This window comes from Microcaecilia unicolor, chromosome 2 (genome assembly GCF_901765095.1).
Source record: "Microcaecilia unicolor chromosome 2, aMicUni1.1, whole genome shotgun sequence".
Classification (NCBI taxonomy): Eukaryota; Metazoa; Chordata; class Amphibia; order Gymnophiona; family Siphonopidae; genus Microcaecilia; species Microcaecilia unicolor.
In genome coordinates this window covers 215757294-215829382 of record NC_044032.1, presented here as the reverse complement: position 1 = coordinate 215829382, position 72089 = coordinate 215757294, and positions in this window count along the sequence as shown.

Below are 72089 nucleotides of genomic sequence, written 5' to 3'. Positions count from 1 at the left end.
CAAAAACCTAGTACTCTCAACAATTTTAGCAATAGGGACAATGCACTGATTGCTTGTTAGCAGCATCAGCAACAAACTGCTTTCCTGTTGACTAGCCTCTCCTCCCAGAAGTCAAAAACACTACCAACACTATTTATTTATTTATTAGGATTTATTTACCGCCTTTTTGAAGGAATTCTTTCAAGGCGGTATACAGTAAGAATAGTAATAATTATAAGAATGGAATGTTCTTGCACCAACCCCTGCTAGTCTAACTTGAAGACCAAGGTTGTGTACACCACACACCTTGGAAACAATGCCAAAATTCTGCTCCCCCACCCCCCAGGAGCATCTGTAAACAATCCAAGATCCCAATTCAAAACAGCAGGTGCTTTACCATGCAGAAATTATATATGGAGCAGCTGAAGACATGTAAGAAGTCTGTTGATGATTGTAGAGGAAAATATTTTCAATATAAGCAGTAATCTAGTACAAATTATTCCTGGTGAAACATTTCACTTATAAGGATCAGGTTTCCCTTTCTAGAGTTGGTCTGTCAAGTAATTATTTTACTCATGTTTTTGTAGAGGCATAATTTCAGCAATATTAATGTGTTTTAGTGCTTTGCCACCTATCTCTGATCTTTCCCAGCAGGATAGTGGTGCTAATTGGGAATGTTTCCGATTAATCTATGTGAAAATAGTTATTCTCTATTTTGTTTGCTCCAGTGATTGTTTTATTTTTGAAGCAGGAGATTGCCCTACTTTTGCTTTACGTAGTGAATTCTTCACTGTCTTTGAAATGTGTCACTATTTCTTTAAATCATATATGTATTCAGCCATTGCTCAACAAGGCAACTTTGGGTCTGGCATTGGTTTCGAGCTAAAGACTTGTATCCTTTTTGCTTTTCTGTTGTTGTTTTTTTTTTTTTAGCTAAGATCATTGAAAATATGGTTCTGAGGCAGTTTGAATGATTTCATATAGCAACGTGATTTTTTGGACCCTTAGTAGTTTGGACTCTGTTTGCACTTAACATGGAACTATTATTATTATTATTATTATTATCCAGTTTTGATATAATTTGCCAGGACTGATCATGGTTTGATATGTTCTAGAGTTATTAGATATTTCCTCAGCATTTGGCACTGAATCATCAGATCACTCTTCAAACCTGAGGATGGGTGGATGATCATCAATTGGTTTTCTTCATTTGTTTCTGATAGGAGGCAGCAGGTGATTGTAGACAACAGTTTTCTATCTCTATGTCCGTTGGCTGCCGGAGTACCGCAAAGTTCTATATTGTTGGTTCTCCTGTTCAATTTGTATGTTGCTCCAATTTGTAGATTGCTGGATGGACTTAGAGTTCTCTACCATATATAGGACCATGATTTCCAATGCTTCCCTACAACTTTCACATTAACTTAAACACTTGGGTTGGCTGTTAAGCATATGGTTTGAGGATCCGTCTAGTTCTACCCTGTCATAATGATAATTAGCAGTACACGCAGAATTTAACCAAGGGAAAGTGTTTTTAGCTTTGTCTAGAATTTTCCCTCTTCTCTCTGTTTTTAATAGAGATTTCTTGACAATGATCTTCCCCTGATATTCTGGACTGTAGTGATGTAATGCTATGTTTATTTCTTGTTAATTTTCTTGATTGCTTTGGTCAGCTTTCCATATTGTACACTTTTCTCCACTAGCACTGTTTTGCTTGGATATATTATTGTTTAAACTTAAAATAAAAATAAAAAGTTGGTGCTAGGGAGTCTGAATGTTATAGATTACCTGGACAGGATTCAATAGGTATTATGATTGTGATTGCTTCTCAAGTGTGATGCCTGGGGGTAGTTTCCATGATAGGTGAGATTGGTCATGCTGCATTCTTTAAAGATGTGCTTCTTTTGGCAATTAAGTCCTTGGGTTTGGATGATGATTTTAGGTCAGTGCTTCAAGCGCTGGTTGTGCCATGCCACCAAATAATTAAAAGCTCTTCATCTAGCTGAGAATGCAGCACTTTACATATTAACAGGTGTTTTAAGATTCAGTGTGTGCACATTGCACCTTGTCTAACAGCCTTGCACCAGCTTCTGATTCTGTAGAGGATAAAGTTTTAAATTCTCACTTTGATTCTTAGGGCATTAGCTGGAGATATGCTCGAGTGTGTTAGCACTATGTTAAACTTTTACGTGCTCTGAGGTTTGGGAATGCGAGATTGCTGCATATTTCATCTATCAGACAATTTTATCTGGCCAAATCAAGAAGAGAAATTTCTCTGTGGCTGGCTGTGCTGAATAGAACAAACCACCTCTAGATTTGCTATATACCATATTCAAAAAGAAGCTGAGAACTCTGTTTTTCAAGCAAGCTTTTTATCTGTATGAATAATGGGTTTATTGCACTTAAGTGGATAGTGGCATGTTGCAATATTATGAGGATGGAAGACTCTGGTATCTGCAGGTGCCTGTTTTCTTTTTATGTTTGTGTATTTTATTTTTTATCTGCTACATTATTCTGGAGTTTGTCAATTGGAATATGCATGTGAATTGTTATTCACTTATTACCATGGATGTGCAGAATAAAAGTATTTGTTAAGACATGTTGTTGCCTGCTCTTCCTACTCTCTCCTCCCTGTGACTGAAGTTAATCACCCAGGACCCTGTTAACATTGGTTCCTCTGTCGCTGTCAATCATTAACACTATCTGGCTGCTTAGCTTTATAAGTGCCAGCAATCTGGCTCTTACCAACAGTTATAAGCATGCCTGAGGCTATCTGAAGAAAGAAAGACAGAGAGAAAAAGGAACAGCAAGCTTCTCACAGCGTAGGAAGCCCTGAGAGGAGCTGCATTAACAATCAAATTCTACTATAATAACTCTGCTTTATAACAAAACAAATTAACTGAGAAGTTTGAGCAGCCCACGTTTTTGAAAATGTACATGGGTACCTTGAAGCAAATGTTCAGTTGGAAATGGCCAATATAGTTTCTCTTTGAAAAATGCCTAGAACAGTCTGGCGTATTAACATCTGCTTCCCCTCCCCACCCCCGTGGACTGTTTCTTGTTTTTAAAATCATAACAACAAGCATTATTTTCTCATTTGATGTAAACATGCTCCACTGGTGCCTCCTTATGACCAGCTGAAAGCCCACACATTCATTTAGCCAAGCAGAGAAGGGCAATTTCCACACAGACCAACTTTCTTGGGTAAATGCCTGCTCCCCCACCCACATGTAAATGGATTTGGAAAGGATTCTCCACCTGTCTTAGATTAAAATCATTGCATAACGTGATGTTTGATATTCAATCTCTTAACCCATTCACTACTATTGCAGATCTCAAATTCCATTATCTTCCCCAGTCTGCCTCTGATTTCATTTTCTTTCCCTACTCCCAATGTACATTTATTCCAGCAGTAGAAGGGGTATCAAGTAACAGTTCTTCAACCATGCAAGTCTCATTGGTGAGTTGGCAGTAGTGCTTAGGCCTTTGGCTCCAGCAGAAAACAGTGAATGATCAGCAGCAGTGGCTCTTCAGGCTCATGATCTGCACTGAAGATCTAGTGGCAGTGTTCACATCTTTGGCTCCCATGAGCAACAATTGCTCTTTAGTCCCATGGACTATATCAGAAAAGAAATAAGTAGCAGTAGAACTTTTTTTTACTAGGAAGCCATAAGACACAGAGGCTTTTCTACGTTCTCAAGAGGAGAGGAGATTGAACAGGGCTGAAAGTGAAGTCTGGTGTATTTGTGCTTCCATTGTTTGTCAATGTGTTAATTCATACCTGTGGTATAATCTCAGAGATGTTTAATAAGTCTCACTTCACTTTTAGTAAAACAGCATCTAGAACAAAGAACCCTCACTAATTAAATGAAAGTATGACAAAATAATAGCTCTTTCTGAAGCTTTAGTAAAAGAGAATTAGTTTATTTTTCTTCTTTTAGGGTGCTTATTTGCTTGCTTGCTCTATAGATTAAAAAAAAATTTTTTTACCTACACTTCAAAGGAGGAGGCAAGCTAATTATAGTCTATGAAATCCCAATACTTATGAGGTAAGTGTTAGTCAGATGGCCTGGAAGTCAGTATTTTAGAGGCCAATGCTCATAAGTAAACATGAGCGCTAGAGACCATTAGCGTCGGACTAGTGCCTGCATTTTCTACTGTAGAATGTTCAGAGTTTCAGAGGACAGGAACTAATGAGCGTGCAGAAGAACAGTGCAATGAGCATGCTAATGTAGTTAGAAGGATGCTGATGAGCTCATTTCCTATTCTTCTCCTATGCTCAAAGAACAGCATACTGAAAAAGGGTGCCCTTACATCTAGTCTCCCTACCCTTTTCCCCGTAGTTTTTTTTTAAAACTTGAACCATAGCATACAACATTAACCTCTACTTCAATCTTTATTCCAACTCATTCTTCTCAACTTCTGCCCACCTCTAGCATATCTCTTCACTTATAGTCTTTAACAGTTAATTATGTTAATTAGGATAACAAGAGGAGGTTTCATGAGAGTTTTAATTACATTTAATTACTTTCTAAGATGCAAACACTAAATAAATCACATAATATATCATATAACCTTAAGGTTCTTTATATTAATCTAATATCCTTAGTACCTTATGAAGTTTAAGCAATACAATAATACTAAGATACAGACAGCAGTACAGTAACAAGAGAACAAGAGGAGTGCTCTCCAGTCTTTTGCATTGAGTGTCACATGTATAATTATCTCACAGTTGGTGATAGGTTATATGTGTGTGATTGATGCAAAGAGCTCCTAGCTCTCAGAGAATGAGTCCATTCTCTTGAGGGTAGAGTAGCAGACCTGGAAGAGCTGAGGGAGACAGAGAGGTACATAAAGGAAGTCTACAGGGACATTGTAGAGAAGTCTTACTTCCAGTCTGGCAGCCCCTGTGCTGCCTTGGAAGAGGAAAGTCTCCTAAAAGGAGAGCATCACCCTGGTGAAGTAGGAAGTAATCCTGTAGCCAATGCTGAATGCTAATGATATGTAAATATAAGCGCACTGTTAGCAATGAGCATTAAGGAATTAAGGGAGGAAGATTGTGCCTGGAGCAAGCACAGAAGAGCTCTCTGAAACCAAGCATGCACAGATAAGCTCTCTGTTGCCAGAACCTAGCTGGTGGGATAACTCAGCCATCTCCATACGTTTCCCAGGCACTCAAGTACAGAACTGCTCCATAAATATTTGGTTCTACAGTCCAACTCCAAATCTCCATCAGAAATAGAGAGCCACAAGCACTTACGCACATAAGTACATAAGTGTTGCCATACTGGGACAGACCAAAGGGCCATCAATCCCAGCATCCTGTTTTCAATAGTGTTCAATCCAGGTTACAAGTACATGGCAAAATTCCAAAACAGTACAATACATTTTATGCTGCTTATCCTAGAATTAAGCAGTAGATTTTCTCCAAATCCATTTTAATAATGACTTTTGGACTTTTCTTTTAGGAAGCTATCCAAACCTTTTTTAAACCCTGCTAAGCTAACCTTTTACCACATTCTCCGGCAATTAATTCCAGAGTTTAATAACATGTTGAGTGAAGAAATATTTTCTCCAATTTGTTATAACTTTACTTCTTTTTAGCTTCATTGCATGCTCACTAGTCCTAGTATTTTTGGAAACAGTTAACAAGCAATTCACGTCTACTGGCTCCAATCCATTCATTATTTTATAGACCTTTATCATATCTTCAGCCATCTTTTCTCTAAGCTGAAGATCCGTACCCACTTTACCCTTTCCTCATAGGGAAGCCGTAGTACTTTCGCTTAGACAGTTGTGCCTTTAAATTCTAATTAATGCCAACTAGTGTCAATAATTGTTAATTGACAAATATCAGTACTGATTGGCTTGTTAGCTAATTAAATTGTATGTGCAGATTCAAAATGCAACCAGATTTTAGCACACAACTTAAGTCGCACTATATAGACTCCGAGGGCTAATGGGCACGTTTTTCAACTTTTTTTTATAGGTATCTTGTTTAATAGTTACAGCTGCTGCCTTTACTCACTGTTTCAAAAGGTGTTATCTATGGGCTTCTTTTAAAAAGTGGCACTACCAATTAGCATGCACTGAATGCGAAGAAATTGAATGGGCTTCTTCACATTCAGTGCATGCTAATCTGTAGCACCACTTTGTACAAGGATCCCTAACTGAGAAATAATGAGGAATTGCAAATATCTTTCAGCTTTGTGACAAACTTGATCCAAAATGTCTCCGTTGAGCTTGTATGGGTAGGTAAAATATCAAGTGAAGTGATCCGGTCAAGCAACATTCAATACAATCCCTCTGCTATTTAAACCATTTAAACAGCCAGGAATGGCTCCTGACTGGTTAAATGGCACTTAACCAGCTATACGGCAATATTCAGTGGGAGATAGTCAGTTGTCTCCCACTGAATATTGCTGGTTAACACTTAGCAGATAACCAGTTATATCAAACGATAAAACCGGCTATCTGCTAATATTTGGCACATGGTTGGCTAAGTTTGGTGGCCAAATTAGACCACCAAAATAGCAGGAATATATTTGACCAGTTTAAACTTAATGGCTAGCGCTGAATACCAACTTTGGCCAGTTAAATGTAAGTCAGCCAAAAAACAACTGGATATTCAATGGCAGTCACCAGAAATGGTCCAGCATTGAATATCCAGGCTGACCACTGACCATTGGAGTTAGTCAGGCTCCCTTCTGTGGTCTAAATATTAGGCCCCTTGACTTTTTTGGTCCAGTAGAAATCCATTGAAAGTATTGCACTTTGGCAGTTACTATGGGGCTCATTTTCAAAGCACTTAGACTTCCAAAGTTCCATGGGTTACTATTGGGCTTATTTTCAAAAGAGAAGGGCGCCCATCTTTCGACATAAATCGGGAGATGGGTGTCCTTCTCCCAGGGTCACCCAAATCGGCATAATCGAAAGCCGATTTTAGGCATCCTCAACTGCTTTCCGTTGCGGGAACAACCAAAGTTCATGGGGGCATGTCAGAAGCATAGCGAAAGCAGGGCTGGGGCATGCCTAACACATGGGCGTCATCGACCGTTAATGGAAAAAAGAAGGCTGTCCCTGACGAGCACTTGGGCAACTTTACTTGGTCCATTTTTTCTTGTGACCAAGCCTGAAAAAGGTGCCTGAACTGACCAGATGACCACCGGAGGGAATCAGGGATGACCTCCCCTTACTCCCTCCACCCTGAAAAAAAATTTAAAAAATATTTTTTGCCAGCCTCTATGCCAGCCTCAAATGTCATACCCAGCTCCATGACAGCAGTATGCAGGTCCTTGGAGCAGTTTTAGAGGGTACTGCAGTGCACTTCAGACAGGCGGACCCAGGCCCATCCCACCCCACCTGTTACACTTGTGGTGGTAAATGTAAGCCCTTCAAAACCCACCCAAAACTCACTGTACCCACATCTAGGTGCCCCCTTCATCCCTAAGGGCTATGGTAGTGGTGTACAGTTGTGGGTAGTGGGGTTTGTGGGGCTCAGCACACAAGGTAAGGGAGCCATGCACCTGGGAGCTTTTTCTGAAGTCCACTGCAGTGCCCCCTAGGGTGCCCGGTTGGTGTCCTGGCATGTCAGGGGGACCAGTGCACTATGAATGCTGGCTCCTCCCATGACCAAATGGCTTGGATTTGGTTGTTTCTGAGATGTGCGTCCTCGGTTTCCATTATGGCCGAAAATCGGGGATGACCATCTCTAAGGCCTACCATCTGTAAGGTCAACCTAAATGTTGAGATTTGGGCGTCCCTGACCGTATTATCAAAACAAAAGATGGACACCCATCTTGTTTCGCTAATACTGGTTTCCCCACCCTTTCGCCGGGACGTCCTGCGAGGATGTCCTCAGGAAAACTTGGGCATTTGATTATGTCCCTCCACGTAACTTTTTAAGTCTAAACACTTTGAAAATACGCCTTCATACCTTCTTGGAATTTTAAGCTTGTCTAGCAGACACAAATGGGTTTCATCTGCTTAAAATTTGTGGCAAACTTAATTTCCTACTAAAGCATACCTAAAAAGCACACACAAACACACATACTGACATTGTTTTGAGTGTAAGCAGAAGGGGAAGGAGAGAAAGGCAGTAATTGTGCCCAGATAATGTTGTCATACTTTGTAAAGCCTTTAATGCTGGAATTTATTTATTAATGATGCATGGGTTATTACCCACCATCTGTCTTGTGTTAGCAGTGGGCTGTTTCAGATTATGGTAATGTGTTTCTGATTTGAGTTGTGTTGAAAGCCAGAACACGGCATCTCATGTGCAATCCTCTTTGAGGCCTGCTGTTTTCAATTCCTCTTCACAGAATGGACTTTTATTTGATTTGTTATGGGTTTTTTTTTTCTTCTGTTGCCAAACAGCTGCAAGCCTGGAAGGGAGAGAGACAGAGGACCACATCAAACTTGTTAGCTTGTAAAAGAAAAAAAATGTGAATGTTCCATGAACAAGAAAAAGTAGAGAGAAAAATAAATACAGAAATATAATAAGGAAAAAAAAACATGGGAAGTAAGAGAATTTTTACATGGGATTTGCTTGACTTTAAAAATACGTGATGTTTAGATAAAAGTGGTATTTTGTAATCTATTTTGATGGATAGACTTGTTTTTCCAGCTAATTGCTTTATATTGGAGCATAAGACTAGGAATGGACTGTTGTTTGCAATGACAAAGGAAATGACAGCAACATATCCTATATTGCTGCTTGTCTTTACCAAATGAAAAGAAGCAGAAAAAACACATTTGGGGCCCTGTCTACTAAGCCGCGCTGTAGGCTCGCTAGCAATTTTAGTGCATGGTAACGCTAGAGACACCCATATATTCCTATGGGTGTCTCTAGCATTAGCACGTGCTAATTTTTAGCGTGTGCTAAAACCGCTAGTGCACCTAGTAAACAGGGTCCTTGGTGTTTTGCTGTTCACCAATAACAGTTCACACTCTTCAGATATAGTGCACATTATGAGTTTGATTCTATATAAGGCGTCTAAAATATAGATGCATCAGAATAACGCACACAGCGCTATTCTATAAGCCTCATCTACAGTAAGATGTGGTTTATAGAATAGTGCATAGACAGGGGAATATGCTACATTTATGCATGGCCATTTATGCCACTGAAAATCTGGTGTAAATACCCGCGCCTAAATGTACTCATTTTCACCAAAATTCTATAATAATGCATTTAAACTTGATTGATTCCCGCGACGTGCCTACACTCCTCCCATGGCCATGCCCCTTTTCCAGCTATGCACATTGGAATTTATGAGGGCCTTTTTTTAGAATATGCCTGAAAAAGAGTGTGTAAATTCTAAAAATTGCCAATTAGTGATGATAATTGGTTATCAGCCAGTTATCATCATTAATTGGCTCATTATTCATCTGAGTAGAGCAGGGAAATTGGCCGTGCATATAATTTAACACTCGCTACTCACCGTGCCTTATATAGAATCTGGCCCTATGTGGAAATAGGAAGCACTATTTGGAAATAAGGCACACTATATCCTAATAGTAGAACCACCATGCATGTGCGAAATATTGAAAATACACAAATTAGTGTGCGTGCACAAACCTGTGCGAGCATGTGAACTCTATCAGGAAAAGAGTGCACCCTCTTTCTGAACTAGTGTATCTTCTTTCCACGTGGTGTGCACTATTATCAGCAATTGACAAAATTACAAAATGACCAACCGAAAGAAATAAAATGACACAGGAAATGACAAAAACAAAGATATTCTGGCTTCCCATTCCTACAAGAGACCAGATCAACACATCATATATGTCTGTTTTTCTAATATGGATTCTGATAAACTGGATTCTGTTGCATGTATATTTAAAAGTTAGATGTTATGCGGAATTACATGTGTGGTAGTAATTTCATAATAAGGCAATTAAAACACTTATTTAAAAAAGCTTGTATACTTTGTCTATTTTATAAAGGTTTCAAGGATTGTGGAACAATACCCAAGGCTACAAAACACTTTACAACTGCACTTGAAATTAGGTCTCAGATTTATCTGTGCATTACACATATAAATATTAAGAATACCGTGTTTACATGCATATGTGCTCATCTACATAGGTAAATGCTAGCACGTTGCCTAACTACTGTTCTGCAGATGCCCACTTAGCTTACATAGTGCATACTTACATTGGGATATATACAGGGGCAGAGCATGGACAGGATATAGGCAGGGTTCTCATTCTTGTAACTTACAGACACTCAGGCACTTGCACTTACAGCAGGTTTGTGGTGTTATAGAGGAAGTTTTTTTTATGCAGATGACTAAATCTATGAAGCATCTTTAAAAGATGATGGTGCTATCATATGAGTCTTTTTTCCTTATGTGAAGACTATGGTGCTTATTTTAGAGCCCTATGAATGCTTTAGATGTATATAACATGGTAGTTAGATGGGATATAGATATGGTATTTAGATGGGATATAGATGTGTATGTAATGTCAGGTTATACATGTCTAAAATTCAAAAACATGCATTTGGCAAGGAGGCATGGTCTCAGAATGTTTGGGGTGGGTCTAGGGTGGGGCCAAAAACATGTATTTCCCATTTCAGCTTACTTATATACCCTTTCCTGGCTGTATCTGTGAAGGCCCATGCTCAACCCTTGCTCATATGGCCCATGCTCAACTCTTGCTCACACTATTGCATATGGTTCTGGTGGTGTGATCTGGACTTCTCCATTTAAAAGAAGTGAAATTCACTAACCTCCAGAATTCTGAGCCTTCCTAGAATCTGGGCTAAAGGGATTAACTATGCCCTAGAGAGGATCCAGAAGAAGTGTAGTCAGAACCAAATGGGCAGATTTTTTATTTATTTATTTTTCCTTTAGTTAGTGTGCCTTAATATGTACTAACAAGGAAAGTATTATAGGCCAGAATAAAACAGCTACTTCAGGCCCTAGTGGAGAGGCAACAACAGCTAGAGCAAAAAATCTTTAGAATTACAGCAGCGCGTGCTGGCTCAGGTGTCCCAAGAGCTGCCTATGTCCCAGTAAAACTTACCAATCCTGGTGATACAGAAGATAACTTCTGAGCATGCTTAATATTATTTTTGATACATTTGGAAAGGACTGCTTGAATGGCCCGGTGGCTAGACACATCATGGACCACTTACTTAAGTGATATTAGCCAAGCTGCTTTCCAGAATGCTAACCTGGATGGGAGAACCATAAACATAAAAAATATAACAAAAAATATAAAGAAATGAAGACAAAGACCATATAGCTATTATCACAAGCAGCTGTAGAGGAATTTCAAGCCTTCTATAGTCCAATGCAGTTGAGCTCGTGCCACCAGGTCAAAAAGGGAAGGAATTCTATTCCAGGTACTTTCTTGTGCCCAAGAAGATGGGGAGAGGTTGTCCAATCTTAGACCTAAGGGCCCTGAACAAATTCTAGGTCAAAGAGAAGTTCAGGATGATTGCCCTAGGCACTCTTCAACCCATGATTCAAGAAAATGATTGGCTATGGACTTGAAGGATGTCTATACCCACATTTTGATATTTCCCAATCAGAGGAGGTATCATATAGGGAACCATCATGGTCTGTCATTTGTCCTCTCATCAGCTCTCAGGGTATTCACCAAGTGTCTAGCAGTAGTAGCAGCATATTTATGCAGACTATGTATTTCCCTATCTGGATGATTGGCTGGTCAAGAACACATCACAGGAAGTGGCATTAGATTCAATTGTCTAACTATTTGGGTGTTGGAGTTTCTAGGGTTTGTCATAAACTACCCCAATACCCACCTTCTTCTGGTCCAGTGACTGGAGTACATAAAAGCCCTGATCAATACATTGCAGGCTCAGGCTTTTCTCCCAGAAGTGAGGGCAGACACCTTGACAGCACTAGCCTCACAGGTCTGCAGCAGCAAGCAGGTCACAGCTCAGCAAATTGTGAGATCAATGGGCCACATGGCCTCAACAGTGCATGTCACTCAAATGGCATGGCCCTATTTGAGAGTGGCCCAGTGGACCCTAGCTTTCCCGTGGTCTCAGACTGCTGGAAATTTAGCGAATGTAATTCAAACTCAGACTGTGGGACTATCATTTCAAATTCCACCCCTTCAGAAGATGTTAAGAAAGGATGCATCCAACCTGGGATGAGAGCTCATGTAAATGGGCTTCACACCCAGGTAACTTGGTCTGCTCAGTAAATGGATCTTCATATCAACCTTCTCAAGCTGAAGTCAATTTGGAATGCTCTAAAGGCTTTCAGAGATCAGCTACAGAGCCAAATCATTCTCAATACAAATGGACAACCATGTTTCAATGCTCTATGTAAACTAACAGGTGGGTATGGGCAGTGGCGTTCCTAGGGGGGGGGGCGGTGGGTGCGGTCCGCCCCGGGTGCACGCCGCTGGGGGGGGGGGGTGCCACGCGCGTCTGCCCTTCGTTTGTTCCATGCTCCCTCCGCCCCGGAACAGGTTACTTCCTGTTCCGGGGCAGAGGGAGCATGGAATGAACGAAGGACAGGCGCGTGCGGCACCCCCCCCAGCAGCATGCACCCGGGGGGGGTTCTTTCGCGGGGGGTGTCCTTTCGCTGGGGGGGGGGCGCGCTGCACCCGGGGGGCGGGGCGCATCGGCGATCCGCCCTGGGTGTCAGCCCCCCTAGGAACGCCACTGGGTACGGGTTCCTACCCCATGTTTCAGGAACCAGTGGCAATTTGGCAGTGGCAATAATTTCATGGAATGGTACTTTGAACCATATACCTACCAGGAAAGGACAACTGCCTGGCAGACAGACTGAGCAGGGTTTTGCAACCACATGAATGGTCTCTCGACATTGGCAAAGCCCACAAGATCTTCCGAGTGTGGGGCACCACTCCACTAAGAGGTGTTAGTTAAGTGGAGAATATTTGCCATCTGATGTGAGGACACCTGCCCAACACAAAAACTGCTTGAATACCTCCTGCACATTTCTGAATCTGGTTCCTTTAAGAGCAATCAGTGCTTACCATGTGGGAGGTAAGTCCATCTCTGTACAGCCTCTAGTTTGCTTCATGAGAGCTTTGTTACTGACAAAGCTGCCTGTCAAATCTCCAGTAGTGTCATGGGCCTCAAAGGTGACCTCATCCTACTGATGAAAGCTCCTTTTAAGCCACTTGGCTCCTGTTATCTGAAATATTTGACCTGGAAAGTTGTGCTTTTGGTGGCAGTCACTTCAGCTCACAGAATCAGTGAGCTTCAGGCCCTAGTAGTTGATCCACCTTACACTAAGTTTCACCACAATAGAGCAGCTCTCCGCACACACCCTATGTTTCTTCCAAAGGTAGTGTTGGAGTTCCATCTTAATCAATCATCCTGACAACAATTTTCCCAAAAAACACATACCTATCCTGGCAAGAATGTACTATATACCTTACACTGGAAGCGAGTCTTAGCCTTCTCTCTGGAGCATACTAAAGTCCATAGACAGTCCATCCAGCCTTTTGTTTCTTTTGACCCAAACAGGATGGGGCTAGCCATCAGCAAATGCACAATTTCCAATTGGCTAGCAGTTTGCATCTCCTTTACTTATGTCCAGACTGGGATGACTCTGGAGGATCATGTCACAGTTCATAATGTCAGAGCCATGACTACATCAGGAGTTTATTTAAGGATAGCCTTCATATAGGAGATTTATAAACCTTCAACATGGTCATCTGTACACACATTCAAATCTCATTATTGCCTTGAGCAGCATACCCGACATGAATGTGTTCAGTATCAAGAACCCAACTCCACCCCCCTAGGCCCAGTTTTGCTTAGTTCCAGGCTGCACCTTCACAGCTAGTATGTACATATTTTCAGGTTAATTGAATTCCAGGCCTCAACATTTTGAATCCTTTTTCTCCTAGCATTGTTGTTTTCTGTTAGCTTGATAGCTAGGGATTCCCAGCTGTAAGAATACAAAGGACTACTTGTACTGTACTTGGAGAATGCAAAGTTACTCACCTGTAGCAGGTGTTTTCTGAGGACAGCATAGCCTCCCATTTTCCCTTGCAGTTGAATCCTTTAGCTATCGTATATTACTGTCGGACCTGAGCACCAGAGCATGCACAGTGGGACGTTACTAGAAAGTTCTTAGTCTCGCTAGTCAGTGTCCGTCGGATGATGTCACCCAGCTGTAAGCATACTTGACCTGCTGTCCTTGGAGAACATCTGCCACAGACGAGTAACTTTGCTTTTGCAAATATTGTCCTTCTTTTTACTATTTCTATAGAAGTATTTAATGTTTTACTTACTTGAGGACTTCTACTTACCTGGAGGCTTTGTTCAATCATCTCCAATGATTCTAGTTTAAAGTCTTCTCTAGTAGGTTAATTAGTCTGTTGTGGAAGACACTTCATCCCTTCTTTGATAGGTGCACACCATCTTTGCTCAGTAGCCCTTGGACTATTATCCCATGGTCCAGAAAACGAAACGCTTTCAATGACATGATTCACACATCCACATATTCATATCCAAGATGCAAACTTCTCTGCTTCTCCTGCCCATTTAAACCATGATGAATATTGCTCCCTTTATTTCTCTTATTGCAATCCACCCTGAGCTTTTGGCTAACTGTGCAATTTAGATTGATAGATATCTAGTGAGGTTGGAAGGGCAAGGGCTCCAAAATATACAATAAAAATAAATGATGGATCTTGTATCTTGAGCAGCGTGCAAACCTTCAACCGCACCGTCATCCAAAACAGTTGTACATTCGGACAATGATAAATCATATGAGCCAATGTACCAATGTTTAAACCCTTTTGAAAATTAAATACAGTTACAGTAGATTTTTTTGTGGCTTCACTCCAGGTATTAGCTTAAACTTGATCATGTTATGATCACTGTTTCTCATCAGAATCAGCACCGTTACCTCCTGCCCTGCATTCTACTGTTCCCAGTATTATTTAATGTACCATTGACAACTTTTTGTTATATTTTTTTCTTCTTTTGTTGTTTTTTGTTATATTTTTTTCTTCTTTTGTTGTTAATATTTTCATATGCTGATGATGTTTTTGTTGATACTGATTCAAGATATATTACAACTATCTTTACTGCAGATCTTGTCCTGCATTAAAAAAAATTGGAAATATTACGTTCAGCACATGGGTTTAAATGTAATAGGGACAACACTAAGTTACTGTGGCTAGATCAAGTTGGGCATTATATATCCAAATAATTGTTTCTTCCTGATAGATTTATATTAAATTTGAAACACAGAAAGTACAAACAGCCTTCAAAAATAGATCAGGTCATTTTATTCCAAAGCATAGGTCAGTCTTGTACATCAATCACACAATCTTGTAGATCAGTGACCTGAGGCAACGCCACGTTGAATCAATGCAGTGTTTGGACAAGGTTCCTATTTTTTTGTCTTCAACTGAGATGCTGAGCATGTTTATACTGTACTGTTTATGTCAAATGACCCCTGATGCAGGTATGCGCTGAAACACAAAATTATTTTAAAAATGAATCGTTAGTAAGGCTGAGGCACAGTGAGGACCTGTGTATAAGTACATAAGTATTGCCACACTGGGACAAACCAAAGGTACATCAAGTCTAGTATCCTGTTTCCAACAGTGGTCAATCCAGGTCACAAATACCTGGTAAGATCCCAGAAAAGTTCATTACATTTTATGATGCTTATTCCAGAAATAAGCAGTGGATTTTCCCAAGTCAATTTAATAATGGTCTATGGACTTTTCCTTTAGGAAGCTGTCCCAACCCTTTTCAAACTCAGCTAAGCTAACCACCTTTACCACATTCTCTGGCAAAGAATTCCAGAGTTTAATTACATGTTGAGTGAAGAAACATTTTTTCCAATTCATATTAAATTTACTATTTTGTAGCTTCATCATATGCCCCCTAGTCCTAGTATTTTTGGAAAGAGTAAACAAATGATTCACGTCTACCCATTCAACTCCACTCATTATTTTATAGACCTCTATGATATCTCCCCTCAGCCGTCTCTTCTCCAAGCTAAAGAGCCCTAGATGCTTCAGCCTTTCCTCATAGGGAAGTCGTCCCATCCCCTTTATCATTTTCGTAGCCCTTTCGTAGCATTATAACATCCTCACTTTTGTTTTCCATTCCTTTCCTAATAATACCTAACATTCTATTTGCTTTCTTAGCTGCCACAGCATACTGAGCAGAGCATTTCAACGTATCATCAACGACGCCGAGATCCCTTTCTTGGTCGGTGACTTCTAACGTGGAACCTTGCATTACGTAGCTACAGTTAGGGTTCCTCTTTCCCATATGCATCACTTGCACTTGCTTACATTAAACGTCATCTGCCATTTAGATGCCCAGTATCCCAGTCTCGTAAGGTAATTTTTCAGAATCCTCTCGCAATTTAACAACTTTGAATAGCTTTGTGTCATCAGCAAATTTAATTGCCTCACTAGTTACTCCCATCTCTAAATCATTTATAAATATGTTAAAAAGCAGCTGTCCTAGCACAGAACCCTGAGGAACCCCGCTATCTACCCTTCTCCATTGAGAATACTGACCATTTGATGCAGGTTTCCAAAACATGGACTATATTGGTGATGGGCCCTATACAAGAGTGAATCATGTTTTAAGCAAGCTAGATTTAATCTATAAAAATAAAAGTTTTGTATGAAGAATTTACATTGACTCTCCATTTTTTCAAGCTGGATGTGGCGATGCATTGAGAATTTGTCTCCATATCTATTTTTTGAGCATTGGGCTTGCCATTTGGATATATATCTGCCCCCACAGTTTGAAATTTTGGATGCTTAAAGTGGATATGCTATTATCCTAGTCATTTATATGTATTTGACATTTAAATTGTTAGTGCCTTCTTTTTAGATTTACCCCCTCCATGCAGGGGAAAATATACATACTCTGAAACACTGCAATTTTTAAGTAGCCTATTTCTGCAAGAAGAAAGCTTTCTTATCCAAAGGCAACTTTTTCTTCTAAAGATGTGGGGATAGATACTAACCCTACTTAAACCCTTCACCCACAGTTTAATCACAGATCAAATGCATTTCACATTTATTTGAATTTTATGTTCACGCTTCAATAAGTAAATATGTCAGTGATCAGGTATGAATATTCTGAATAATAAGTTGCAAACACAAAATTGCAAATAAGTAATTAAACATTCCCATAAGATCCAAAATAAATACTTGTAAATCTGGAAATTTGGAAGCCATCAAACTGGGTCAAAGATGGGACTGATTATAAGGTAAATTTGAAGCACAAATTTGAAGATATGAACCTAGATTAAAACCAGGTCAAGAGCTGTTTACTCATTCCTGGAAGGAGCAACTGCAAATTCCTTACACATGACCTGAATTTTTGTTGTCAAATAGACATTGTGCCCTGTGGTACTGCTGCATTGTTTCATTTAACCCTTTAGTGTCCAATGTTCCTGTAATAAGCCATATGGGAACAGATTTATGGGAACATTGGACATTAAAGGGTTAAATGTCTCTATAAAGACAGTCAGCTTTTTCCTTGCATCTGTGCTGTTCCTATAGTTGGCACTATCTCTTCATTAGCAATTTCCCACTTGATTAATTAAAAAGCTCAGATGCCATGCTCTTTTGTTACTGATGGGCCTTCTTTCAGAAATCACAATCTGGTGCTTTTATTATGCAAGGAACTCTTTGGAAAGCTGTACCCTTAATGCACTGCCATATCAGAACATTTTATTAAACCAGAGCCAGGTATTTTGAAAGCAACATTCTACTCCTTCCCACGCTTCATGTGTGAGTTAGTTTAGGTTTGGCAATTTTAGCTTCAGCAGTTTAACAGCTGACTGATGAAAGCCTGAGAGTTATGTGGCTACCAATGGTGTTTATTAATGAACCTTAAATTAGCTGTTGCTATTGCAGCCTATTTGTGTTGGCTGAAGTACTGATTTTTTTCTCACAGAAACAGACTCCGCAATTCATGTTCTTCAGTTGTCCAATATGTTTGGGTGAGATCCATCAACATGGCTATTGAAAGGAAATGTTCCATAGTCTGTGCTGGCAGTGAACTACTCACATATAGACATCTGTGTACAGAAATGTCTTGTACGGGACAAGTTTGGTTTTTGCTTTGACATCTCAATCCAGAACTGAATTCACGTTCACATTTAAGAATTAAATGCAAACAAGACCAAGTTGCTTTGCATACATAATAATCTAGATACTAAGCCAATGGTAAATCCAATGATATTAGGAGCTAGTGTATACATTCAATGGGTACTTCTGGTCTCTGCTTTCACTGTGGAACCACAAATTAACTTGATTGTAAGGAAAGTGTTTTACAAGTTACGTCTTCTTAGACTACTTAGATTTAGTTTGAATGAAGAGCTCTTTAGAATTCTTGTACAGGCTTTTAATTTTATCTTGTTTAGAGGGGTTAAGGATCAGAGGGAGGCCTGCTTCAGTCAGGGCTTGGATGGGCCCAGAAAGAGTGAGGGGAGGACAGATTGGACACATTGGACTGACACTTCTCCGAATGTGGGTTCTGGCTGATATGGGACCTGCATACGAGTCTTATGCAGGTCCTAGATGAATATTATCTGGATCCCACATAAATAAGGGTAGCCAGATACAATACAGTCAGATCCTATTAAGATGTTTCATCCTATTATATAAACAATACGAGCGTCATCTATATTATTTGACTGTTCTAATAAGCACCTATTAAGGTATTTGTTTTATATTGTGCTGAGATTGCGAGTATCATATATATATATTAAATAAAGGTTTTTCTATACTGCCTATTATCATTTGTACTCTGCTAAAATTTATCATATTTCTGTTATATGATTGTTTTACATTGCTGTTAAATGTATTTATTTCTGATATGGTATCATGATAAGTTCTCTTACTAGGGGCCCTGTTTACTAAGCCATGCTGTAGGTGTAATGGGTGTCTCTATCATAGTGCGCGCTATTTTTTAGTGCATGCTAAAAAGTTAGCACACCTACAGTTCGGCTTAGTAAACAGGGTCCTAGGATTCATAAGAACATAAGCATTGACATACTGGGACACATGGAAGGTCCATCAAGCCCAATATCCTGCTTCCAACAATGGTCAATCCAGGTCACAAGTACCTGGCAAGATCCCAGAACAATAAAGCAGATTATATGTTGCTTATCCTAGAAATAAGCAGAGGATATCCCCAAGTCCATCTTAATAATGGCTTATGGACTTATCTTTTAGGACATTATCCAAACTTTGCTTAAACCCCGTGAAGCTAACTGTTTTTACTGCATACTCTGCCAACAAGTTCCAGAGTTTAATTATATGTTGAGTGAAGAAATATTTTCTCTGATTTGTGTTAAATTTACTAATTAGTAGCTTAACTGTATGCCCCCAAGTCCTAGTATTTTTGGAAAGAGTAAACAAGTGATTCACATCTACCCATTCCATTCCACTCAGTATCTGTCATCTCCAAGTTTACCTCGTTGATTGCATTTATACTTATATTTAGACATTTTACTATTATGCTATTAACAAAATTGTAAGTTTTGTATCAACTTCTACTTGAAGTATACCATCTTGGGTGAATCTCTTCATAAAGGTGGTTAATAAATCTGAATAAGTAAATAAATAGATACATATATTATAAAAACATTAGTACTGTGCAATATGGGGCATTGAATTTGATCATAAATAGTGAAGATTCTGCACTAAGGGCCAGATTCTATATAAGGCGAACCATCGGGGCATCCCATATTATTGAAACAAGATGTGCGTCCATCTTTCGTTTCAATAATACGGTCAGGGATGCCCAAATCTCAACATTTAGGTCAACCTAACAGATTGTCGACCTAAATGTTGAGATGGTCGACCTTAGAGATGGGCGACCTCGGTTTTCGCCGATAATGGAAACCGAGGACACCCATCTCAAAAACGACCAAATCCAAGCATTTGGTCATGGGAGGAGCCAGCATTCATAGTGCACTAGTCCCCTTCACATGCCAGGATACCAACCAGGCACCATAGGGGGCACTGCAGTGGACTTCAGAAATTGCTTCCAGGTGCATAGCTCCCTTACCTTGGGTGCTGAGCCCCCCAAACCCCCCAGCCCCCCCCCAAACCCACTCCCCACAACTGTACAACACTACCATAGACCTTATGGGTGAAGGGGGGCACCTACATGTGGGTACAGTGGGTTTCGGGTGGGTTTTGGAGGGCTCACATTTAACACCACAAGTGTAACAGGTGGGGGGCGGATGGGCCTGGGTCCACCTGCCTGCAGTGCACTGCACCCACTAAAAACTGCTCCAAGGACCTGCATACTGCTGTGATGGAGCTGGGTATGACATTTGAGGCTGGCATAGAGGCTGGAAAAAAAACTTTTTTGGGGGGTGGGAGGGGGTTGGTGACCACTGGGGGAGTAAGGGGAGGTCATCCCCAATTCCCTCCGGTGGTCATCTGGTCAGTTTGGGCACCTTTTCGAGGCTTGGTCATGGAAAAAAAGGGACCAAGTAAAGTTGGCCAAATGCTCGTCAGGGACACCCTTCTTTTTTTCATTATCGGCCGAGAATGCCCATCTCTTAACCACGCCCCCATCCCACCTTTGGTACTTTGCCAACACGCCCCCGTAAACTTTGGTTGTCTCTGCAACAGAAAGCAGTTGAGGACACCCAAAATTGTCTTTCTATTATGCCGATTTGGGCAATCCTGAGAGAAGGACGCCCATCTCCCGATTTGTGTCAGAAGATGGGCGCCCTTCTCGTTCGAAAATGCCCCTGATAGTGCTTTTACCCAAGTTTTTTTATATAGATAAATCTTCATCAATTAAAATTCTTTAAAGTATGTGTATAGACATTCACTAAACCATAAACATTCAGATATCTTGATTCTACAAGAGCACTTAGCTTATTGAAGCACCACAGACCAACGTATTTTGGAATTTAGTTATCTGAATGTTTATGGTTTAATAAATATCTATATACATACTTTTAAGAATTTTCATTGATGAAAATTTATATAGAAAAAAATGGGTAAAAGCACTATATGACCCGATGAAAGGCAAGGTGAGTCATGAACAGCAGGCTCATGTGAAACGAGTCGCGGCAGAGGTGTCATGTGATTTTTACTAAATTAATGTGTGTGGGTTTTGGGATATATCTTTGAGATTTCTGATGTGGACTTCACATAAAGGGAGCCAGGTACAAATCCACACCTAATCTTTCTCTTTTGAAAATGAGTGCCATAAGCCAACTATAGTGAATCGGTAATGGAACAGAAGCAGAAGTACTGAGCTCCATTATAGAAAATAGCTAGGCAAACCAATGACATTAAACAGTGCTTAATATTTAAATTACTCACACTTACTTTTAAGGACCATAGAACTGGCCTTCCTTACTATCTGGCAACTTTAACTATTCCAATACTCCCCTTCCCGTCTTCTCCGATCTATGAAAGATCAGCGTCTGGTTCTTCCAAATCCCAAATCAGTTCAGCTTGAATTCACTAGACATTGTGCCTCCTATTTTACTGCCTCTTTCTTTTGGAATTTACTTCCCCTTGCTCTTCGTGCTGAATGTTAAATCTGCCATTAAAACCTGACTCTTCCACCAAGCATTCAACCCCAAGTGAGTACCTTTCAAAACCTGCATAAGACTCAGTGCTTTTCAACTATTCTGCCCCCCCCCCCCCCACTTCCCCTTTGTTATAACACTTTGCTATTTTTAAATGTGTGTGATGATCTTGGTATGTTTGCATTGCAAGATTATTTTCTATATTTTATTATAGTTCCTTTTTCGTTTCTATTATTTTAGTTTGTAGAACTACTTAGATCTGCTAATTAGCTTAGGCAGTATAGCAAGTTTTAATAAACTATGATCCTTTTTTAACAAGCTGTGCTTGCGGATCCCAGTGTGGCAATGCCGACAAAGCCCATTCACTTTGAATGGGCTCTGCATGACACACGGGTTGATAAAAGAGGCCCTATGTAAACTATAAAGACTGAAACAAGTCCAAATGCTGTTAGTCTTGAAATGCTAGCCACGGAGGCAAAGGCTAGCCCAGAAATGCTGGTAGTGGATTTCAGTTTTGGTGGGTTTGGTGCAACAAATTAAATCACTACATTCAGATGTCAACCAAGCAATTATGGCCCACAAATATGAGCTTACATCATTAAAGGAGAGAGCATCACAGAATGAAGAACACATCATGGAACAAATTAACTCTACAGTATATTTTTAAACCAAGTTAAGAGAAAAGGAAAACAACAACAACAACAAAAAAACTAACAAGAAAAGTTTCCAGTGCCATAGTGTCCTATGTTTACTATATTATAGACAAGCAGCATTTATTAGATTCAATAAGAAATAAAGATCATATTCTATACTGAGACAATACGTTTATAATCTTTCAAGTCTTATCTAGATATACACTAGAATGCCAAAAGACTTTTACTCCTCTTACCCAAGTGCTGTGACATAATGAGATATGGAGGGGCATTTCAATATGATGTCTAAATATGATTTGGAGCATTTTGCTGAAAGCATCCCAAAATCAAGTGGCCAACATGGCCATTTTCAAACCTGAAGTCCACTGCAGTGCCCCCTAGGATGCCCGGTTGGTGTCCTGGCATGTCAGGGGGACCAGTGCACTACAAATGCTGACTCCTCCCCACCAAAAACCTCTATACCTAACTGCACACAATAGCCCTTATGCCTGCAGGTGTCACCTATATGTGAGTACAGTGACCACTGTGGAAGTATGAGGGGGTCATGCCTTTATCTCTCCAGTGGTCATCTGGTCATTTAGGGCTCCTTTTTATGACTTAGTCATTATTGAAACAGGTCTAGACTAAAACATCCAACTTTTAGCCCTGGATATTTTTGCTTAGTTCCATTATGGCAGAAAAATGTCTTAGTTGTGAGAAGCCCAAATCCCTCCTCTGATACACCCCCTTGTGATTTGGATGCATTGCAGACAAACTGCATATAAAAAAAAAATCTTAAAATTGTGTTTCAAAAATAGTGATTTAGATGTTTTTGGAAGAAAAATGTCCGTCTGCCACTTTGTGCCATTTTTCTGTTTCAAAAATGAGACCCTAAATAACTCTGAGGATTCCCCTTTTTCCTTGTAGTTTATGTGGAAGGGAACAGAGGACCAAATAAATGAACAGGAAAAATGTTTGGATTTGGCTGAGAAAATCTCAAGAAAGTAACAACAGCAGCTCCTTCTAAAGTTGTCAAAGATAAATGACAAGTGTGTGATAACAACTAGTAGGAAAAGGCAAAGTGATAGGCGAAAACAGCTGAAACTCTCTTCACCAGATCACCCTGATCCACAGATGGAAGCCTCTCAACCTGACTGACTCAATTTGTAGACAGAATCTGTCTTTCTTAGTATACTTATGTGTGGACAACAGATGGAGAATAAATTTACTGTAATGTTACATTATGAAAAACAAAGGGTTCTCTCTCTCTGCTATGTTTGGTGATGGATGAGAGCAGCAACTGGAGTGTCTCTTTTTTTTAAATCTATTTCTCTCTTCCTATTTCTATATCTTTTAATTTTTAAACTAATGTATCTCAATTTGCCCTCTATCACATTAAGCAGTGTAGGTTGTTTAACATATCTTTTTTTCAATAGGCCTCATAAATAACTCTGGGCAAGTCACTTAACCCTCCATTGTTCCAGGTACAAAATAAGTACCTGTATATAATATGTAAACTTGTTTGGTTACAACCACAGAAAGGTAGTATATCAAGTCCTATTCCCTTTCCCTTTTTGTATCTAAGGGTAAACATGCATCTGAGAGCCCATTGAATTGATTCAGGTTGGGGAAGGACAAGTTGTATTGTTATATATTTCAAAGGGCTCAAAGTGTTTGAACACAGAGGGCCCAATATTCAAAATGATTTAAATGGCCAGGAGAAGCTCTTAATCAGCCATGTTTAACCAGTGTTTAACCAGGCAGGAGATGTTGCTGCCAGGTTAGATATAACAAAAGAGAGGGAACGAAGTACAAACTAAAGTCCAAACAAAAAAAACAGCACTACGGGCCTTTAAAAATGGAACACAGTTCTTTAATGAATGAGCCTTGACAAAAAGACCCGACACGGGCCGTGTTTCGGTGACTAGCACCTGCGTCAGGGGTCACAGTGATGATGTGGAAAACTTGGGGAATAACTCGAATATATTCCTCTACAATATATTATTCCTTACCCCACGTCTCATGTAGTAAAAGCTACAAAGCACCAAGGCACTTTCACTTTTTTTTTTTTTTCATCCATTTGGATACAGAAAGTGAAAGTGCCTTGGTGCTTTGTAGCTTTTACTACATGAGACGTGGGGTAAGGAATAATATATTGTAGAGGAATATATTCGAGTTATTCCCCAAGTTTTCCACGTCATCACTGTGACCCCTGACGCAGGTGCTAGTCACCGAAACACGGCCCGTGTCGGGTCTTTTTGTCAAGGCTCATTCATTAAAGAACTGTGTTCCATTTTTAAAGGCCCGTGGTGCTGTTTTTTTTGTTTGGGCTGCCAGGTTAGACCCATCTTAGTTAGAAGCCCACCAACATTCAGTACTGCAGAGTATTGTCTGTGACCACTGCAATACTATCCATTTAATATCAGGGTAGAGTTGGGGCAGAACCAGTAGCTAACCAGGCAGCAGTGATATTCAGCTCGCTACTTAATTAGCTGAGTAAAGGTAGGACAGCAAAAAGGCTGAATATTGGCTTTTTTTTTTTTGGTTATCCACCTCTCAGATCCCCTAAGAGCTTCTTCTCTCCTGAAACTTTAAGAGCAGCCCCCTCCTGAAATCCCACAAGAGCTTCCCCCCGAACACCTCTCATAAGAGCATCCACCCTCCCATCAAGAGCTTCCCCCTTCTTGAAGACTCCCAACTCATGTAGGCCAGGACTCAACAAATCCTGGGCTCCAGCAAAGGCCTTAATGTACCAAGCTTATAAGTTATCAAACCATTGCCCCAATCTATAAGTTCAGGTCATGGAGCGACCATGCTCCCCAAATCATTTCTTGAGAAGAGTAGGATCTTTGAAGTTACGGGTGTGATTGGCATATATATGACTCTCAAGTGAGCTGGGTAAAAACATTCCATGCTGGGCTCCCATTTATTTAAGTTGAGGACAAAACACTAATAGCTGTTTTCTTCTTTGTGCCACAGAGGCAATAGATCTGGCAAAATGATGAGCTTGAACCCCTGATATCTCAGATTTTATATGATTTTAGCTTTGGTTAAAATGGCCAGATACCAAAGAATCTTCATTATCAAGAGACAAGGCCCCCATATGGAGTCAGGTCTCTGAGGATGGATTCTGTGGGTCCACCCTAACTCAAAAGGATGCAGGAAGTTCAGGCCAAGCAATTTAGGGAAACATTATTCTAAAAATGCAACAGAGTCTACGCTTTCTGTTACCTTGTGGAACCCATGTTATTACATTGGTTGCAATTATTTACATCTTCCATCTCTTGCTGCATTGCCTCTAGCATCACTTGCACTTCCTCCTTGAGTGGCATTACACTTCCTTCGAGAAGTGTGTGCTGTTCATCAATGGTTTGAATATGAGTGGCAGATTTGCCAAGTTGGATTTCAGTTCATTAATTTGTTGTGCACTTCCCTGGATCACAAGTTTGATTTGGAAGAGCTCCAACATCACAGGATCCAGAAGCTCCGAGACTTCCCACAGTGTTGGCATTTTTATTGGTGTAAATAAGTCTTGTTTGAGTCATTTGTTGCTGTTAGAAGGTGGAATAATTGGGTCAATCTTCTTTTCTTTCTCTCCAGACATTTGTGCAAAAGGTTTACTGGCAAAACAGCACTGGATGAGGCTATATTCTCACTGGAGGAGGTTTATTCTCAGAAACTGTGCAGGAGCACAGCTCTAGGCAGCCACACTGGTAAAACACTGGACTGGAAGTCAACTTTATTATTCTCTATTTTAAAAATGTTGTAAAAATGTTTCCATTAATTTACGTACCAAAGAAGTCAGACTTACTTGTCTATAGTTCCAAACTTCTTCCTTACTTCCACTTTTGTAGAGAAGGACCACATCCATCCTTCTCCAGTCTTCCCAGACCATTCCCAACTCTAGAGAAACATTGAAAAGGTCAGCCAGTGAATCCACCAGAACTTCTCTAAGTTCCTTCAGTACCCTTGGATATATGCCATCCAGCTCCATAGCTTTGTCCACCTTTAGTTCAGCCAGCTCCTCATGAACATAGACCTCTGAAAATCATTCAGGGACTACCACACCTCCATTCCTATTTGTGTTTTTCGTCTGCAGTCCTGTTCCTGGCCCTTCAGCTGTGAACACAGAAGAGAAACATTTGTTAAGTAAGAGATTCAATAGAGTCAAAATTTCTATATTCTATTAAAAAAGCCTTAATCTGGCGTCACTTGAAGACCTCCCCCCCCCCCCCCCCCCCAGACTTAGCCGTAGAGTCTAGAAATTGTTTAACTCTTCTGGGTCATAAAGAACATATGTATTATTACTAAAAGAAAAAAAAACATTTACAAGGAAATAAAATTAGAAAGTTAATGTCCAAAGCATTTGCTCTTTCTCTCAGTACTTTCTGATCTAAAGAAGAAGGGTTACTTTTGAAAGCTAATAAAAAAAATATTGTTAGTCCAATAAAAAAAGCTATCATCTTATTTTTGATCCTTTGTTTTATTTCTATTTATTATTTCAGTAGCAGGAGAAATCTTTGTATCTTCTCTGTGTTGCCTTACACAGGTCAGGAAATATTAATATCCTTTTGAATCCCAATCTGAACCTTAACAATAGCAACTGTACATCTGTGAAGATCTTTAACTCTCGCTGACAAGTCCTTCACCTTGGTCTTTTGAAAACTCAAACACTTTTCCTGCTGTGGCACCTCAACCTTCAAATCCTGGGTTGTAACCAAAACTTGTTCAGTTTGCACTGAAAGTGACTTTTCCATGGCATTAATAGCCAACCATAAGAAGTCCAACATGACTACTGCTGGTTTCTCTACATGAAGAGTAGCATGCCTACCTTTCTCCTGGAGTCTGTAATTTTAGCATCCACACAACCAGAGCCCTCTCCTTTGGCTTCTAACGGCAACACTGCTTCCATGTCCAGTGCAAACCCCATGCTAACTGGACTGCTTTTGCTGCCAATCTGTAAAGGCTGCCTGTACTGCTCTGGGCTGAGGAATGTCTCTGAGCTCAACTTAGCAGGTGCAGAAAAGGCACCAACGCCAATCCCAGAGTTATGTGACTCTTCAGCTTATTTTCGAAAGAGATTGCCAGCCATCTTCCGACACAAATCGGGAAATGGCCGGCAATCTCCTGAACCCGGCCAAATCGATATAATCGAAAGCCAATTTTGGCCGGCGCCAACTGCTTTCCGTTGCGGAGTCGGCCAAAGTTCAAGGGGGCATTTCGGCAGGGTACAGAAGGCAGGATGGGGCGGGACGGGGGCATGGTTACGAGATGGCCGGCTTCGCCCGATAATGGAAAAAAGATGGCCGGCTCTGACGAGCATTTCGCCGGCTTCACTTAGTCCATTTATTTTTACGACCAAGCCTCAAAGAAGTGCCCCAATTGATCAGATGACCACCGGAGGGAATCGGAGTTGACCTCCCCTTACTCCCCCAGTGGTCACCAACCCCCTCCCACCCTCCCAAAATTTTTTAAACATTTTTTTGCCAGCCTCTATGCCAGCCTCAAATGTTATACCCAGCTCCCTGACAGCAGTATGCAGGTACCTGGAGCAGTTTTTTGTGGGTGCAGTGCACTTCAGGCAGGTGGACCCAGGCCCATCCCCCCTACCTGTTACACTTGTGGTGGTAAATGTGAGCCCTCCAAACCCCACCCAAAACCCACTGTACCCACATGTAGGTACCTCCCTTCACCCCTTAGGGCTATGGTAGTGGTGTAGAGTTGTGGGGAGTGGGTTTTGGGGGGATTTGGGGGGCTCAGCACCCAAGATAAGGGAGCTATGCACCTGGGACCAATTTTTGAAGTCCACTGCAGTGCCCCCTAGGATGCCCGGTTGGTGTCCTGGCATGTCAGGGGGACCAGTGCACTACAAATGCTGACTCCTCCCAAGACCAAATGCCTTGCATTTCGCCGGGTTTGAGATGGCCGGGCCCGGTTTCCATTATGGCCGAAAACCGAAGCCGGCCATGTTTAAACCCGGCGATCTCAACATTTGACCTAAATGTTGAGATTTAGTCGGCCCCAACCGTAATATTGAAAGAAAAGATGGCCGGTCATCTTTTTTTGAAAATACGGTTGGCTCCGCCCCTTTGTGGAGCCGGCCCCGAAGATGGCCAGCCATCTATTTGGCCAGCGCTGTTCAATTATGCCCCTCCACGTGACCCATCGAATAAAGCCATCCAAAGTGACCTGGGTCTGAGGAGGGATATCACTCGATGCTGGAGAAAAATCTTGAGTTTTTCCCTTCCCTTTCCCCATCACCAAAGCAAGAAAGACCAAGTAATATGAACCAAGGTTTAAAAAAAACTCCTTTAGCATCTGGTCAGTACAGCACTATCTTGGAACAAAGAAGACTAGGAAAGGAAGAAAGAAGGAATTCAACATTAGTAAGAAGCTCAGAGAGTAGACAAGGAGTACAGAGTCATGGAGCTCAAGAGTGGAAAGTTTAGCAGAGACAACAAGCCTTGCATTTGCTATATGTATCCCATTGGATAAGCGTTTTTCAGAAGACCATATTTAGAATATATTTCTGCAGAGGAACGGGTCAAATAAGCTTGAATTGCTTTAAGGGTTTTAAGAATACCCTAGGAAGATCAAAAGGATGTATTGATGGACAATTTAAGAAGGCCTGCCAAGCATGCTAGAGGAAGAATGTAGAACTGCAGAGGCTTTATTCAGCATATTAATGGATGAATTTGGAGATAAAAGGTTAATGACCCCCACAATTTGAGACTTTTATGGCCACAAACAATGTCAAGGGGAGAGCATCTGAGCTTTTGATTGCTCCCTACAGTAACATTTAGCAAAAATAAGAACATGAGACCCTATTTAGGTTGACAGGAAGTCAAATACGTTAGCATTTAACTTTAAAAAATGAGACTATGATAAAATGAGAAGAACAGTTTAAAAAAAACTTAGGGGGGAACTGAGAGGGTAAAAACTGTACAACAGGCATGGACGCTGTTCCAAAATACCATTCTGGAGGCCCAGGCCAAACATATTCTGTGAATTAGAAAAGAAATACGGAAGTCCAAAAGACAGCCGGCGTGGTTGAAAAGTGAGGCGAAGGAAGCTATTAGGGCTAAAAGAAACACCTTCAGAAAATGGAAGAAGGAACCGTCTGAAAATAACAAGAAGCAGCATAAGGAGTGTCAAAGCAAATGCAAGGCGCAGATAAAGAAGGCCAAGAGGGATTACGAAAAAAAGATAGCATTAGAGGCAAAAAAAACATAGCAAAAATGTTTTTCGGTATATTAAAAGCAGGAAGCCGGCAAAAGAATCAGTTGGGCTGCTGGATGACAGAGGGGTAAAAGGGGTGATCAAGGAAGATAAAGATGTAGCTGAGAGATTGAATGAATTCTTTGCTTCGGTCTTCACCGAGAAAGATTTGGGTGGGATACCGGTGTCGGAAATGGTATTTCAAGCGGACGAGTCGGAGAAACTTACTGACTTCACAGTAAACCTGGAGGACGTAATGGGGCAGTTCAGCAAACTGAAGAGTAGCAAATCTCCTGGACCGGATGGTATTCATCCTAGAGTACTGATAGAACTGAAAAATGAGCTTGCGGAGCTACTGTTAGTGATATGCAATTTATCCTTAAAATTGAGCGTGGTACCAGAAGATTGGAGGGTGGCCAATGTAACGCCGATTTTTTAAAAAGGTTCCAGGGGAGATCCAGGAAATTATAGACCGGTGAGTCTGACCTCGGTGCCGGGGAAAATGGTAGAGGCTATTATCAAAAACAAAATTACAGAGCACATTCAAGGACATGGATTACTGAGACCAAGTCAGCACAGCTTTTGTGTGGGGAAATCTTGCCTGACCAATTTACTTCAATTCTTTGGAGTAAACAAACATGTGGACAAAGGGGAGCCGGTCAATATCGTGTATCTGGATTTTCAAAAGGTGTTTGACAAGGTACCTCATGAAAGGCTACAGAGAAAATTGGAGGGTCATGGGATAGGAGGAAATGTCCTATTGTGGATTAAAAACTGGTTGAAGGATAGGAAACAGAGAGTGAGGTTAAATGGGCAGTATTCACAATGGAGAAGGGTAGTTAGTGGGGTTCCTCAGGGATCTGTGCTAGGTCCGCTGCTTTTTAATATATTTATAAATGATTTAGAGATGGGAGTAACTACCGAGGTAAGTAAATTTGCTGATGACACAAAGTTATTCAAAGTCGTTAACTCGCAACAGGATTGTGAAAAATTACAGAAGGACCTTATGAGACTGGGAGACTAGGCGGCTAAATGGCAGATGATGTTTAATGTGAGCAAGTGCAAGGTGATGCACGTGGGAAAAAAGAACCTGAATTATAGCTACGTCATGCAAGGTTCCACGTTAGGAGTTACGGACCAAGAAAGGGATCTGGGTGTCGTCGTCGATAATACGCTGAAACCTTCTGCTCAGTGTGCTGCTGCGGCTAGGAAAGCGAATAGAATGTTGGTTATTATTAGGAAAGGTATGGAAAACAGGTGTGAGGATGTTATAATGCTGTTGTATCACTCCATGGTGCGACCGCACCTTGGGTATTGTGTTCAATTCTGGTCACCGCATCTCAAGAAAGATATAGTAGAATTGGAAAAGGTGCAGCGAAGGGCGACAAAAATGATAGCGGGGATGGGACGACTTCCCTATGAAGAAAGACTAAGGAGGCCAGGGCTTTTCAGCTTGTAGAAGAGATGGATGAGGGGAGACATGATAGAGGTATATAAAATAATGAGTGGAGTGGAACAGGTGGATGTGAAGCGTCTGTTCACGTTTTCCAAAAATACTAGGACTAGGGGGCATGAGATGAAACTACAGTGTAGTAAATTTAAAACAAATCGGAGAAAAGTTTTCTTCACCCAATGCATAATTAAACTCTGGAATTTGTTGCCGGAGAACGTGGTGAAGGCGGTTAGCTTAGCAGAGTTTAAAAAGGGGTTAGACGGTTTCCTAAAAAACAAGTCCATAAACCACTACTAAATGGACTTGGGAAAAATCCACAATTAACATGTGTTCCTACTGTCTAAACTTCTGGGGTCAATATGGCACCATCAATTGCAAGTAGTAGTCTTACAGTACTACCATTTGAGGTTAATCTGCAAAGTAAGGAGCATGAACTCTTATTTGACAGCTTGACCCCTAGTGGGCAAGAGTGCCACTAGGGATTAGCCAGTGCCATTTTGAATCCAGCAGTTTGAGGGAAAAAATGTTTGGGGATTACTCCTATACCCCACTGCTAAGACACCATTTACAATGGGAGGTTCATGGGTGTCTTTGGGAAGGGGATCATTATTAGGAGAGGAGGGCCCAGAGAGTCTTCTTTAGGGGTAGGGATCTTCTCTGGGGTGGGGATGGTGGGATGAGAGGGATAGAGGATTTGTTCCAGGGAATATTGATCAGGGTTGTATTTACTGGGAGAGAATGGGGTGAGCATGAATAGTACAATATCTCTAGACCCCTTAAGATGGCCTGATCAAATATGGCATTGTTTTTGTGTGACTAACAAAGCTTGTGAAGTTTAACTCAAGTTGCATTATTTTCCGAGGTGGTTTTCATGCATTTGCATACCTTATTTCTCATTAGTACATAGTGTACATTGCTGTAAACTAATATGCACTATGATACAATAATGCACGATTTTGCCATTTAATACACATTAATAACTACCCCTTAAATTACCTTCTGCTGAAAATGCTTGTAAGTTCCAGATTTCAGTGAGTCAAAGCCTTCTGGCTTATTTTAGAACTATTCAAATAGTGAAACACCACAAACAAACATTTTTGATTTTTACCTATAATGAAAGCTCCTGAAGTAAAAACAGATCCAAGTTAATCAATTTGTTAGGATATTGTTCTCAGGAAATGTGAAAAACACCATAGGACAGCTATTTTATTGAATCATTTACAAAGAAATTAGATATTGATGTTATTGTTCATGAGTTTTCAGGGTCTCCTAGGCCTTCAGACATCTTCGCCAATGTTTCTTGATTCAGTGAGTCATTTGAAAACTCCTGATACTGACTTAAAAGTGTGCATTTTTTAAGTGAATTAAAATAGGGATGTGGTACTCTGTATTTTGTGGTATGATATCTGGAACATAGCAGTCTAGCACCTTTTAGAGCGACCAAGATAGCTTCATATCAAGGAAGATAAGCTGAAGCAGTCCAGTTTTTATTTTTCCCAACGCTTTGCGTGGAGATAAAGTTCTGTTTTTCCAACTGATTTCTATAAGAAAAAGAGGACAACATTGCATGCATATACTGGCTCAACTTATCCCGTTCAACACAGAGCAGAGGGTTAGAAACATATCAGATTTTCTGTATACCCAAAGGAATATTTATGAGATAGATTTGCATGCATACTGCCTCCATTGCATGTAAATCTATCTTATGCAATTCCATTCAGGATATCCTGAAAGTCTGATGCATTTGCAGTCTGACCCTCCTTTGTCCGCTTTTCTTATCACTATATTCTCATTGGTCTTAAATGCTTCAATGGCCATCTTTTCTTGTCTCGAGCAATTAAAGAATCGTTTTGTGCATTTATTCGCTTTAATATTTTCTAATTCTTTAATCATAAGTTGTCTGAAAATTGTTATTGCGGGTTCTGGAGGTGTGGGAAGTATCCATTTTGATTTAAGTTTTACTCTAGATGTGTCTCTATATTCCGAATTATCTGAAAAATATGATTTAATATGAATCATCCTAATGAATCTTTCTAGATCCACCCTGCTCTGGAATTCATCGTGTACTACTGTAGGTACAAATGTCAGACCTTTAGCCAGTTCTGCATGTTCAATCGTCGATAGTGGATAATTGGATAAGTTAATCACTACCAATTCCTTTACTGTTGTGATTGTGTAAGCGGCTGCCTCTCTTGTCCATAGTTCCAGTCTTGCCTGGCCCCCCATCTCATGGCTCTGCCTCTTCCCTCTCCATCTTCCTCTCTTCCAATGACGCTATGATGGAGAAAGGGACATTCAAAAAGGAATGAAAATCCATAGCAGTAGCAAAATCTCTGCTAAAACTGAGTTCATAAGCACAGAGCACAGCAAAATCAAGAGGAAACAAAAAACACCAAACAAAATACATAATCTCTCAAAGTCCTCTTGAAATGCACTAAGCTGGATTCAGCCTTTAAACACATAGGCAACTTATTCCATTCCAATGGTGCTACGATGGAGAAAGCACCAGTCCTAGTCAAGTTTAAATGAAAGTGTTGCAGTGCAGGTACTACGAGATTTTGCTGATCCTGTGATCTCAATGCATGTGTTGGCATGTATCACATCACAGCCTGTTTCAAATAAACAGATGAATCCTGATATAGAGCTTGATGAGTTAGAAAGTAAATAGTGGAGTGCCACAAGGATATGTGCTGGGACCAGCACTTTTTAACATATTTATAAATGATATGGAAATGGGTGTGATGAGTGAGGTGATCAAATTTGCATCTGAGATGAAACTATTCAAAGTTGTTAAATCACATGTGGACTGTGTGACAGTGGCGTAGCCACAGGTGGGCCTGGGTGGGCCAGGGCCTACCCACTTAGGGCTCAGGCCCACCCAAGAGTAGCACAGGTTTAACGGTAGCTGGTGGGGATCCCAAGCTCTGCCAGCTGAAGTCTTTCCCCTGATGATAACAAAAACATTACTCTCCACAATACTGGCATCTGCGCATGCTCAGTTTTCAGCACATACCTGCTGCAGACTGCCAAGATGGAAAGAAGCATTTTCCCGCCAGCTGAGATACTTTTTTTGGTAGTGGTGGGGGGGGGGGGGGAGAACACTTGGAGGTATATTTTCAAAGCACTTAGCCTTCCAAAGTTCCATAGAAACCTATGGAACTTTGGAAGGCTAAGTGCTTTGAAAATATGCCTCTTGGTGTTCACCCACTTCTTGCCTAGGCCCACCTAAAATCTGTTGTCTGGCTACGCCCCTGCTGTGTGAAATTGTATGAGGATCTTGGGAGGCTGGAAGATTAGACATCCAAATGACAGATGAAATCAAATATGGACAAGAGCATAGAGAAGCACAGTGGGAAGAACAACCCAAATTATAACTACATGATGCTGGGTTCCACATTAGGAGTCACCACTGAGAAATCTTCTGCTCGGTGCACAGTAGTAGCCAAAAGAAAGCAAACAGAATGTTAGGAATTATTAGGAAAGGAACAAAGAATAAAACAAAAGACTATCATAATGCCTCTGTATCACTTCATGGTGAAATCACGTCTTGAGTATTGTGTTCAATTCAGGTCTCTGCATCTCAAAACAGATGCAGTGGAACTGGAAAAGGTACACAGATGGGTGACCAAAATGATTAAGAGGATGGGATTACTCTCATATGAGGACAGCCTAAAGAAGTTAGGGCTCTTCAGCTTGGAGAAGGGATGATGAGGAGAGATATGATACCACAGCTAAAAATGCCTTACTGTGGGGCACACTCAGGCATCCCATGGTAATTCTGAGATTCTGCGGTACCCACATGCTAAAAAATAAAACTAAATTTTTTTTGCCCTGTGGGGTGGATCTGGGGGCAGAGAGTGGTCATGCTCTGCACTAATCAGTTAGCCTAGCTACATAGCCACACATTAACCGATTAGTACAGTGGTTCCCAAACCTGGTCCTGGATGCGCCCCAGCCATTCAGGTTTTCAGGATATCCACAATGAATATTCATGAGAGAGCTTTGCATGCATTACCTTCACTGCATGCAAACCTATCTCATGAATATTCATTGCCCTCAATTTACTGCAACGCTTTTAGTGATTTAATCAATTTTTATTCACTATTCTAATCTTACAACAGTGATATTTCTAGATATACATGCCCTTATCAATGCTACTACTACTACTACTATTTAGCATTTCTATAGCGCTACAAGGTGTACGAAGCGCTGCAGAAACATAGAAGAAAGAGCTTACAATCTAATAGCCTCACTCATTCTCTTTCATACTTCATTCATTCTACCATAATTTTTAACCAATGACATTTCAATGAAGTGTTCATATATCATAGAGTATACTCGGTATTTAAATAACTACAACCTCATAATGAGACACCAATTTATTATTTCTTCTTCTTAGGTTACAGCTTGTGTAGGAGTAACAACAGTCTCTGACTGTGATGCTCTTCCATATGATATAAACAGTTCTTAGATGGTTTTGGTGCTCATCATTAATAACAAGTTTCAGTGCCCCGTGTTCTCCTCTGATATTGATTACTCCAAATCAATCTCAATTTCTCTTTTCGGTCTCCATGTTGTCATCTGTGGTAGACCGTCGCTTATAGCTCGCACCTCCGTGGTCAAATGTTCAAAATAACACCCTACGCTTGCAATGCGTTTCGCCTCCTGGCTTCCTCAGGGGTTTGAACTGTAAGAGCAAATATATCTACTCACTATATATGTGATCTAACTTAATGGTGCTCTTTGCACAACATATTCCATATTAAACTGAAATACCTTTCATCATTGTACTGGTTGCTTACACAGGATCGCCCTCTCTGGGGTTCTGGGGAAATGGCGCCGCCGCTGTGAAGACGCCAGCGCATGCGCTCTGTATATATATCAAAAAGTAGCCTATCAGTGGATATTCATTGTGGATTTGGGGTGCCTCCAGGATCAGGTTTGGGAACCACTGGATGAGTGCAGGTTAGCACATGAGCCGTTATCACCTACAAAATAGGTTGCGGCAGTAGATCACACACTAAGGGCCATGCTAATGGGGAAAATTAGTGCATGACCATTAATCAGAAAATAGAAAAAATGACCATATTACCCCATGTTAAAAATAGCCTTAACACGTGAGGATGATCCGCATAAGAATGTGCTAAGGCCTATTTTTACGGCGGTTTGGTAAAAGGGCCCCAAATTAACTTATATGGGTTATGATAAGGAAATCTCGCACTAGTTTTGTCAAGGCATGGTTTGCTCCTGGCTCACTCCTCTTGGTGATTTTGAAATATTAATTAAAAAAAAATTAATCCATGAAACCACATTCCTATAAGCAGAACATATTCTTGAAGAGTGGTAATGTATTAAAAAAAAATACAGAAAGAAAAGGAAAACCCTGATGTCTGCAAAACAAGAATTTGTTCTGCCATGATATCATGAAAGTTCAGCTATCACTTTAGCTTGTATAGTTCCAGTTTGGTTCTATTATTTATTTGTTTGTTTGTTGCTAGGTATAATTTAGAATAGTGAGGAGATAAGCCTTACATTGCCATTTCACAGAGGCAAGGGGGTAAAAAAGCATTCTGGTTATACAAAGTTTAATTTCAGGTCATGTCATATTCAAACAATACTACTTCCGATTGGGCATCTGATTTGATTTCAGTCAGCAAATGTCCCTTTCATTATTGTATGATCTGTCAAAGTTAGTTTCTTTGATCTCACTCTTGAGCTGGGTACTAAACATGGCAAATGACATAGGCAAGGAAGGGTATACTCAAATCCTCCGACCAGCCTGGCATTTACTCAAGCACCTGAAAAGAAATTATTCAACTACAAAGAAATTAACATGTGAATAGTTGTCCTACACAATTTCTGCATATGCTGCCATGCATTTTTATCGAGACTGCAAGCATAAACTAGCGTGAGAAAGCAGGTGCTTTTTTCTCCTATCTTTTGAACGTTGGTCTTTCCCATCAGTGTGTTAACACCCAAAGAACAGGAAAACTTTTCAGTGGAATCCAAACTTTTCACCCGAACTTAGATGAAAAGTTTTGGGTTGTGGACCTATAATGCATTGCATGACAAAACAGTTCAATAAAAGAGGTAAAAGAAATAAAAACCCTCCTGTTGATGAGATCTTAGCTTAGATAAGAAAGAAGATATTTTGGCGACAAGATTCACTTGTTCGGCTTTCCTCTGATTCCATCTGCCATGCAACAGCCTTTAATTGCTAACCACAGGACAATGTTAATCAATACATCAACAAATGCTAGTGAAGCGTGTTTATAATGGGATATTCATACTATGAGACAGGATGGAGTAAGATAGTGGTTAAAAGAGTGACTGGAGAACATAGAGAGTACCTATAAGGGGGGTCTTTGCTGAGGGTGTGGAGGTAGTTTTGGTTGGATGGAAGTTTTCCTCTAGATAAGTGAAGGGTGGAGGATGCTTTATATAAGGGGTCATGAGATACCTTCTGCTGAGGGTTCAGGGGTGGGGATGGGGATCATATTTGAGGCACCAGCCTCTTTAAGCAGGCTCCTGGGATCATTGGGCTGTGTGTTATTTTTCCATGAATAACACAGCTTGTAAACTTCAATGCAAGCTCCGTTATTTGATTTACATAATAGTGTGGTACTTTGCATGCATATCATTATTATGTAGCATGTGTTGCAAAAACATAATATGCATTACAGTACAATAACATGCAGTGTTACCATTTCACACATATTAAGTGGTAAATAATGAGGAAATTACTAAGCTGAGATAAAATACTGCAACTTAATGTACCATGGATGTCACTAATCTGTGATAACTTAGTTCCACAGCTTACTAACTCCCAAGGTAAATGAATAATGCAACTTCCACTCAAACATGGAAGCTGTGTTCTTTTTCTTCCCAGGATCACCAGGCTATTAACATAACCCTAATGCTCCCAGGGGCCATCTTAAAGTAGCCAGGATTAAGTACCATGTGGACCCTACTCCCCCGTTTATTGGCATAAGACAACCCCATCCCTAATCCGCTAGGAAGAAGACTTCTGACCCCTCAAGATACCCTACAAACCCCTAGCAAATACCTATCACTCCCTTGTTTAAACCCATTTGGTCTACCTAATCAATCACTATGATCTAGCAGCACAGAGCAACATCAATCACCAGTTGTTCCTGCCCCTGATTCAAAAGAGGCTTAGACAACCCGTAGTGGCTTTTTCATGGTACTACCACCAGTGATCAAGCTGCCAAATAAGAACATACACTCCTTATTTTGCAGCTTGATCCTTAATGGTGGTACCATAAGACTACTGCTAATGGTCTACCAGCAGAACCTGGTGCCCAGTGGAACGTAAATGACTGGGTATCACTCAAGACTAAAAGAGAGCCTAAGCAGAGTAGACTTCTTTGATGAAGGGCCAGCCTACCTGTGGATGTCTTTTGGAGGATGTGGGGTCTTCTTCCAAGGGCATTGAATGGGTAGGAAGTGCCTTCTGACAGGAGGAGAATCTAAGGGTGGGACTGCCTTTTGCCGGTGGGTCAGGAAATAGGACAGTTTTATTTTAGACACTGACTTCTTTAAGGAGCACTGAACCACATGTTAGTGACCCTATACTCCCGGGGAGAAACAAATAACACCAGCTCAAATTATTTTCTACCACAGGAAACATTGCGCACCAACTTCATGACTACTGCAGAGTGCCTGCGCTACCCTGGCAGTACAGTCAATTTGGTGCACGCTACCCATGCGATAGTCCTACCGTGGCTTAGTAAAATGGTCCCTTTGAAGATGGGGCCTAGTAACTTTTTCTTCTAGCTCAAATGCTGAGAGAAGGGAGGACCAGAGCAAGAATAATGAGGTCCCCAACCTAATGCCACACAATTTATGTTTGTGTGGAGGATATGTAGTTGTAAAGTCTGCAAGGGTAAGCCAGGTATATTTTGCTTTCTTATTCTAAATAAAACTTTGTTTTATGTGCTAAAACTGGAGCACTTTATTTATTAAAAAAATTCAATATCACCTATAACTAGGTAGTTTACAAAAGATTATTCACATTCTTCATATCACAAAACAGACCATAACAATTCAATCTTCAAAATTAAAAAAACAAATGCCATGATAATGTTGTCTGCAACAGTTTCCTAAACTTGTCACACTACTACAGTGCTGAAGCTGACCTAGCAATGCATTCCACAGTGTTATCCCTGCCAGGGATAAAGGCAGTAGCTCATGTTTCTGCAGATTTGAGTTACTATGGAGCTCATTTTCAAAAAAGAAAAACGTCCAAAAAGTGGCATAAATCTGCATCTGGACGTTTTTCTCACATAAATGTCCAAATTGGTATTTTCAAACCCAATTTTTAGATGTTTTTCTATGAAGTCCATCAGAAGTGCATTCATATCACAAGAGGGGCATGTCACAGGCGTGTTAAGGGCGGGATCTGGACGTTTCTAACACTTGAACATTTTTCAGCCATAATGGAGCAAAACAAAAGTGTCCAGGACTAAAACTAAGATGTTCTGAGCTAGACCTGTTTTTTTATAATGAATAAGGCACAAAAGGTGATTCTCAGAAAATGGAACTAGTATGTACAAATATTAGGTAAAAGAAGTTAACTGCTGAACGTGCACACTGAGGTAGTAAAAACCTCCTCCTGAGGCCTCTGGAGGTACTAAAAAAGACTCACTGCTCCAGCAAAGTGGATGACTTCCTGTACTGAGGCTTTTCTCAGTCCCTTGGTAACTCAAGGTGAAATGTAAAGTTAGAGTTCAAGTCACAAGGCTTAAGACAAACACAAAAAAAAGTGCACTGCTAAACACTTAGTTTCAGAAATACAAGATCCTACGTCTTTTTCCAATGTTTAACCACTGAAACAAGAAAGCTGGGACCAATCCCTTCTCCGCACAAGCTTAGTTTAAACCTGGGATCAATCCCTTCTCTGTTTCCCTTCTCTGCACAGGTTTAGTTTAAACCTAGTAGCACAGAAAGATCCCAATAATGTAGTGTTTCCCAGCAAATATTAGTCCATTAAGATATTGGTGCAAAAGACAAAAGAAAAAAAAATCAGTTCAAAAGAAAACCTGTTTGGCTATTTTCAAGCTGCCAGCTAAACAGAATTAGCAGACCCTCACATACTCTGCTCATGATAGCGATCATTCATCCTCTATCATGCCCTTACTTTTCTGCTAGCAGCACTAATGTGTTTGGGGTAAAAATAAAAATTAAAAAAACAACAGTTTACCAGCTTTCAAATAGCTTCTTCACAGTCTCAAACAGGGGCGTATCTGAACTGCGGCGGTAGGGGGGGCCAGGGCCAGAGAGGGGGGGCACATTATAGCCCCCCCCCCCCCCCGCCGCCGCCATTGCCGATCCCCCTCCCCCCAGCCGCTGCCATTGCTAACCCTCCCCCTCCGTTGCTCGCCTACCTTCGCTGGCGGGGGACCCCAACCCCCGCCAGCCGAGGTCCGCATCCTCCTGCCGCTGCCGGCTGCCTTTGGTCCTTTCATTCTTCCATTGAAGCTGGCGCCGACGAAAAAGTTTCTTTTGAATCTGACGTCGCTGCACGTTGCACGTTGTACGTGCAGGACGTCAGACTCAGAAACAATTTCTGAGTCTGACGTCCTGCACGTACAACGTGCAGCGACGTCAGACTCAAAAGAAACTTTCGTCGGCGCCAGCTTCAATGGAAGAATTAAAGGACCAAAGGCAGCCGGCAGCGGCAGGAGGACGCGGACCTCGGCTGGCGGGGGTTGGGGTCCCCCGCCAGCGAAGGTAGGCGAGCAACGGAGGGGGAGGGTTGGCAGCGGTAGGGGGGTCCAGGGCGAAATCTGCGGGGGCCCAGGCCCCTGAGGCCCCACGCAGATACGCCCCTGGTCTCAAATCCACCTGCTATCTACAGAGTATAAGCCTTTATCTTTTACTCTCGAAATGCCATCCCTTCTTAGTATCCAAAATCTGTAGTTTCTGGTTCCTCCAGTTCCATGGGTTCAACTTCCGCATTCAGTTTAAACTTCTCGTACTGACCTTTAAATGCATCCACTCTGCAGCCCCCCATTACCTCTCCGCTCTCATCTCTCCCTACATTCCTCCCCGTGAACTCCGCTCGCTTGACAAATCTCTCTTGTCGTCCTCCTTCTCCTCCACTGCTAACTCCAGGCTTCGCTCCTTTTCTCTCACAGCACCTTATGCCTGGAATAGACTTCCTGGACCTATACATCTAGCTCCATCTCTACCTGTTTTCAAATCTATGCTGAAAACCCACCTTTTCACTACTGCTTTTAGCTCCTAGCCACAATTGCCCTCCTCTTGTCCCTTCCTCCCTTCTCACCCATTACTTCCCTCACCTGTAACTGTCTTGTTTGTCTGTATTACTTAGATTGTAAGCTTTTTTGAGCAGGGACTGTCTCTTTGTGTCAGGTGTTCAGTGCTGCGTGCGCCTGGTAGCGCTATACAAATGCTGATAATAATAATAATAACAACTTCACCAGTCTCAGGTATGTCAGGACTTCAAATTCCATGACTTGAAGAAGATCCTGTTCCACATCCTCCTCCTCTTCTTGCAACTCCTAGGCAGTATTTTTTTGTTACATTTGTACCCTGTGCTTTTCCACTCATGGCAGGCTCAATGCAGCTTACATGGGGAAATGGAGGGTTAAGTGACTTGCCCAGAGTCACAAGGAGCTGCCTGTGCCTGAAGTGGGAATCAAACTCAGTTCCTCAGGACCAAAGTCCACCACCCTAACCACTAGGCCACTCCTCATCAGTATTAAAACCCTTTTCAGGGAGTTCCTATAACATATTGGCATGTTAGCCTGGATTTTCATAATTCTCCTCTTCCCTCCCCCTCCCCCACCTGCTGGCTGAATTGAAGACCCTTTTCTACTCTGCCCCTCTCCCCACTTCTAACAATAGGAATCCTCACTGCTGGAAATGTATAGTTTGGTCTCCTTTCAACCTAGGGCAGCCTCTTCACTAAGGGCTTTCCTACTGCTTTCTTATATTAATGATATTCAAATACTGACAAGGGCAGAGGTGCACATATTTTCTAGACATTGCATTTTGCACAATAAACAGTACAAAATACAGTACTATTTAGGCAAGCCCTGTTTCATAGGTAAGCACACATTTAAGTTAAGATTACTCTTGCTTATTACCCTCCCAATCTTCTCATTCTAAACAAAAAACATTGGATTGGTTCTCTAATAGAGATATGTGGACCAGTCAGAGAACACATAATTTCACTATTCATCTATTTTCAGTGCCAAAGATGCTCCATCAATATCCATTTAGTAGAGGGGCAAAGGAGAGCAAAGCAGCAATATTTGCCAGATAGCAATGATTTTCAGCCACTATGGACTAAATTCTATATATCACGCCTAAAAATTCAGCACCAAAATCAATTTTGCTTAAGGGCAGGGCCGTGCCAAGGGTCTGTGGCGCCCCCCTGCAAGGGATCGGGTGCCCCCCCCCCCCCGCAGACAAGCGGTTGGAGTGCACGCCCCCCCCCCGTGAAGATGATCACTGTCCTCTCTCCCCTGCCCCAACTGCCCGCCCTCTTCTCCCCCCAACAAAATCTCTTTTAAATTTACCTCCGCCCAGCTGGCAGGGCAGTGAAGGCGCAGCATCAGTGAAGGAGGCAGCGCTCCCGACGTCTCTACTAGTCTTCCCTTCACTCAATGTCCCGCCTTCTTCTGATGTCATTTCCTTGACGTCAGAAGAAGGCGGGACATTGAGCAAAGGGAAGACTAGTAGAGAGAGATGTCGGGAGCGCCGCCTCCTTCACTGACGCTACGCCATTCGCTGCCCTGCCAGCTGGATGGAGGTAAATTTAAAAGAGATTTTGTTGGGGGGAGAAGAGGGCGGGCAGTTGGAACATGGGAGCGGGAGGGCGAGGCAAGCATGGCGCGGCGGGGCGCCCCCAGAGGATGGCGCCCCCCTGCCACGCTTACCTCGCTTACCGTGTTGGCAAGGCCCTGCTTAAGCGCATTCTAAAAAGTACACCTTAATTTAGGCGTACTTTCATAGAATAAGCCTAAATTTCTGTGTGGTTTATAGAATATGCTGAGTGCCGGTCTGTGCAACTAAATTTAGTCATGGGCAGTTACGCCAAGTAAAACCTAGTGTAAATGCTGACACTGAAATTACATGCAGAACAAGTGTATTCTATAACCACGTGCATAGATATTAGCAATTCCCATGACCCACGCATTTCACACCCATGGCCATGCCCATGCCCCCTTTTCAACTATCCAGCTTATTTTTGAAAGAGATCGCCCACCACCTTCCGACACAAATCTGGAAATGGCTGGCCATCTCCTGAACCCGTCCAAATCGGTATAATCGAAAGCCAATTTTGACTGGTGCTAACTGCTTTCCGTCAAGGAACCGGCCAAACTTTAAGGGGGCGTTTCGGCAGGGTATAGAAGGCAGGATGGGGGCGGGATGGGGGCGTGGTTACGAGATGGCCGGCTTCACCCGATAATGGAACAAAGATGGCCGGCTCTGACGAGCATTTCGCCGGCTTCACTTGGTCCATTTATTTTTACGACCAAGCCTCAAAAAAGTGCGCCAATTGACCAGATGACCTTCCCTTACTCCCCCACTGGTCACCAACTACTACTACTACTTGACATTTCTAAAGCGCTACTAGGGTTACGCAGCGCTGTACAATTTAACATAGAAGGACAGTCCCTGCTCAAAGGAGCTTACAATCTAAAGGACAAATGTACAGTCAGTCAAATAGGGGCAGTCTAGATTTCCTGAAAGGTATAACGGTCAGGTGCCGAAAGCAACATTGAAGAGGTAGGCTTTGAGCAAGGATTTGAAGATGGGTAGGGAGGGGACTTGGCGTAAGGGCTCCCACTCAAAAAATAATAATTTTAAACATTTTTTTGCCAGCCTCTATGCCAGCCTGAAATGTCATACCCAGCTCCCTGACAGCAGTATGCAAGTACCTGGAGCAGTTTTTTGTGGGTGCAGTGCACTTCAGGCAGGTGGATCCAGGCCCACCCCCCTACCTGTTACACATGTGGTGGTAAATGGGAGCCCTCCAACCCCCCCCTCCCCAAAAAAAAAAACACTGTACCCACATGTAGATGCCCCTCTTCACCCCTGAGGGCTATGTTAGTGGTCTAGAGTTGTGGGGAGTGGGTTTTGGGGGGATTTGGGGGGCTCAGCACCCAAGGTAAGGGAGCTATGCACCTGGGAGCAATTTTTTTTTTAATTTTTAGAAGTGCCCCCTTGGGTGCCCGGTTGGTGTCCTGGCATGTGAGGGGGACCAGTGCACTACAAATGCTGGCTCCTCCCATGACCAAATACCTTGCATTTCACCGGGTTTGAGATGGCTGGGCCCGGTTTCCATTATGGCCGAAAACCAAAGCCGGCCATCTCTAAACCCGGCGATCTCAACATTTGACCTAAATGTTGAGATTTAGCAGGCCCCAACCATATTATCGAAAGAAAAGATGGCCAGCCATCTTTTTCGATAATACGGTTGGCTCTGCCCCTTTGCGGAGCCGGCCCTGAAGATGACCGGCGCTGTTCGATTATGCCCCTCCACATGACTTAGAATTTATGCACAGTACATTATAGAATATGCTTAGCACGTTTTGTGTGTAAATTCAAATTAATGCCAATGAGTGTCAATAATTGCTTGTTAATTGGCAATTATCAGCACGGATTGGCGTGTTATCCATTTATGTTATGCGCATTGAGATTGAATACGTTTTGAGTTCACACATGGAAATCTCGGTGTGATATGTAGGTACCTGGAGAAACTATACTAAATGGACAATAGTAGTAGCAAGCCATGGCAAATTCATATATTCAACAGCTATGACAATATGGACAGTGGCACTGAATATAGATATTACTTTATATGCTGGCACTGGCATTTACATTTAGCTGTTTGCTGTGGCTGCTGAAAATTGCCCCCATTATCTCCATTCAGAAAATATTATGTAAACTGTGATGCTTTGGTTGTACTCATTAAATTCAGATGAGAAACGGAATGCTTTCAACTGTGATAATTCAAAAGGGGTGAGGGTTAAGAGGGATGTACTTAGATACGATATAAATTAGTTCACCTCTCTCTGGGTTGAAGATTTCCTTAACTGTAATTTGATTTACTCTATGAGGCTTCTCCAACTATGTCCATGTATTTCTCAATAATTATATGAAACCATTTGGAACAACAGTTAAATTAGAACATCCTGGCCAAAGAACAGAGTACAAAAGTGCCTGAACAATTCTTTAATAGATTCAATTTTAGAGGTACCTTTGTTCCTGAAATATTACATATCTGGGTTAATATTCAAACCCTTTAAGTAGCCAGTGGCAATGCCAACTGCATAAATTTTATTTTTAATCATCTGCTGTTATATGAATAACTTTAGCTATTTTCCCCCAGATTCTATATAGCGTGCCTAGAGATCCATGCCAAAATCCAAGCTGATTCTATAACAATGCAAGTAACTTAACAAGCTAATGATTGCTGATAACAGCGTTTAACAAGCAATAATGAGCACTAATTGACACTGATTAGAATTTAGGCGCACAACTCGCTAAGCATATTCTGTAACGATGTTTGCTGAACTTCTAACACAAACAGGCAAAAAGGAGCATGATTATGGGTGGGGAAATGGGCATTTCGTGGGTGTTCCAAAATTTACACGCATAGTTATAAAATATGACCCGGTGCACATCTACAAACCGGGATTTATGCCACGTTTTTGTTGGTGTAAATGGATGTGCGTAGTTTTAGGCACCTAGATATCAACTGAGCATATTCTTCATACCGTGCCGAAATGTAGGTGCTGATTATAGAACACGCTTAGTCAGTACTGATTTCAGTGCCAATTTTTTAGGCGCCATATATATATAGAATCTCCCCCTTTATTCACAATTAGGGTAAACTTTTAAATTCACACCTAGGTAATGTGTGTCTTTACATTCCTATTTTAGAAAGTCAAGGACATGCCTATTTGACTTTAAACCTTGAGCAGATACACGTTGGCCAAACACATGTATCCTGTGCAACAAAAAAACCTGGCCTGAGTCAGAATCCTAACAATGCATATTTCCACCTTAAGTAATAGGGGATACTCTCTCAAGTCATAGTTGATTACTCCTATCAGACATTTGAGACTCCAGAGGAAGAGGGCTGTAATGCTGCGCACCAGTGCACATGGTATATGATTCAGTGTACCTTTGGACTCCTCAAAAGCAGATTCTGGTGCCTGGGTAGAACAGGAGGTGACCTCCTCTATAATCCTGAAGAGGTCTGTGATATATTTGCTGCATGCTGCATCTTATAAAACAGTGCTGTCCAGAAAGGAATAGCCCTACCAGAACAACAGGTGCATGTGGAACAGGTCAGGGACTCTGCATCCTGTGGTGTTGATGCAGCACACAGGCACATCCCAGCAAACATAGCTGCAGCTGTAGCTGCTACACAAAAAATTGATACGAGAGGCATTTTAAATGCAAAAGTGAGAAAATGTGAAAACAAGCGTGAGGGGGAAGTGAAGAAAAGCAAGAGATAAAGAAAACATTGTGAAGAGTAAGGGGCTGTCCTGTCCTGGGTAGGCCACTAGAGGGTGCTGTTCCCATAGAAATGAGGGAAAATGCCCAGGATGAGTCACTAGAGGGAGCCAGTAGGGGAATGTCCAGGTGGAGGTTGCTAGGACCACGGAGAGTCCTGGGCTGAAAACAGGTGTAGATTGTTATGGGCTGGGTCTTGCCTGGAATTAGGGGGAAGAGCCTAAAGAGGTGGATAAGCTAATCAACCACCTTATACCTACCTGAGTTTTGAAGGGAAAGAGAAGAGAGGAGCTGGAGACCTGGCAGCTGATGAAAGAAGATTCCCTGGAGGTACTGGCTGAGATCTAAAAACGTTTGTGTGTTAGTCTGTTGTGGATAGAACTGTGTAGTAAGACCAATGAACTAGCAGCCAGGGGCTGAATGACAGAGCTGTATACTCCTGGTGAGGGGAAAACATCTTGTCCAGGACAGAAGGCTGTTAGCGCTGAGCCCAGGTGTCTGGGTGTGGGAGGCTCAGGGGGCTAGAATAAAGAGCTGCCTGGGTAGGGTTACCATATGGCTCCAGAAAAAGGAGGACGGATTGAGCCAGCCGGGTTTTACTTCCATTGCTAAAGCAATGGAAGTAAAACCCGGCTGGCTCAATTACTTCCATTGAAATCAATGGAAGTAAAACCCGGCTGGCTCAATCCGTCCTCCTTTTTCTGGAGCCATATGGTAACCCTATGGGGAATGTGCTGTGTTGGACTTGTGTAATTTGCATCTAATCTGCATATTTCATACAAGCTAAAGAAACCAGGTTATAGTTCCTGAGGAGTGCAGAGGACAGCACAGGAAGGCCTGAGGGTGACCCAGGAACAGAGGGTGCACCCCAGAAGGACCAGCAGCAGTTGGAGGGCAGACGGAACAGGTCACCCTGAGGGGAAAAGGGACCCAGGATCTTGAGGTTAGTGTGGTCAGGATGCTGGGAAGAGACTGGCCAGAGTCCTGCTCGGGAGCCATAGGCCAGAGAGGCCTTGTGGAGAGTGAGAGGAGAAGCCTCATCTTAACAACATCCAGGGAACAAAACAGTGACCCCCACCCTTCCTCATCCCTTCTTTCTCTCCTGTGACTCCCACTTGTACTTTCAACTACCCCCAACCATTCCTCCCCTTCCCATGCTGTTACCTCCACCCCCCTTAAATAACCAATTATCAACACTAATTGGCTATAATTGGTTCAAATCCCACTTCAGCTCTTTGTGAGTGGAGGAGTAGCCTAGTGGTTAGTGCAGCATACTTTGATCCTGGGGAACTGGGTTTGATTCCCACTGCAGCTCCTTGTGACCTTGAGCAAGTTACTTAATCCTCCATTGCCCCAGGTACAAAAAACTTAGATTGTGAGCCTCCTAGGTACAGAGAAAAGTAACTGTATATAATGTGTACAGTGCTGCATATGTCTAGTAGCACTATAGAAATGATTAGTAGTATAATTGGAATTTATGCTTGCATCTTTTTAGGTGTATTATAAAAAGAGGTACACGTAAATTCCAGCACGCATAGCCAAAAAGGGGGAGCGGCAATGGGAGGAGTGTAGGCATGTAAAAAGAATTGAAGCGGTGCAAAGAAAAGCTACAAGAATGGTATGGGATTTGCGTTACAAGACGTATGAGGAGAGACTTGCAGACCTGAACATGTATACCCTGGAGGAAAGGAGAAACAGGGGTGATATGATACAGACGTTCAAATATTTGAAAAGTATTAATCTGCATATGAACCTTTTCCGGAGATGGGAAGGCGGTAGAACTAGAGGACATGAAATGAGATTGAAGGGGGGGCAGGCTAAAGAAAAATGTCAGGAAGTATTTTTTCACGGAGAGAGTGGTGGATACTTGGAATACCCTCCCGCGTGAGGTGGTGGAGATGAAAACGGTAACGGAATTCAAACATGCGTGGGATAAACATAAAGGAATCCTGTTCAGAATTTATGGATCCTCTGAAGCTTAGCCGAGATTGGGTGGCAGAGCCGGTGGTGGGAGGCGGGGCTGATGGTTGGGAGGCGGGGCTAGTGCTGGGCAGACTTCTACGGTCTGTGCCCTGAAAATGGTAGATACAAATCAAAGTAAGGTATACACAAAAAGTAGCACATATGAGTTTATCTTGTTGGGCAGAGTGGATGGACCGTGCAGGTCTTTTTCTGCCGTCATCTACTATGTGTCAGGGCCATCAATCAAATCTATATGCATGGTTATAGAATTTGGGGGTTCTCACTTAGATTTAGGAGCAGGCACTTACTCCAGCTTTTCAATGGAGCAAATAGCTGTGCCTAGATCCACCCGGCCTATGTGGTATTCTAAAAACCATGTCAGAATGTACATTCAGCTTATAGAATACCACTAGATGTGTAAATCAGATGTGCCTAGATTTTAGTTGCCATAAATGGAATCCAATCCCATGTGCCTATTTTAACACCCCTTACTTTTCTTTATAAAATACTATTATAAGTAGCCAAAAATGAGACTTAATTAAAGGTGCCATTACTTAAACCAGCTCTAGAGGTGGTGTAAATGAACATGATGTTTTGCAAATGCATGCATAAATTATAATATTTTATAATCAATGCATATACTTACTTGCAACGCTACCCATGTGCATGCCCGTGCTAACAATGCATATACATTTACTCTGGTCGGTATTTTACAACAGGTCTCTTATGTATCCAAATGCATAAAATACCATTATTCATACACATTCTTGGGACCTAAAAGTATGCACCTCTTTATAAAATTTCCCTTTAAGGGGTACTTTTTTCAAAAATAATTTTCGTATGTACATTGCAACATACATGCATAAAATGTGCTTGTTATAATAAAATTCTAATCATTGTAAAAGTATGAGGGTGGACATAATGGCATGCATTTCTCCAGCAATCATGTACAGGAGTGGAGTTTGCAAGTATGAACATAGATGATAAAATATACTAATTTATACATTTACTTAAATAATCTAGGAATATATATTTAAGCTGTTCTTGAGCAGGTATACAGAATGTCCATACCTAGGGATGTGCATTCCTTTGAAACAACATGGGAAGTTTTAATGACATTTTCCATGTAATTTTTTGTTTTGCCTGAAACAGGAAAAAGCTCAAAATTTTCTTTTTTTCCCATGTCGTAAGTAACGTGCAAACTTCTGAAAAAGTGTGTGCTATTTGGAAATATTACACACAATTCACAAAGGGCCCTGTTTATTAAGGCGCACTATTGTTTTTAGCGCATGATAAACTAGCGTATGTTAAACGCTAGAGACACCCATAGAATTATATGGATGTCTTTAGCATTTAGCATGCACTAATGTTTAGTGCTATCCAGTTACTGCTGGGTTAGTGTGGGAGTCATTACCGCCACCTGTAGAGGCCTCAGCACATGTCAAAAACATTTGCTCTCACCAGAGTAGGCCCCCTTTTGACACAGCTTTGTAAAAGTATACTTTAACTGCCTTAGCAACACTGGTTTATGCGATCTGATTTGGCCACTTAGGTGGTTAAGTGCTGCTAGGTCAGTGGCTGGCGGTAAGGTCTCAGACTCAAAATGGATACGTGGCAATTTTTATTTTGCTGCATGTCCATTTTCGGCCAAAATTTTTAAAAGGCAACAGGTGAGCTGAAAAATGGACCTGTGTGTACCCAAAACACGCATCTACACTACTGCAGGCCATTTTTCAGCGCGCCTTTGAAAAGGGTCCCTAAGAGGGGCATAATTGAACGGGGCGCCCAAGTTTTCATGAGTGCATCCTCGTAGGACGGCCCCGTGAAGGAGCGGGGAAACCCGTATTATCGAAACAAGATGGGCGTCCATCTTTCATTTCGATAATACAGTCGGAGATGCCCAAATCTCAACATTTAGGTTGACCTTTGAGATGGTCGACCTAAATGTTGAGATGGTCAATCTTAGAGATGGTCGTCCCCGGTTTTCAGCCATAATGGAAACCGAGGACACCCATCTCAAAAATGACCAAATCCAAGCCCTTTGGTTGTGGGAGGAGCCAGAATTCGTAGTGCACTGGTCCCCCTGACATGCCAGGACACCAACCGGGCACCCTAGGGGGCACTGCAGTGGACTTCACAAATTGCTCCCAGGTGCATAGCTCCCTTACCTTGGGGGCTGAGCCCCCCAATCCCCCCCCCAAAACCCACTCCCCACAACTGTACATCACTACCATAGCCCTTATGGGTGAAGGGGGCACCTACATGTGGGTACAGTGAGTTTCGGTTGGGTTTTGGAGGGCTCACATTTACCACCATAAGTGTAACAGGTAGAGGAGGATGGGCCTGGGTCCGCCTGCCTGAAGTGCACTGCACCCACTAAAACTGCTCCAGGGACCTGCATACTACTGTCATGGAGCTGGGCATGACATTTGAGGCTGGCAAAAAAAAAATGTTTTTTTTTTTTTTTTTAGGGTGGGCCAAGTGCTCATCAGGGATGCCCTTCTTTTTTTCATTATTGGCCAAGGACGCATATCTCTTAATCACGCCCCAGTCCCACCTTCACTACGGTGCTGACACGCCCCATGAACTTTGGTCGTCCCCGCGATGGGAAGCAGTTGAGGACGCCCAAAATCGGCTTTTGATTATGCTGATTTGGTTATCCCTGAGAGAAGGAAGCCCAACTCCCGATTTGTGTTGGAAGATGGGCGCCCTTCTCTTTCGAAAATAAGCCTGTAAGTGTCAATCCCATCCCCAGACCACCCACAAAATAGCTGGCTTTCAGTGTAGCCATGAGTGCTGATATTCAACTGCACTAACCAGTTAAGTGCCATTGAAAACCAGTTGATAATCCCACACAAGCGATTTAACTGGCCAAGAGCCTCTCCTGCCACTTAAATCATTTTGAATATTGACCCGTTAGTTTAGTCTTACTATAGGTTGAGTAAAGGCAACAGTGAATTCATTACATTTATATTCTGCATCACTGACTATACATATAGAGGTGCCCAACAGTCACATTAATTTAAGCTCCAGCATCAGTGTTTCAATTAGCATGGTCAATGATGCCACTGAAAATTGACTCCTTAGTGCATGCAAAATAGATTCGACATACATTAACCTGCAAATTAACATGTGTGCAATTGATTTGCGTGCACTACAAGGTTTGCTCTTATTGAAAGATAACCTTTATAAATATATTTCAGTGCAATGATATCCCAGAAAAAGTCTAGTTCTTAACAATAATTTTCTTTTTAATATAGAATTTTGGATAAAATTGTGAAACCTACAGAAAAATCATATCACTTTAAGAAATTGTTTCTTAGTTCATTCTTTCATGGAAAAGATGTAAAGAGCTACATATGTGGAGGTTATATTCATTCATTTGGCTGTCAGTGATTCCCTCTTTCAGCAGTGATCTAATGTCTAGTGCATGGGGACGTTTTGCAGGGGACGGATACACTGACTGTAGAGTTCTCACATGCTAGACGGAGCACATGAAGATGCAGTGGAAGGACAGAAACTGGAATATGGTCACATGCTTAATGCCAAGCACAAATAGACAGAACCAGGTGGTCCAAAGGAGGAGCAAAAGCTCTGTGCTGCTGGACTTCGGGCATGGAGGATGGCAGACAAATTCCTACAGCATCAAGAGAGAGCAGGTCAGATCTTAAGGCAGACTTGCAAGTGGGGAAAGTGCTAAAGGACATAGGGACCCTTTTACTAAGCTGAGGTAAAAAGGGGTCCTGTGCTAGTGACGGTGGCAGTTTTTATCTTCATACTGCAGTGGGTAAAAAGGCGAAAAAATGAAATGGCAATGTGGTAAATTTCACTTGCCACACAGCCAATTCAGGGGGAGCTCTTGCCGCCACCCATTGAGGTGGCAGAAAGGGCTCTCGCGAAAACTCGGACGTAACCCCCCATGGAAATATTTTTTTTAAATTTCTGCTAGTGCTGGAAATGGTGCATGCTGGGATGGAACTACTACCGGCACCCGCGTCAGGCTGGTGGAAGTTTTGGGTTGCCATGCGGCAACCCTTTAGTAAAAGGGTTCTATAGCATTTGGCAGGGAATAGAGAACTGACATAATTCCTGAACACACAGAATAATTTTTCCTTGAGATAGAATGTCAAAGATCACTTCATCCAAACCCTAGGAGGAGAATTTTTCCACTGGTTAAGAATTTTATACAATACAGGTAAGAAAGATTTTCAGATTTTGTCACAACCAGAAATGGAAATTTGAATTTTACAGATACATTGCATGACATTTTTACCACAACTGATTTCAACATCTTGACCCATAAGATTAGAACTAGTGCACTTAGATGGACTCCTGCCCCTCATTCACTAACATAAGTTTAGGCAATAAGCAGTTTCACAATGGGAGTGCATGATAAGTAGGTTGACATGGAGGGGCATAATCAAACTGGGCACCCAAGTTTTCCTGAGGGCGTCCTCACAGGACATCTCTGCAAAGTGGCGGGGAAACCCGTATTATTGAAACAAGATGGTCGTCCATCTTTCGTTTTGATAATACAGTCGGAGACGCCCAAATTTCAACATTTAGGTCGACCTTAGAGATGGTCGACCCCGGTTTTCGTCGATAATATGGAAACCGAGGACGCCCATCTCTGAAATAACCAAATCCAAGCTATTTGGTCATGGGAGGAGCCAGCATTCATAGTCCACTGGTCCCCCTGACATGCCAGGACACCAACCGGGCACCCTAGGGGGCACTGCAGTGGACTTCATAAATTGCTCCCAGGTGCATAGCTCCCTTACCTTGTGTGCTGAGATCCCCAAAACCCACTCCCTAGAACTGTACAACACTACCATAGCCCTTATGGGTGAAGGGGGGCATACGAGCCAACTTTTCAAAATGATTGGGAGTGCTGAATTTTTTTTTTACAGGTGGTGCATTCCCCCTCCCCCACCCTCCCTGTCCCCCTCCCTGGTCCTCCCTCCACCTCTCTCTGAGTGCCAGGATCCCTCCTTCCCTCCCAGTTCCAGGGTCCCCCCCTCCCTCTCAGTTCCAGGGTCATCATCCCTCCCTTCGAGTTCCAGGCCCCCTCCCTCGTCGGGGTTACGGTGGCAGCAGCAGCAAAAAGCGTACAGGCTCGGCGCTTAGTTCAGTTTTCCCTTCTCTCTCTCTCTCAGCTCTGGTCCCGCCCTCATTTCCTGTTTCCGCAAGGGCGGGACCAGAGCTGACAGAGAGAGAAGGGAAAACTGAACTAAGCGCCGAGCCTGCATGCTTTTTACTGCTGCTGCCGCCATAACCCCGACGAGGTAAGATAGATGACTTTTAGAATTTGGAGGGAGGGGGCCTGGAACTTGAAGGGAGGAAGGAGGGAGGGAACAAACTTCCGGTGGGTGAAATATTGGGGGTGCTCGAGCACCCACAGCACCCATGGAGTCGGCGCCTATAAAGGGGGGCACCTAGATGTGGGTACAGTTGGTTTGAGGTGGGTTTTGAAGGGCTCACATTTACCACCACAAGTGTAACAGGTAGGGGGGATGGGCCTGGGTCCACCTGCCTGAAGTGCACTGCACCCACTAAAACTGCTCCAGGGACCTTCATACTGCTATGATGGAACTGGATATGACATTTGAGGCTGGCATAGAGGCTAGCAAAAAATATTTTGAAAGTCTTTTTTTTTAGGGTAGGAGGGGGTTAGTGACCACTGGGGGAATAAGGGGAGGTCATCCACGATTCTCTCCGGTGGTCATCTGGTCAGTTCAGGCACCTTTTTGAGGCTTGGTCGCAAGAAAAAAAATGGACCAAGTAAAGTTGGCCAAGTGTTTGTCACGGACGCCCTTCTTTTTTTCATTATCGGCTGAGGATGCCCATGTGTTAAGCACGCCTCAGTCCCAGCTTTGCTACGCTTCCGACATGCCCCCGGGAACTTTGGTCATCCCCGCGATGGAAAGCAGTTGGGGATGCCCAAAATCGGCTTTCGATTATGTCTATTTGGGCGACCCTGGGAGAAGGACGCCCATCTCCTGATTTGTGTCGAAAGATGGGCGTCCTTCTCTTTCAAAAATAAGCCTGATGGTGATAGAGCCTATCATCTTCATTTTACTAGTTGAAATCTAGCTCTGCTCAATAGTGACAGAAAATCATTATCATCTGAATGTAATTTGGCACCTTATGTGAAATGAGCCACTGGTGTCTAATCATTTGCAAGAATGAGTATGTATATCACTAAAAGACCTCATAACATGTTAATTTCATGCCTTTGTTGGAGGTCTGAGCTGAGATATTTATTTATTCACATCATTTGTTATACCACCCTTCTAGCTTGGGGGTCAATCAGTGCAGTTTATTTTTTTAACAAACTTGTGTAACTGGGGATTTTATTATGGAATTCATCTAACCTTCTGTCTAGTATTACCAGGATCAGAGCAAACCCCATACATAACAGATTTGTATTTGTTGGGACCCGGGCCCAGGACTGGCATGCACTGAAAAGCCAGAGGCAATTTCCACAGACAGTGCTCTCTTCTCTACCTCAGTAAGTAAGACCTCTACAGGAAATGCTTCTGAACCAACTTGTTTATTAACGTCTTTAGGCAAAAGTAAATGGGACACAATAATAGCAGTAGCAGTTACTTTGGCAGAGGCATTAGTATGAAACCATTTAGTGGCCAGTCAATATTTATCCTATTGTAGTCAGAGTCCTTTTAAATGCTGACCGCTGCTGGAAGAATTAGCTCTAGATATTCAATGCCAGGCCGTGTCTGGGCACTGGCACTGGATATCTGGAGTTAAAGCAACATATGCTGGTTGCTGGAGTTTATGCAGCTCCTGGCTGTGTTCAGCCAAGACCTACTACTACTACTTATCATTTCTATAGCACTACTAGTCGTACTAGCTGTACACTTGAACATGAAGCAACAGTCCCTGCTCGACAGAGCTTACAATCTAATTTTGCATAAGACACTTAAGTGAGTCCCAGCTGACTATCAGTTGAGACCCATATAAGTAGAAGCAGGTATTCTGATTTCCCCAGGTTCCCAATCTGCCTCCCTCCCCTGAAGACAAATTAATCTGGGTCCTGATCCCCCTTCCCTTCCCCCCAAAACAAATGAACCCTGTGGGCATGCTCCCCACCCTCCCTCCCTGAAGACAAACCAACCCTGGGTCCCGATCCTCCCACCTCCTCACTCACTGTCACTCTTTTTACCCACTGCAGTATAAAGGCAAAAACTGCCACTAGCACAGGACCCCTTTTTTACAATCAACCCCATAAGCAAGCCCCCACTCCCCCACCCCTGTATCTTCCTTGTGGTCTGGGGGGGTCAAACAGGCAGAAGTGATGCCTACTTGCTTCTGCCTGTTGAGAGTCTGGCCTTAAAATATCGGTTGTAACCCCTTGTGCATAGGCGTAGTTTGACTGTTTCATTTGGGGGGGGGGGGCAAAGAATGGGCGGAGCATATTAGCATATCATTTGCATATATACATATGCAAATGAATATGCTAATGTGGAGGAAGGAATTGAAATTTACAGGCAAAATATCACAGATGCACATTTCAAAAAGCTGACACATTTCAATTAATAAATTATGAATAAAATACTTTTATCTACCTTTGTTGTCTGATCATTTAGTTTTTCTATTCGCTTTGGTCCCAGTGTCTTCTGTTTTATGCAGTGTCTTCTTTCCAGTAGGCTTCCCTCTGCTCCCCACCCTCCCAGTCCCATCCATCTCTTGCTCCTTCCCTCTGCTGTGCCTGACCTCTCCCAATCCCATCCATCTCCTGGTCCATCCCTCTGCTCCCCACCCCTCGCAGTCCCATCCATCTCTTGCTCCTTCCCTCTGCTCCCCACCCCTCGCAGTCCCATCCATCTCTTGCTCCTTCCTTCTGCTCCCCACCCCTCGCAGTCCCATCCATCTCTTGCTCCTTCCCTCTGCTCCCCACCCCTCGCAGTCCCATCCATCTCTTGCTCCTTCCTTCTGCTCCCCACCCCTCGCAGTCCCATCCATCTCTTGCTCCTTCCTTCTGCTCCCCACCCCTCCCAGTCCCATCCATCTCTTGTTCCTTCCCTCTGCTCCCCACCCCTCCCAGTCCCATCCATCTTCTGTTCCTTCCCTCTGCTCACCATCCCTCCGTCCCATCCATCTTCTGCTCCTTCCCTCTGCTGTGCCTGACCTCTCCCAATCCCATCCATCTCCTGGTCCCTCTGCTCCCCACACCTCCCAGTACCATCCATCTTCCCTCTGCTCCCCACCCCCCCCTGCGAGGTCCAAGATGGTGACTCCGTTTACCCCCTCTCTTCCTCCCTCCCTCCGGCGCAGGCAACAGTCTTCAGCTTTTTTAGTGTTCCTGGCAGCGGTAGCGATGTACACGCTGCCTTCAGTCTGCCCCGGAAGCCTTCTCTTCAAGTTCCTGTTCCCACCTATGTGGGAACAGGAACTTGAAGAGAAGGCTTCGGGGCAGAGCCAAAGGCAGCGTGTACAACGCTACCACTGCCAGGAATGCTGGAAAAGACTGCTGCCTGCGCCGCGGAGGGAGGGAGGAAGAGAGAGGGGTAGACGGAGAACAGCTCCTCTCCGTCCGCTTGGCTTCCCTGCCCTCTCTGTCTGCGTCCCGCCTTCCTCTGATGTCAGAGGAAGGCGGGACACAGACAGAGAGAGCAGGGAAGCCAAGCGGATGGAGAGGAGCGCGTGCGTGCATGGTTTTTTTTTTTAAATGAATGGCGCGGCGGCGCCTCGTCGTCGTTTGTGGGGGGCATTGCCCCCCCTCGCCCCCCCCCCTGTCTACGCCTATGCCCTTGCGGCAGTCTTACAGTACTCAAAAGTACTACAAGACTGCTACTAGGGGTTGCAGCAAACATTTTGAGGCTGGACCTGCAGTGGGCAGGAGTGAATTAACATTACTCCTGCTTGCATGATCCATCTAGACCACCAAGTAAATTTGAAGTAGGCCAGAGGACTTACAGGGGTGGCAGGGGAGGGGGATGAGGGAGCTTAGCCACAGAATTGATTTTGTCTTTAAGAATGAGAGGGATTGTCTTTGGGGGAAGGGAAAGGGAATCAGGACTCACGGTTGATTTGTCACTGAAAGGGAGAGAGAGAGAGAGGGTGGGAGGGAAGAGAGAGAGAGGGTGGGAGGGAAGCTTGCCCACAGGGTTCATTTGTCTTTGTGGGGGGAGGGAAGGGAGATCAGGACCAGGGGTTGATTTGTCTTTGGTGGGGGGAAGGGGGGATCAGGAATTGGGACTGATTTGCTTCTGGAGGAGGGAAGTTAACTTGCCCATGGAATTGCTTTGTATTTAGGGGGAAGGAATGGAGATTGGGACCTGAGGAGGGACCCAGAAGCATCAATGCTGCTACCTAGCAATTAACTAGGCACCAACTGGGCACCAACCAATATTCAGACTGGCACCTGGTTAGCTCGGCAGCTAAATTTAGGACAGCCTTTTTGCTGTCCTAACTTTAACTACTTACTTAACTGGTTAGCAGTTTAAATATAGTTGATAACTGATTAAGTACTGGCTCCTCTCTTGATCCACACAGCATTAAAGATTCAGTGCAGGGGTAGTTTGTGGTGATGATCAGTGGCACTGTCCAGTTAAGTGCAACTGGGTAGCCTGGTTACAACAAAAATAGGCTAGATTTGCAAGCAGATTTTGAAAATGTCATTTGGCACTGGCTATTCTGATCTTATTATGTAGATAACCACAGGTAAATGTCACAGTCGTCGATGCCTTGCTTGTCAGTGCCCTATTCCACCTAGACCCATTAGTTTTACCTGCAGTTCTAGCCAATGACCTGTGGGGTCACTGTAGAGTGGTGAAAGCCAAGCTGAGCCCTTCTTAAGCTGGCTTTTGTGTGCACTCAGTGTTCTGGCAATAATCCCTGATTGAGCTCAGGCCTGCCTGAGGCTCTACTAGTTCCACCTGCTGTTTTATTGTCAGGATCAGGCGACCCTCAGGGGGAGGAATGCTGGCTTCGGCCTAACCCCTGGTAAGCCTTTCCTCAGCTGAGAGGTGCCCAGCTCTACCACCGGCTGCCTTTCAGGTGCTGTGGAGGACTTGCAGCTCATCTGCATATCCTTACAGCCTTCTCCGGGGTGACACCCAGGTCCACTCTGATCCACTCAGGGCCTCCGCTCTAGGTGCCGGGGCATTTTTCTCTTTACATCTAATCTTCCCAGTTGCTAAAGTACCTCAGTCATTTATGGCCCCTATTCACATTCTCTTCCTAGCCCTGTCCCTTCCTAATCTTTTCCCTCACCCCCTACCTCTCTCCGCTACAGGAACTCACTACCCATCCATCGACTTCATCACCTCACCTTCTCTCCTACCCTCTTCCTCCCTGTTGGCTTTTAATCTCCGCCTCTTTCTTCCATCCATTTTGCCTTACCCATTCTCTTGCGCCCTATGGAATGCCCGTTCTATCTGTAACAAACTCGCCTATATCCAGGACCTCTTTATCTCGCGTCACCTCCATCTGCTCGCCATAACAGAAACCTGGCTCTGCCCAGATGACTCTGCTTCAGTCGCAGCCCTGTGCCATGGCGGTTATCTATTTTCACATACTCCTCGCCCTGCTGGCCGTCGGGGCGGTGTTGGACTACTTCTCTCTCCCTCCTCCAGATTTCAAACCCTTCTTCCACCTCAATCTCACTGTTTTTCCTCCTTTGAAGTCCACTCTATCTGCCTTTTCTCTCCTCTGCCTCTTCGAATAGCGGTCATTTATCGTCCCCCTGATAAGTCCCTTTCATCCTTTCTCAGTGACTTTGACGCCTGACTTGCCTTCTTTCATGATCCTTCCTCCCCCTCTCTCATCCGTGGTGACTTTAATATTCCTGCTAATGATCCTTCCAACTCTTATATTTCCAAGTTACTCGCTTTAACGTCCTCCTTTAATCTCCAACTATGCTCCACCTCCCCCACTCATCAAAATGGTCACTGTCTTGATCTCATCTTCTCCTCCAACTGTTCACCCTCTAGTTTCCTGGCCTCTGATCTTCCCTCCTCTGATCACCATCTTATAACTTTCACACTTGAATCTCCTCCCTCCCAGTCCCGTCCTATCTTATCTAATTTATCTAGGAATCTTCACGATATTGACCCTTCATCTCTATCTTCCCATGTTTCAAACCTCCTCTCTACTGTGGCACCATCCACGTCTGTCAACGAGGCTGTTTCTTCTTACAACAATACTCTATCCTCTGCCTTAGACACTCTTGCACCTTTGATGACCCGCCCTGTAAGGCGTACAAAACCCAACCTTGGCTGACTTCTAATATCCGCTACCTACGTTCCTGTACCCGCTCCGCCGAATGCCTCTGGCGGAAATCTCGGGCCCTTGCTGATTTCCTACACTTTAAGTTCATGCTGACCTCCTTCCAATCTGCTCTTTTACGTGCCAAACAATATTATTATATCCAACTGACCAACTCTCTTGGCTCTAATCCTCGACTTCTCTTCACCACATTGAACTCTCTCCTGAAGGTGCCCCCTCCCTCAACTCCCCCTTCATTATCTCCTCAGACCCTTGCTGAATTCTTTCACAATAAGGTTCAAAAGATAAACCTTGCTTTCTCTACCTCACCACCTCTCCCTCCACTAGTCCGTTCCCCTCTCTCTCCTTCCCCTCATTCCCTTTTCTCCTTTCCTGAAGTTACTATTGAGGAAACTACACTTCTCCTTTCTTCCTCAAAATGTACCACCTGTTCCTCTGATCCCATTCCCACCCACCTTCTTAATGCCAACTCTCCTGCTCTTATTCCTTTTATCTGTCACATTCTCAACCTCTCACTTTCCACTGCGACTGTCCCTGCTGCCTTTAAACATGCTGTGGTCACACCTCTCCTTAAGAAGCCTTCACTCGACCCTACTTGTCCCTCTAATTACCAACCCATCTCCCTCCTTCCTTTTCTCTCCAAATTACTTGAGCGTGCTGTTCACCGCCGCTGCCTTGATTTTCTCTCCTCACAAGCTATTCTTGACCCACTACAATCTGGTTTTCGCCCTCTCCACTCAACCGAAACTGCGCTTACTAAAGTCTCCAATGACCTATTACTGGCTAAATCCAGAGGTCAATATTCCATCCTCATTCTTCTTGATCTTTCCGCTGCTTTTGACACTGTCAATCACAGCATACTTCTCGATACCCTGTCCTCACTTGGATTCCAGGGCTCTGTCATTTCCTGGTTCTCTTCCTACCTCTCCCTCCGCACCTTTAGTGTTCACTCTGGTGGATCCTCTTCTACTTCTATCCCTCTGCCTGTTGGCGTACCTCAGGGTTCTGTTCTTGGTCCCCTCCTCTTTTCTATCTACACTTCTTCCCTTGGTTCATTAATCTTATCCCATGGCTTTTCCTACCATCTCTATGCTGATGACTCCCAAATCTACCTTTCCACCCCTGATATCTCACCTTGCATCCAAACCAAAGTTTCAGCGTGCTGGTCTGACATTGCTGTCTGGATGTCTCAACGCCACCTGAAATTAAATATGACCAAAACCGAGCTTCTCATTTCCCCCCCCCCCCCCCCAACCCACCTCCCCGCTCCCCCCGTTTTCTATTTCTGTTGATAGCTCTCTCATTCTCCCTGTCTCCTCAGCTCGAAACCTTGGGGTCACCTTTGACTCTTTTCTCTCCTTCTCTGCTCATATCCAGCAGATTGCCAAGACCTGTCGTTTCTTTCTTTACAACATCCGTAAAATCCGCCCCTTTTTTTCCGAGCACTCTACCAAAACCCTCATCCACACCCTTGTCACCTCTTGTTTAGACTACTGCAATCTGCTTCTTGCTGGCCTCCCACTTAGTCACCTCTCCCCCCTCCAGTCGGTTCAAAACTCCGCTGCCCGTCTCGTCTTCCGCCAGGGTCGCTTTACTCATACTACCCCTCTCCTCAAGACCCTTCACTGGCTCCCTATCCATTTTCGCATCCTGTTCAAACTTCTTCTACTAACCTATAAATGTACTCACTCTGCTGCTCCCCAGTATCTCTCCACACTCGTCCTTCCCTACACCCCTTCCCGTGCACTCCGCTCCATGGATAAATCCTTCTTATCTGTTCCCTTCTCCACTACTGCCAACTCCAGACTTCGCGCCTTCTGTCTCGCTGCACCCTATGCCTGGAATAAACTTCCTGAGCCCCTACGTCTTGCCTGATCCTTGGCCACCTTTAAATCTAGACTGAAAGCCCACCTCTTTAACATTGCTTTTGACTCGTAACCACTTGTAACCACTCGCCTCCACCTACCCTCCTCTCTTCCTTCCCGTTCACATTAATTGATTTGATTTGCTTACTTTATTTTTTTTTTTTGTCTATTAGATTGTAAGCTCTTTGAGCAGGGACTGTCTTTCTTCTATGTTTGTGCAGCGCTGCGTACGCCTTGTAGCGCTATAGAAATACTAAATAGTAGTAGTAGTAGTAGTAGGCCGTGGCCTGAAGCATTGTTGAGGCTTTCTCCTTCTTGCTCTGTTCCAGTGAAGCCTGCTTCTAAGCCTTGGAGTCCTGAGAGCTTTTTGCCCTTCAGCAGAGTCCCCAGTCATCCACAGTGAGTCCCTGGTCGCTGGCTGCAGTGAGTAGGCCCTGTGCTGTATTTTGGACTGTGTGTGCTGGGACAAGTATCCCTGGACGAGGGCTGTTTCTGGTTCCTGTTTGCTATGTTGTGCCTGTATGTCATTTGCCCTGGGAGCTTTGGCTCAGGCATTGCTTTGTTTAATCCCTTTGCTCTGGGAGCATTGGCTCAGCATTGCTTCTCTTGAACCTGGTTGCCCTGGGAGCACTCAGCTTGGGCGCCTCTGTGACCATTTGTTTTCTTCTACAATAGACTATTTTGTGTTCCTTTGCTTTGCTGCTGCTCATCTCCTAATTCTGAGAGAGCTTGCCACGGAGGTCCCGCGGCTTACATGAGACTCCTGACAGAATGAACCTTTGACTGCCAGCGGTTTCACCACTTCCAGCTAAGTGCTGTTGCTTTCTTTTGCCCACCAGGGCAGGCCTTTGACTAGTCTCTTGTGCTCTTATGTTTGCTTCTCTTGTACAGCTAGGCTGTCTTACTATTTGCCAATATTGTATGCTTAAGGTTTTGTTTTGCTTTAGCTAGTGTTAAGATGTGCAGCTAGGCTGCTTACTGTCCTCTCTTCTCTTACATAATTGCTGAACCGTTTGTTTGCCTTTCGATTTGTGTTTCTTTTGTTGCCATTAAGGCTACCTTAGTTCACCTCCACTTGCAATCCAGTCCAGTTCTTTGGGATACTTTTGGGACTCCGTCTACCCAGTGGTGGTTGAGTGATCCTCACGCGCCACCTCTGGGCCAAGGGCTCACAAAGGTCACAGTAAACTGAATACGAGCAATTTAGTGTAGAATTTAGCAATCATAATATTCAAATACCCACTGAACAGGTAAGATAATTGGTTAATTTTAGCCATGTTTCTTTAGGAAATATTCAACTGACCCCATCTGGCTATATTTTTAACTGAATATGCTCCTAAATATAGCTGGATCTCCTTGGCTAAATCAAGTCAATTAGAGCTCAACAATTAGACACTAGCCCCCAAATTTTATATATGGCACCTTAAGTTGTGTTCACTAATTTGGCTGCATGGCCAAACTGCATGCACAACTTAATTGATTAATGAGCTGATTAGTGCCATTAATTGGTACTATAACAACCAATTAGCGGTACTAATTAGCTTTAATTAGAATTTACACACACAACTATCTAGGCATATTCTATAATGCGGTGCATGTAAATTCTAATGCATGCAGTCAAAAATGGAATGGGTGGGTTGTAGGCGTTTCAAAAACTATTCGCACTATTATGGAATGCACCAAATCTGCACCTAACTTATGTGCAGGTATTTAAGTCGGGTTTTAGGTGGCCTAAATGGGTGAGCCTAAATTTTTAGTCGCAAGAATGGCGTGTGTGCATATTATATAAACTATGCCTAACTTTAGTTATAGTTTATAGAATCATGCTAACCATGTGTTTTGGGTTTTTTTTGTCACTGAGTTTTAAGGCACCATTTATAAAATTTGGCCTTAACCCCCTAATTCTATAAAAGTCACCAAAAATTGCAAGCACAATTTTGGGCATATGCCCAATTTGTGTGCACAATTAAATTGAATAACAAGCCAATTAGTACCAATGATTGGCTTTTTAACAAGCAATTATTGTACTAATTGAAATCAATTATCATGTATGTGCCTAAATTTAGTTTTGTGATCCATGACTAAATTTTACATGTGTCCTAGAAAAGGGAACGCAGAAATGGGGGTTCATGGGCATTTTGGGGCAGAGCATGGGCATGGATTCCAGTTATGCATGTACATTTAGGAAGGGTCATTTGCACCATATTTTCATTGGTGCAAATGGACACCTAAATTTATATGCAACCACTGTGCTTAAGCCCTATTACCTAACTTTAGGCAAAGCGTATTGAATAGCGCTTAAGCGGATTTTTTGTGCTAATTTTATAGGCACAATTTATAGAATTTACCCCTAAGTTCTCACTTTTGTCTTAAATATTTTCTTTATATTCTCCTTATTTAAATAAAAATAAAATTGCTCCCATCCACAACCTGATCCTTCATCTCCATTTCTCTACTATTTTGGAATTGGTGGTAATATATTTAGCTGGATCAAGGGTTTTCTAACCACCAGAACATACCAAGTGAAATCAAACTTAAATATATCACCACCCTGGAAAGCAGATTGTGGAGTACCTCAAGGATCACCACTATCACTTACACTTTTCAACATAATGATGATCCCACTGGCCAAGTCCTTATCAAAGCAAGGCCTCAATCCGTTCATCTATGCAGACGACGTCACAATATACATTCCCTTCAGACATGATCTAACAGAAATCAACAACGAAATCAAACTCAGCTTGAACATCATCGACTCATGGGCAAACTCTTTTCAATTGAAACTGAACACTGAAAAAACACACTGCCTCATCCTCTCATCTCAACACAATACGTATAAACCCAGAACCATAACCACCCCAGAACACACCCTTCCTATCTCAGGCAGCCTGAAAATACTCAGCATTATAATCGACCGCAACCTCACACTCGAGAGCCAAGTGAACTCAACAATAAAGAAAATGTTCCACGCAATGTGGACACTTAAACGCACAAAACCTTTCTTCCCGAGGGAAATGTTTTGTAACCTAATACAATCAATGGTACTAAGCCATGCAGACTACTGCAATGGAATCTATGCGGGATGCAAAGAACAACTCACTAAGAAACTCCAGACCGCTCAAAACACAGCAGCCAGGCTGATATTTGGTAAATCGCGATTCAAAAGTGCCAAACCCCTCCGAGAAAAACTGCACTGGCTTCCAATCAAAGAATGTATTACCTTCAAAATCTGCACCCTAGTCCACAAAATTATCCATGGCCAAGTCCCAGGATACATGACAGACCTCATAGACCTACCAATCAGAAACATAAGCAGATCATCTCGAACATACCTAAACCCTCACTGCCCAAACTGCAAAGGACTTAAATACAAAGCAACCTATGCATCCAGCTTCTCCTATGTAAGCACAAAACTATGGAAAGCATTGCCAAAAGCTGTGACAACAATCTACGACCACCTAAATTTCAGGAAATCACTAAAAACCTACCTATTCAAAAAGGCTTACCCCACCGACCCAACATAAATACCTACACTCTGCAACACAGCAAAACCAATGCTCGTAATGGATACTATATAACCTTTCCTCTCCTCAATCCCCACTCTACCTGAAACACAGGTACCTTTATTCGACCACAATATCACCTTGTATTTGTTTCTTTACTGGACTTGGTGCATGCCATTATGGTACTATGTAAGCCACATTGAGCCTGCAAATAGGTGGGAAAATGTGGGATACAAATGTAACAAATAAATAAATAAAATTTAAAAAATGTGTCCCATCACCAACTTTCCCCATCCCCTCCTTTCCCAACAAAAAATTTTTTAGCAGACTGAGTCTTGACCCTCTCTAATGTGCTATCTTAAAAGACATGGGGGCCATTTTATTAAGCTGTGGTATGTACTAACTCATTCTTACCGCAGGTTAGAAAGCACTACCGCGGGATATGCTCAGGCGTCCTGCAGTAGTTTTGGGATCAGTGAGTGCTTCCCATGCATTAAAAAATAGATGTTTTTAGTGCTGTGGGTTTGTCTGCAATAATCAGAGCAGCTACATTGCCACGTGCTTCCTGATTAGCGCAGAATTAGTACTTGAGCCCTTACCATCTAGAAAATAGGTGTTGGCAAGTGCTTACACACTAATAATTGCATGCTAATGGAGAAATTAGCATGTGGCCATTGGTGGGAATAATGTAAAATGGAGCCATTTATCGCCATGCTAAAAGTGGCCTCAGCTTGTGGGAAAGACCCGTGCTGGGGATAGCACTGGTCACTTTTTAGATCTGCTAAGTAAAAGGGACCCTTGGGGTGCCAAATTGTCACAGCTTTTACACTGGAACTCCAAGAAATGTCCCCAAGGTCAAGCAGTGAATCTTTTGCCTTATTCTATTCGGCTGATTACACACCAGTCCCTTTATAAACTAATTTCTGAATGGGAATTGGCTTATTCACCCAGAGTGCAGTGAATACAGGAATATTATATGCCAGCTCTTGCACCACTTAATAAGTGGCACAATGTGAAACTCTCTCCTCCTTCCAAGCAGCTTAGAACATTTTAGCAGAATCAGATATAGGGGAGATGAAGATATGGTACTGCCATTTCTTTAGGTAGGGGATATGTGGCTCAGAACCTAGCCTATGTACTTGGGATAGAGGGGGGCATCAGAAGTCAATTAGCTGTTCCTCTTTTTTTTTTTTTAATCTTGCAGAGCAGAAGGGATGGGAGATCAGGGCATCACTTAGCTGCTAATTGTTTAACTGATTCACTTTAGATCAGCTAATTGGTCAAATGCTGACATATTACATCTTAACTGCTCCCCGGGATTGTTCCCAGCACTGCTTCTTTTTATCTGGGTTATTTTAACTACAATGGCTTTAACACACAAAACCTAGCTGGTGATTATGAAATGTTATCCAAATAAGTCATTTGAATATTGACCAGCATCCATTTAATCATCTCTGCCACTTTCTCACTCTTTGTTAAACATATCAACCCCTCTTCTTTCTTCTCAAGCACAGCTCAATTTTAATATAACCTATGATTGATTTGTTTCAAGCAAGGTCATCCTTTGTTCTGATCTGCTCATTTTCCTTTGATTTGATGAATAGGGGTGTCATTTCTTGAAAACTAGTCAAGAAATGCATTATTTCAAGAAAAATGTGTTACCTTATATTTTTTTTAATGTATTGATCTTTAGTTCCCTGTATTCATGCTGCATCTAACCAAAACTATGTTTACTTTTTCTGAATAAGCTTAATGCATCCACATTTGTGTTTCAGATTGCCACTATCTTTGGTCCTCTAAAATAATCATATTCAATATAAAAAGTATCTTAGAAGGAACTGTGGGTTCTTATATTTGGAGGCTAATATTTTTTACTTTCTGTTTTCTGCTTGTGTTCCGCTTTTATTGTGCTTAAAAATAGTAAAAGTGTAAGAGGAGGCTGGTAGCCTTTCCTATTGAATGGTGCTTATCAATCTTTTTGCACCAAAACAAAATTGTGTGACCTCCCTTCCCGGAAGCTCAGAATAATGGTGCACCCATAGAGAGCCCACCCAGGTCACAACTTCAAATGTGAATTTTGTGATACCCAATTATAGTCCTGATCCACAGTTTGGGAAGCTCTGCTATTAAGGATTCCATCATAGGTCTTATGTTACTATGAGTGATAGGTTCTCCAAATCTCTGTTGAACCCAGGGTCAGAAGGATTTCTCCTTGCTAAACCTCAATAAATGCATCAAGTTGAATAAATAAATAAATAAATAATTACATAAGTACAAATCCACCATATCTTTGTATAACCAAATTGTATTGGAAGGATGATATTTAGTAAAACTACTTTAGTAACATTTAACCTGAAAATGAGGAAAGTAGAGAGTTAAAAGTTAGCAGGAGAATCGTTTTTGAAGCTCAGATAAAGTATCTTCTATGCATTATAAAAAAAAGTCAAAGGAAGGCTAAGCAACCACCAACATGGTTAAATTATGAGGTGAAAGAGACAAAACCAAAGAAATGGAAGTCAGATCAAAATGAAAAAACACTGGAAATAGCACAAGCACTGAAAAACTAGATTTAAAAAATAAAATAATATGATAGGCCATAAAGGGAAAATTCATTGAAACTTTTTTCAAGTACATCAAAAGCAAGAGCCATGTGAAGAAGTTAGTAGGTCCATTAGATGATCAAGAGCTAAGTAAGGTACTCAGGAAGCACAAAAACCACAGTAAACAAACTAAACTTCTTTGATAGTTACTGAGAAGAATGCTGGAAGATAGCAACATTGAAAACAATCTTTGAAGATGTAATTCAGAAGAAATTAAGTAAATCACTATGAACTAGACAGTGTAACACAGCAAACAGACACATTTTAGGCCTATTTATTAACAAGTGATTACTTACAGTGCATTGGCTGGAAGGGACAGCCCACACACATTTCCAGACCATAACCAACAAATACATTGGCAGTAGAGACAGGTTGCTTGGTCTATATTTTAGACTTCAAGAGGAACATTTTATGAACTTCCCCATGAAAATTTTTCCTAACGTTTCTAAAGACACCCAAAGGTATAGGAAACAGTTTCTGTTATATAGTCCTATAATTCTTACAAAATGTATTATTACGTTTAAGGATAAGACATATATACCCTTAAACATATATTTGTTGAACTGGCTCACTTATCTGCATTCATCTCCGCAAACAGGATTGTTGTTGCTCCTGATGAAAGCTCTGCTGTTGTAACATCACACTAGATGTTTATAATCCAAACGGATCAAGGTTTGACTGTAAACTTTGCTTGCATTATCTGATATTTGGTTACCTTTTCTTATATGTTTATGTTTATTTCACTTGCAGGCACAACAAAACAGAAAATACCTTCTACGAAGGAGCAGCACAGCAAGAGAAAGTAGAGGCTGGCCAAAGGATGATCCACCATAGGAAATGTTGCTTAATAACATTATTTGCAGTAACAGTAGAGGGACCTGACATGGATCTTGTTTCGGCAATACAAGCCACCTGCCTCAGTGGTCACAATCAAACCCTCTATTAGCAAAAGAAGGTGTATATAATGCTGGTTCAACAAACTCTAGTTAATCACAGAAAAGCTTTGTGGAGTTTGTACAACATGATGTTTCATGTCTAAAGGCCGATTTTGCTGTTGAGTCGTGAGTGAGTGTAGGAAAAGCGGAAACCAGTTGTATAGGGCTCCTGCAGGAGCATGTTGTACCAGAATTCTATGTACCTTTTTTGCCCACAAAGAATTCGATTGTGACCCTTGGGGCAGGCAGTTTGTATCACCAAAACATGGACCGTGTTGTGTCTCTCTGCTATTCCTACGAATAAAGTGTTTTTAAGCAACATTTCCTGTGGTGTATCATCCTTTATTCAGCCTATACTTTCTTTTGATTTTGTTTATTCCACAACTTGTTATACCACCTTTACTTAAATAAGGTCAAAGCAGTTTACATAAAATCAATAAAAGACAGAAAGGAACTCAAATTAAATAAAGGACAGGAAAGAACACAGACATTCAATGATAACAAGAGAACAAAATACTATAAACAAAACTATTCAAAAAGGAAGGAGTACAGAAACAAAGGAAAACTTGCAGTGTCACATTGCTATCAGAGTCAGTAAATTCATTGGTAGGGTAAATGCGAGTTTGAATAGATGACTTTTTAGCAACGACTTAAACCTGGGCAGTGAAAGTTCAGATCTAATGTGAGAAGGAAGGTTGTTCCAAAGGCTAGGAGCCTGTAAGAAAAATGCAGAGGATCTAGTGGATTCATAGTTCACTAGCCTAGGAGATGGGAGAACTAAGCGGTAAGCATCAAGGGAACAGAGTGTACCAGTTGGTTGGTAACAAATACAAGGTTGTATAGTGATCAAATGAGGTATATGTAGAGGAGCGGAAGGGATGAAGATTGCATGATGTCCAGTACGATCATTAGTGCCCCCTAGGCTGCCCTACTACTCTGCTGGGATGTCTGTGTGGCCAGTCTACTAAGAATGATAACCCCTAGACATCCCAATGGCTGGTTTGGGGGTATTTTTCTCTTGGACATTTTATTTTCCAAAATGGCCCCTTAAGAAAAAGCACTGAGCACATAACATCTAGGAAAGAGGCCACTTTCAAACTAAGAACAGAGACATTTCTAGCAAAATGTCCAAAATAGGACTTAGACATTTTATTGGAAACGTCCCTTTATATAAATCAACTGTAATTCCCATTGACTACTTATTAAGATGTTTCATTGTATCATATGAACAGTGTGAGCATCATATCTATGTTATTTGAATATTCTAATGCGTGCCTATTAAAGTGTTTCATTTTTATTGTGCTGACATTTTGAACATAATATCTATGTTACAGTGGCGTAGCTAGGGTAGTTGACACCCGGGGCCGGTCATTTTTTAACCCCCCCCCCCCCCCCCCCCCCGAAATCCAGTACTAGGCATACCGAGAATACAAAACACTCAGGACCTATAGAGCAATTCTACCATACCATATGCAGTAATTTGTATGAGTCACACAAGGAAAAGGAAAGCATCTTAAACACTACAGTGAGCACTAGAACATCAATTCACCTATTGTAAAACGAAAACAGACAGATTAGTACAGATCGTCGATCCTGCACAGTCAATGCCAACCGAAAGCCATGTCTTTTTCACAAATAGATACACCCTAATCCACTATAGAATAATCATAAACTTTCTATTTAGACAAAAATTAAACTGAACCCCCGATGCCAGACTCTGCATACAATGCAACACCACAGAAACAGAAAATGTCCTCTAGTACTGTGCAAAATATAAAGACAGCTGATGTAAATTTGAAAAAACTAACAAATACCAATCACCACGTTACAAATTAACAAATAGAAATAAAACAAATAATATCATTTTATTGGACTAATACATTTAGCTTTCAGAGGCCAAAACCTCCTTCCTCAGGTCAATTCAGTATAGTACTGTTACAGTGTCCTATCCTGACCTGAGGAAGGCGGTTTTGTTCTCCGAAAGTAAAATGTATTAAAATTAGTCCAATAAAAAGATTACCTTATTTACATGTTCTATTATAAACATTTATTAATACAGCTACAATACTACTTTATCCTAAAGCAAAAAAAATAAAAATATATATTTACAGTTCGTTGTCTCTGGTTTCTGCTTTCCTCATCTTTTCACTGTCTTCCTTCTATCCAGCATCTGTCTTCGCTCTCTCTCTCTGCCATCCAGTGTCTGCCCTCTCTCTCTGCCCCTTCCATCCACTGTCTGCCCTCTCTCCCTTCCATCCACTTCTGCCCCTTCCATGCACCATCTGCCCCAGTCTGCCATCTCTCTCTCCCCCTTCCATCAACATCTGCCCTCTATCTCTGCTCCTTCCATCCACCATTTGCCCCAGTCTGCCCTCTTTCTCTCTCTCCTTCCACCCACATTCTGCCCTTTCTCTCTGCCCCTTCAATCCTTCTGCCCTCTCTCTCCCATCTGTCCAGGGTCTGCCCTCCCTCACGTGCCCCCCTTCCATCCAGGATCTGTCCCCTCTCTCTCTCTGCCCCCTTATTTCAGCCCCCAGTTCCAGTCCCCTTCATCCACCACTTGCCTTGCATCCCCCCCGTTTCAGCCCCAGACCCATTCTCCCACCTGCCCCAGGCATGGACCCATTTTCCCTCCTGTCCCCTTGTCAGACCCCAATTCCAGCTTCAGACCCCTTCTCCCATCTGAGCACTCCCCTCCCCCCTCTGAGCACCCCCACCCTCCCCAATCCCCTTCTCCCCTCTGTGAGCACCCATCTGAGCTCCCCCACCCTCCCTAATCCCCTTTAAGCACCCCTCTGAGCTCCCCCACCCCTCCCCAATCCCCTTCTCCCCTCTCTGAGCTCCCCACCCTCCCTAATCCCCTTTAAGCACCCCTCTGAGCTCCCCTACCCCCACCCTTCCCCAATCCCCATCTCCCCTCTCTGAGCTCCCCCACCCTCCCTAATCCCCTTTAAGCACCCCTCTGAGCTCCCCCACCCTTTCCCAATCCCCTTCTCCCCTCTCTGAGCTCCCCCACCCTTCCCTAATCCCCTTCTCCCCTCTCTGCGCTCCCCCACCCTCCCTAACCCACTTTAAGCACCCCTCTGAGCTCCCCCACCCTCCCTAATCCCCTTTAAGCACCCCTCTGAGCTCCCCCACCCTTCCCCAATCCCCTTCTCCCCTCTCTGAACTCCCCCACCCTCCCTAACCCCTATTATGGTATCTTTTTTTTTATTATTATTTTTTTTAATTCTGCTGACATTTAGCATTTACTGATTGAAGTTTCTTAACCTGCAGTGTATAGGTTGGAAGTGATACCTGGAATCTGGTGCACATGATTGCAGAGCTGTTCACTTTTTACCTGATTTTATCCCGCCTATCCTGTCAACTTGGCATTTCTGCTATATGATTGTTTTGCAATGCTATTAAATGCTTATACCTTTATCATGGTAGTCCTATTACTAAGATTCAATTTGGCAACTCTAAGTTTACTTCATTGATTGTATTTATGCTTATATTTGGTCATTTTACTATTGTTGGGCTGTTAACAAAATAGCAAGCTTTATATTGGTCTATATCTGTAGTACACCGCCTTGAGTGAATCTGTTCATAAAGGTGCTTAATAAATCCCAATCTCTCTAATAAATGAGTTGTGACTGATGTGCCACACATG